Here is a 53,027-nt window from a genome sequence, read left to right as displayed (position 1 = left end):
CTGTGGGATGGTGTCATCTGTCTGTCATGTTAAGAGGAATGAAGAAATGTGGGCATCATAGATGAAGTCGTCGTCGTCGGCAGCCGTCCGTCTCGAGAGACGATGGTGTAGCTTCTTAAGAGTCTATCTGCACCGCCGAGAATGGCTGTGCAGTCCGACTCGGGAGTGACACGGTATCTGTCTCCTCCCATGTTGAATCGACATCTTGCGATGACGCTGGAGTGTCCTCTCCAGTGAAGCTGAAGCTACAGAGCCTGGGCAGGGTGATATGGAGAGTCTGCTGTTGCCCATGCAGCAGACCCCCCCTCTCTTCGCAGCTGAAGGGTCCAAGGGAAAGACGGAGTCAATACAGCTTGGCTTCAGGTGCGCCGCAGGAGTTGCCGGTGTTGACTACAACGTCAAACCGCCTTAGGGACTCCGGCTCCGGATTTTCTGTCGGGGTTTACTCCCTTAGCCTTTCCCCTGAAGAGGTATGCCGCAAGGCAGCGGAGGTTTTTTGGAGTCAGAGTTTTCCTTCTCTGATGTGCCCTGACTGGAAGATCGAACCAGCGACATTTAGCTCGCAGGCCGACGCTCAATCCACTGAGCCAAACCAGCCAGGACCATAGATGAAGTGAACACCAAGTTATTAACTTTCAAAAATATTTCCTAATAAAGAAATTTTTCATTATAGGAAATTAGATAATAAAGGAGAAGAAAATAGCCCTGGCTGGTGTGGCTCATTGGATTAAGCACTGGCCTGCAAACCCAAAAGTCACCAGTTTGATTCCCAGTCAGGGCACATGCATGGGTTGCGGGCCAGGTCCCCAGTTGGGGGTGTGCGAGAGGCAACTGACCCATGTATCTCGCATGTTGATGGTTCTCTCCCTCTCTTTCTCCCTCCCTTCCCCTCTCTCTACAAGTAAAAATCTTTTTTAAAAAAGGAAAATAAAATAAAAATTAATAGTAATCATATAATCCAGAGATAATACTGTTAACACTCTGATTTATATCTTTCCGGTCATTTGCATGTGTATGGTTATATATAAATTTATTGATACTTATATGTTCCTCCAAAAATAGAATTATACTGTATGTATATCCTTTTTATTTCCTTCTCTCTCTCTCCTTTTCTCTTTAACATGTAATGCTTATTATGTGTCAGGCGCTATTCTAAGCACTTTATATATATACACTTAGTTCTCATTCATTCCCCACAACAACCATCTGAGATAAATATTATTATTATTCTCATTTTTGCTAGAAGAAACTGAGGCAATACCTTCCCTGCTAACTAAATGGCAGAGGCTGGATTTGAACTACACATTTTGGCTCCAGAGTCCACTCTTGTTTTCCCAATATGAAATATTTTTCACAACCATGGCTTTCAAACCTTAGCCTACATAAGAATCATCCAGCGAGCTCGCTTAAATGCAGAATCCTGTGCCTTTCTCCCAGACAATTAGATTCAGTAAGTTTGGGTTGGAGTCTAGGAATCTGCACCTTTTAACAGTGTCAGATCAATGGGTCATGTTTGTAAGAGAAACCTATATATAGGTCATCAGTTTTTAAAACTAAATTTTACATTGAAGTGAATTGATAACATATATGTGGAACAATGCACACATCATCAGCAATATAGACCCGTGAATTCTCTCGAAGCGAATACACTGGTGTAACTCCCGCAGACCGAGACACAGAATCTCACCAGCGCCTGGAAGCCTTCCTCATACTCTTCCCCAAACACTACATGCCCGAGGTAGCTGCTGTGTGACTTCTGTCACTGTCCGTTAGATAAGCGGAGTAATACCGTACATACTCTGGCTCCTCCAGCTCAACGTTAAGAAATATATATTTTATTTCTTTTTAGAGAGAGGGTCAGGGAGAGAGGGAGAGAAACATTGATGTGCGAGAGAAATATCCGTCAGTTGCCTCTCGCACGCCCCCAACTGGGGACCTGGCCCGCAACTCAGGCGTGTGCCCTGACGGGGAATTGAACTGACGACCCCTCGGTTTGCAATGCACACCAGCCAGGGCTCAGCTCAACATGTTATTTGTGTGGTTCATCCATGTTGTAGCATGTGATGATACTTCATTTATTGTCAATGCACTATAACATTCCATTGTATAAATAAACTGTAATTTCTCCGTTAAAAATGATTAACTGTAAGGCATGTGTAGGGCCTGGCCCATGGTCGGTACATGACGTTAACTTTTTAGGGCCGTTTCTCCGGCCTGCCAGCTCCTTCACTTGGTGGTGACTTCAGTGTCCGCTACTTGACCATGAGCTCCTTGGGGGCAGCCCTTATACTCTCGATTGAGGCTCTGGACCAAGTGCAGCATAGAACTTGGCTCCCGCCTGTGCACCCTCCTTTGTAAGGTGGGGAGAGGAGTCTGCCTCCCAAGGTGTGGGGACCCCGTCGAAGGAGATGCCTGGGAAGGGCCGGAGCTCCCTTGGTAGGTGCTTCTAAGAGGCCCTCAGGACAAGGGCCAGCAAGGATTCCCATCGTTTCAGAGGTTCATTTTCACTTCCGTTTCTACCCCACACAAGACACAGACCCGGGGCCAGCACCCCCTGCGGAATTGAGTGTCAAGCCACTTTCTGGCCATTAATCTTCCGGAGTCTATCAGGACCATTTGCATTAGCCCATCTCAAAACACCCCAGCTGGGCCCCAGTGCACCCGAGGTGGGGCTCACCAACTGCGACGCTGCAGCCAGCTAGAAACTGCCTCCACGGTGCCCCAACACCCTCCTGGACCCCGGCCCACCCTGCTGGGGCGCTGTAGGACATCATGGATGGTCACCACTTGAGAGGGACACTGGGAAGACAGTCCCTCCTGCCTCATGACGGGTCAGGGGTGCTGAGGGAGGCGCACTGGCTAGAGAATTCCCCACCCTCGGCCCCCAGTCTTGGGTGGGTTGGAAACGGCCCAGCTGGGTCCTTGAATAGCGAACTTGCGTAGCTGGCGGAGACCAAGCGTGCGTGTGCGGTGGAGGGCGGACGTGAAGGCTGACCGAGCAGCGCCCCGCCCCCCGCCTCCCCAAACACACGGACTGTCCTTCGTGATGACCATGCAGCTTTCCTAATGGAACACAATCGCTGAACTTGGTACATTTCGAGCACTTTAGCCTTCCAGGACACCAGACTGCTGATGAAAACCATCTTCCATGGGCGCCACGTTAATGAGGCCAAATTTCATATGCTTGCAAACTCCCCCCCCCCGCCTCCTGCCGTATTACACCCCCCCCCCATAAAAGGTTGCATCAGAGAGAGATTTCCATAATTTATAGTATGAGCATTTCACTGGGGACAAGTGCTAATCTGTACTTACCGATACATTTAAGGAAATGCATCCTCCCGCAAGTCTGCACCATTTATGACTCTTGGCACAAACCGCAATGCTCAGTCTTCAATTAAGGGACACCTTAGGGTTCATTATCACACAGTCGCTCCCTGTGAACCATGCCAAATGCTGTTTTGGCACGGAGCTTGGAAGATGAATTAGAAGGAAGTCTTCTCTGTAATGCCCTCTCCCTAATTCCCATCCCCATCATCAGCGTTCCTACCCTCCTCCTGCTCGACCCCCTCCTTCTTTTCAAGTGGCTTTTACTCTTCAATTTCTCAACGTCAAACTCGATTCTCCAGAGGTGGAGTTAGAGACGCCCGCTCTCCTTTTTGTCTTCCGGTGCTCACAGGCCTCCGAGCGGCTACAGATGGGCTGCTCTCCACACCCCGTTTCGGCCTGAAGGAGCCACAGATGCCTGTTCCCCTCCTCCTAGAGCTCCGGGCAGAGAAAGAACAGGGACCAGAATTGGAAACACACACGAGCGTGAGCCGTAAGGAGGGTTCCAAACAGGATCCCCCCGGCATCCTGCATCTAACGGAGGGATGACGCACGCGTGAGGCCGGCGCAGAGGCGGGCCAGCGCCAGGGCTCCCGTAGAGCCAGGTCCAAAGCCAGTTGCTTCCATCCACAGGAAAGGGACGGGGGAACAGGAGACGAAGGCCGATCTTTATTCCTCGCTATCTTCCTAGTCCAGGGCCCACACTGTCCGAATGTGTCTGGAAACCACAGGACCCCCCCCCCAATTTAACCTATGGGTAAGGACACCCCTTTTTTGTTTCCTTAATGGAAACAGCAAAACAAAAACGAGCACCCTGCTGGCACTGTTCAGGTTTCCCCGCAACCCAGTGTCCCAGTGGGCACAGGGCTCAGAGGACAGACGCCACCCACGACAGAGTCACAGGCTGAGTGCTGGGGACAGGGCGGGAGCCGGTCACGGGAGCGGCCGCCAGAGAACAGGGAGCAGGCACTTGGGAAGGTGGCAGCCAGCACACGCGGCCACGAGGAGTTTAGTCCTGGTTTCTCAGGCGGTTGGGGGGGTGGGGGTGGGGTGTTGCTGACTCAGTTCTGGGAAACTGCAGCGCTGATCACCACCTCCATCGTGACTCCTTTGATGACTCTTCCAGCTGCACTTGCACCAAGGAAACGGTTATTGACTTCGCTGGGCCACACCCACGTGGAGAGGCTGAGACGTGACAGGTAAGAGGGCGGGGCTGACAGTAACCGAGGGTCTCAAGTCAAACTGTCAAACTGTACAAAGCCATTAAAATAAAATTAGCTTAACGAAGGGGCTAGAAATCTAGGCTGTGTCCCGGCGGGTCAGGCTGACATGGAGCAGGCGAGGGCTCGGAACCTGTTCTGATTTCAGGGGCTGCGGGCCGGGCGTGGAGGGAGGGAAAGCAAACAGATTCAAAACACTTCACCCACAAGAGGCCTTGTGGGAATTTTATTATATAGTGTAAAATGAACTGTCAGTCAAATAAAAAGACCACTTCTTTAAAAAACAACATGCATAACATTTTCCAACTGCTTTTTTTTAATAGTTAGACATTTCAAGCATTATAAGGAGAACAAAGAAAAAAAAGAAACTGTAACTTCAGTACGTTTCAAACGGAATGTCCCCCAGGTCAATTAAAAATGCAAGGAAAAATAGCTTCAAGTCCGTTTTTCTTTCCTTTAAAAATACATGTTATCTGTACAAGATACACTACAGTAAACATTGGAAATCATATTATCCCTTTTATTAAATCAAAATTATTTAATTCATATGGTGGTTAATACTAGATTTATTTATTCATCTAGTTAATATGACAAATATTAAAAAATATTTAAAAGAAAAAAGCAAAGAATGCCTTGGAATTAAAAAATAGTTACTACATTTTTATGCAGTTTAATGTTCCACAGTGTTTGTTAAAAGTTATATCGAATTCTTTTAATATTAAAAATAACAGTATTTATATTTCTGAGAATAGAGAAAGGTTTTTTGTTTTGTTTTTAAAACAAGCTTGGAGGTCTTAGATACACAATTGCAACTGGTACTGGAGACATGAAAAAACATATGCTAGACACGTGAATGCACTTTTATATTATCCTTAGAACTCTAGAAATTATACAAACCCTACAAAACGCCCCTCCCAACCCCTGTTGGACAGCGATACAATTCTCTGTCTCAATTCAGAATTCACATAATTAATTACAATATATAATAGTTCAGTTTTTTTAAAAATGCAATAAAACCAGACAGCCAAGGTACAAGAAATTAGAAGTAAAACATTTAATGAATTTATACATTTAAGAACATTTAAATACTGTTTAAAAATTTTAAAAAATAATTTGTTACCTACCACCCAAGACTTCCAAGCCACTTCCTGTTGCAACAGAAACTGTAAATAAAAGACACGCAAAAACAAAACAAAGACACACCAGCTGAAATGTCACTACTATGAGGCACGTTCTGCTGCCTGAATTTGCAGATATTGCTCCAAAAAAATCCCAGAGCGTCCGTATTTGAAATAACAAAAATAAAGAAACGATTATCAGCAATTTTTAGTAACTAATTTCATTTTTAGAAAAATTCTGTTAATCTAAATATAGTGTTTCACAGAACAAAACGAAGGTTGTTCATCGAAGGGTCTGCAAATCTAGAAACCTCTGTCACAAACAGGTTCCGCTCAGTGATTCGGGGGGGTGGGGGGGCGCGCAGATCACCGTCCTACTGCTCCTGTGGGAGGAGGGGGACAGCAGTCAGCGCGCGGCGCACACTCTCGGGTCTGGGGCTCTGTCCTGGGGAGGCCCCTCCCCTGGCTCTACAGCGGGGGACTCACAGACCACCCCTGTCTTGACACCGTCCCAGGGCACCTTCCCGGGCCTCCCTGGCAGGGGTGCTGCCCAGACGAGCCGCCCTTGGCCCGGAGGGCCCGGCTTCTCTCCGTAGGGGCTGCTGGGAGGCGGAGAGGAGAAGGAGCTTGTGACATTTCTCCGAGGGGTCACCCACTGTCCTGGACACCTGCTCCCACTGTGCCCAGGCACAGAAGACCAATTTGGCAGTGAGGCAGCCAATCAGCTTTAGGCTGGGGCTGCTGCTAAGTGACATGCTGTCGCCGAGGATCCAGCCGGTATCAGGTCCCCCAAAATACACCCTGCAGGAGCACGGGACCCTCTTCCCCCCGTTAACGACGACTCCGTTTTTGGCCTCTGAGAGGACAGAGCCCTCCAGGCTCCTGCGCAGAACGAGGAAGCTCTGGCGCTCGGCCCCACCCCTACCACCCACACCACCCTCTCCAAGAGCAGGAGTGGGGCCCGAACTCCACAGTCGCTCCTCGCAGGGCCACACTTGCTGGGAGTCACACAGGCCTGGCAGTCTTGGGTACAGCTGGGGACACTGAGTGCCACTCAGCTCTGTGGTTTGAGGGAAGATCAGGTGCTTCCTTGGAGGGGCTGCCCAACCAACTCCTCTCCTATGTGGGCCCAAGCTTGTCCCCTCCGGGGCGAGGAGGGGCCGGGCTCAGCAGCGCTGGGACCCACGCAGACACGCGGCCGGGCGAGGTGGGGGGCGGGGGCGGGCAGCACGGGCCATGTCTACGCACCTGGCCGTGGGCCTGCGCCTGCCCTAGTGTCTGCCCGTAGAAGGCGGCCTGCTGCCTGTAGTACTCCGCCCAGGCCATCGTGTAGTCTGGTGGCGAGCTGGCCTGAGGAGCGGCGCTGGCAGCGTGACCTGGCGGGTGAAGGAAAACAGGGCTCATCAGGAGCAGGGTCGCATGGCGGGGAGTGAAGGGCACTGGGAGGAGTCCCTTCCTAAAGACCTGAGCGCCCGGAGCAAAGGCCCGTTGCTCTATCCCTCGGGGTGTTGGTGACATGGGGCCTGAGTGCTGGGAGCAGAAAGTACAGTTAGCCTCAGGCTGCCACTCTGCTCCACCCTGCAAGACCTTCACGAGTGTCTTTTCAGAATCCAGAATCTGTTCTGCGCATCAGGCTGCCTGGATCTTCGGCTCCCAGGTGGGGCAGGAGGGGCGCCTGGCCCAGGGGTGGCCGCGCACGGCCTCTGAGCCCACGGTGGGTGGGAGACACAGGACCCGGAGGTCTCGGGGAGACCGGGCACCTGGACCTTTACCAGGCGCTCCAGGTAATGACGACCTCCCCTCCCTCAGTGATGGCGCAAACACCAGGGTGGCCGTTTCTCTGATGGCCTTTGACCTGAGCTCTTCCAACCAGCAAGTCACACCCTTCCGACTCGGCCACGTGAGACACCTCTCGCGCCAACGCCCGAGCGCCCTGGCGCGGCAGCTTCAGACTAGACACAGAGAATTAGGGACTAATCTGTAACGATTCACCTGGAGTTTGGGGTTGCTGTTAGGTTTTATTCCATTAAAAAAATCCCCAAAACTAGTTTAGCTTCCTAAGAAAATGAGCTTAAGAAAAACAAACATCTCGACACCCATTCTAACCATAGACTCCCTTCCGAGTTCCACCACGGAGCTTCTCTTCACCTGCCCTGAAACAGCCAAAGAGCCGGGCAGCAGCAGGACGGGGGACAGGACACGGCCAGTCTGCGTCCTGGCCACAGTTCTCAAGGGGACCAGGACAGCAGTCCCTGGTCCCCCAGCTGCGGTGCCACAGCTCCAGAATCCAGAACGGGGAGAGCGCGGAGGAGGGGGGGAAGGCACACGGCCGCCCCCCGCTGCCTCTGACAGACACACACAGGGCAGCGCGAGACAGCGGGAGCATCCAGGCCGCGTCTGCCGGGGGCAGTGTTCCAGGAACACGGTGACGGGGCCACGCACAGAGGCCGGGCGGGGGGCCCGGCGGCAGGAGGTGCACGCACTCACTCTGCTTTTTGTAATAGTCCTCCCAGGCCTTGCTGTAGTCGGGCTGGCTGCTCGGCGGCTGGCTCTGCGGGCCTGTGCGGAGAACACAAGAGCGGTCAGGCCGCCGCCTCCTTGCAGCTCCGGCCCGGCCTGCCGGCTCCAGGCCCTGCCCTGCGCTGCTCGCCTGCCCGGGCCACAAGCCGCTGTAGCCGGCTCCAGGCCCTGTGGCCGGGGAACGCGGTGGCAGCAGACGGGCTGAGGCAGCACCCCGGGGGCGTGTGCACAGCTGAGGTCCCCGGGGGCTGGGGCTGGGCAGGCCGCTGCCCCTCGAGGGGGACTATGGGAGCAGCCGCCACTCCCTTCCTTCAGACAGGGACGCAGCCAAGGGGAGCAGAGCCTGAGGGCCAGACGGACTGTCGGCTGAGCTCCCTGGATGGGCCTTAGAAATGGGACGGAGGCCAAATGGCGCAGGGCACTGTTCGCCTGTCCCTTCTGTTCAGAGACTGATGGCGTCACCTCTGCGCGAGCAGAACCATAGCAAACACTTGGGAAACTGTCCAGAGACTGAGTGCAAGGTGATGACAGAGAGACGTCCCCACAGTAAGGGGCCGCTGGCCACAGCTTGCTCCCGACACAATGGAGCCTCCCGCCCCTGGAGGCCAGCGCAGGGACAGGACAGGCCGTGGCGTGCCCCGCCCTCCCCTCCGGAGCCAGCCTGCTGCCCGCACCGGCCCCTTCCCCGCACCTGCCCCTTCCCCGCGCGGCGCAGCGCAGAAGTGGGGGCGGGGGCGGGGCCGGGAGGCACAGCAGCCTCCACCTGCCCAGGCGCACCAAGAGCGGGAAGGGTGACCCAGCGACACGTAGGGACCCTGTTTTCTGCCCACATCGGGCTGCCTTTGCGTCTGCCTGCTGAGGCCCCTTTGAGGTCTCCTCTTCGGTGAGACCAGTGTGCAGTGGCATGAAGGACGAACAGTCCAGCAGACACGCCACACACAGACGTGTCCCCGCGACTGAGTACATGAGGACGGAGGGGGGGCTGGAGACCAGGGCGAAGTGGGCGTGGGCTGGGAGGGTACAAAAGGGGAGCAGCCCCTCTCCTCCTCCACCCCCTCCAGGGCAGGAAGGAACTCAGGCCAGGTCACCAGAAGCAGGGCCGGGTTTGGGGGGGACCTGGCGTGGGGAATGTGGGGAGCAAGATGTCTCCCCTCAGACATGGAGGGTGTGGGCCAGCAGGGTTTTTCTTTCAAAAACACCTCACCGAGCCAACCAATTCTCATTCCTAAGTGCCCTGAATGAACCCATGAAGCCCTCCAGAAGAGGGGGGCTGGGGCACAGAGGCCCGCAGGCAGGCCCGCACCGCGCCCTCGTCCTCAGCCCACGCGCCCCGCTGCACCTGCCAGCCGGGTCGGGCCCCCCAAGGCCAGCGTCCTGCAGGGAGAAGGACGGGTGTCCTTGGGCTTCGACATCAAGACGAATCCCTGAGTCTAGGGCCTCTCACAGGTCCTGCCCGGGACGATGGGACAGATGTGAGCTCGGCCCGGGGCCCCCCACACCTGGGGTCGCCCTCCAATGGCAGGAACGGGAGGAAACAAAACACGACCAGGCTCCGGGACAGAGTCTGGTGATGGGGAGCGGCAGGATCTACATGGTGCGCAGCTGTTCACAGTAAAGTTTTAAAAAATGTTCTGTATGTTTAAAACATTTAATAAGAAAATACGGTGAAATAAAAGGAAAAAACACAACTGCCATTTCAGAGCTTGCTGTTCCCTTAGAAATCAAACCCAAACCCTTCATCTGACAAACTGGAGCCCAGAGAAGGTGGAAGGGGCTGGAGACTGCGCAGCACGGACCTCCGGACCCCGCAGGGCGTCACTTAACTGTGACCTTGACCAGGGTCCTGGGCATGGCTGCCCCGCCCCCACTTTGCTCAAAGGGAAAGGCCCTGGGAGCTCAGCTGGGACACACACATGCACACACACACACAGACCACACAAATGCACAAATCACACACACACACACACACACACGCACACCCCAAAAAAGGCCGGCGGCTGGGGTTTCTGCTTTGCGGGCTGTGCGCGATGGGCCCTGCCAGCAGCAGACACAGAACGCCTCTCAGAGCGGCTGTGGGGGCCGGGGTGCGGGGAGCAGGCTTGGTTCCCCGGGAACTTGCCCTGTTACAGTCAGTTCTCTCTGAGTCGCTCAGCAGAGCTAATTCTCTAGGACGTGCTTCCCGAAAGTTCTGGAGACAGGAAGAGCCCTTTTCTAAGGTGGTGCTGGTGAGAGGGAGGCCATCATCACCTTACAGCCACACGGGGGGCCTGGAAGGGCACCCAGCAAGCAGGGGACTGCCGCAGGGGGTGCAGGTGAGGGGCGGAGCGCTGCCGGGGGCGGGGGGGCGGGCTCCGCAAGCCAAGCCCTCCGAAGGACAGGGCAGATGGGAAGGAAAGGTCTGAGAAGGTGGGCCAGGCAAGAGCCAGCGCCCCCTGTCCCTACCCAGCTGGAGGTGGGACACAGAAGCTCTCGATGCCCAGGAGGCTCCCTGACACCTCCCCTCTGGGAAGGGACATCCCGAGCCTGTTGGCAGAGTTGGAAAGAGACCATGTCAGGTGCACCAGTCCCTCAAGCCTTTCAAGTGGGGGCGGGAGGGTGGGGCGCAGTCCCACCCCCTCCAGGAAACTCACCTGGGACTTGCTGTGCAGGCTGCTGCCACGCCTGGTAGGTGCTGCCCCAGCCCTGGGTCAGGAAGGCCGGAGGGCCGCTGTGGAGGAGAGTCACCTGTTCTCGCACGGGCTGCTTCCCGCCGTCCCCACCACCTGCCTCTTCATTGCTGCCCCCCACCCCCACCAGGGAGGTGCGACGGTCCCCCAGCAGCGGGGCCAGGTGGCCGCGGCCCTCGTCCTGGGTGGGAACCACATGGACAGAGGCGGAGCGGGGCCTACCTCACAGGGGCGCTGTGGGGGTTCCCGTTGACCTTAGCAGCGATGTTTGGGAAGCACCCTGAGCTCCTTGGAGGAAAGGCGCTGAGAGGAAGTGGAGAGAAGCAAGTCAAAGGGCTCAAGACCCAGCTAAGGGAAGACGCGCAGAAGCGGGCCCTCCCCACAGCCCCAGGGCGGTGAGAGCCCTTCAGGGGTGCTGTCGGCGAGAAGGGGAGTGGAGTCCGGCCCACACCCCGAACTTCAGGCTTTTGGCTGGCACTGCCTAGCAGCAGCCGGAAAGCAGGACCTCTTGGGAGGGCGGGGACTTCCGGGTGGGACCCATGGGAGAGACTCACTTTTGATGCGGTGCGGCCGGCGGCTGGCTGAAAGGGCTCTGTCCGAAGGCTCCCGGGGCTCCGAGACTGGCGCCCTGTCGTGGCACAGAGGGGACGCTCACTACCCGTCGCTGGCGTCCGTGCCCTCTGCCCAGGCCCCCCAGGGCAGACCACAGCTTTTGGGGAGACAGTCAGGAAGCAGAGAGACCCTACGGCCCTGGTACCGGCCTGCCTTCCCCACAGCAGGCGGGACTTGCGGGAACAACGGCTCTGCCCCGCAGCCAGCACTGGCACCACGCCTGCCCCAGCGTGTCACCCTGGGGGTGGGGGGGCACCAACCTGCGTGCCTCTCCCGTCAGCTCAGCCTGGCCCGTGGCTCTTTCTGCCACTCTACGTCCCCCAGAGGTGAGCCGCAGCCAGCCCTGCCGCCAGCAACACGCCCTTTGCTTATCTGCTTGGAGACGCCCGGAAGCGAAGCCAGAGTCAGTGACAGCTGCCTGCGCCGGGGGAAGGCTGCTGCCTGCTGCTCGCCTAAGCCTGCAGGGGACACGGCCCCAGGGCCTGAGCTGGTGGCCTTGGGGAGTTCTGCCCGAGGGCGTCCTTCATGGAGCCTGGGCCTCGTACCCCTGGGCCCTGACCTATCCCTCGGCAAAGTAAGAGGGGGTGCCGTCACGCGACGTGGGGACTGAAAGGGACCAGAAGTACAAGGTTCCGGGGGACAGCAGGGCCCCCGGACACCCGCCAGGAAAGCCAGCTCTCAGGAAGCAGGTGGCAGGCCCTCGCACGTACGCCCACTTTCTCGTCTATGAGGTGCCTGGCCACGTCGATGTGCTGCGGGACGCCCCTGATGGTGAACACGCGCAGGCTGGGGTCGGTGTTGGGGGGCGGGTTCCGCTGCAGCTCCACGTGTGCTCCCGACTGCTGGTTGATGCTTTTGATGGTCTCACCCCCTGCAGGCAGGACACGAGACAGAAGGCTAAGTGGACGCTCTGCAGCGCTCCGCTCCGGGAGACGCGGACAGGGCCTTCTCGGCACCTGCGCCCGCCTGCACAACGGAGTACTTTTTATTGGCTTTACAAACACCAGGGCGCTCTCGTGTGCAGACCCGGACCTATGGCACGAGGCTGGTTCTTCTCTCCGAGCTGGCTGAGTGCAGACACCACGCAACACTGCTGGTTCCCATCTTCAGCGTCCTCTGCTGAGGCCAGGAGCCCGGTGCAGGCTGAGGCCCCAGATTTGCACACAATGGGGCTCGGCCCCAGCCCCCACCCCTGCCTGCTGGGGAGGCACTCCAGCGACCTATGACGGCCCCTCCATGGCACAATGGGCGCCTTCAGCCCCGTGCAGGCCACTGCACTGCTCCCTCCCTCCCCCACAGGTCACACAGACCGCCACTGGGCCCAACAATGCCTGCAGCCCACTTGAGCCTTTAAAATCCCATCCTGTCACTTCTGAAGTCCCTGCCTCCTCCATGGGGGGGGGGGGGATGGGTCTAGACAGAGAGGCAGCCGGAGGATGGGGGTCACAGGGGCCTGGGTGGAGCCGGGTAATGAAAATTTAGTTGGACTCTTTGAAAACCTGTGAGAGTCCCAGTCTCTTAATGAAATTTGCATAACAAAAGCCCCCGGTGTAACAATGGTTTGCTTCTTCTGAGATTTCACAGAACATACAGATCAGCTCTGCACAACTGGGGGGTGGGGGAGCAGAGCACAAGGAAAACTTGCAGCAGTTTTTGCAAAACTGGAATAAGACGATCTATGGAAAATCGCGTGCAGGGGCCCTGGGAGCCCCAACGAGCAAAAGCAACGACTGCAGGCCTGCCCGCGTGACCATCCTCGCTGCCGGAGTCAGCAGTAACCTCACGTGATGTGTCACTTCCTTGTGACAGGGCCACAGCCCTTCCAACACTCCCACCTGCCCTCCGCCCCACTGAGGGGAGGCCTAGGCGGAGCACCCCGCCGAGGAGGAGGTGCCTCGGGAACACCCAGTCCTCTCCACGGGAATCTACGGGGTCAAGAGGCGAAGCTGGAGCCCTGGTCCAGCCATCCGTCCTGCGGGCGACGGGAGCGGCCCTGAGCCTGCGGGGAGGAAACCGGGGACCGAGGGCAGGCGGCGGAGCTCTGCTCAGCGCTTCTTCGCTTGGGGACCATGCTGCTGGTTTGGTTTAGGGGGGTTTTAAATGTAAAAGCAAGCTAAAAGAAGGACTCAGCAGACCAAAGTCTTGTGTGCCTGATTTTCTTCAAGCTCTCTTGACAGTTTAAGGAAAATGTCCCTCTGTGTTCTCCCTGGAGCAAACACGCTGGTCTCGGGGACAGCAGGGACCAGTGCAGAAAGTCCCGGGCCTGTCACTGCGGCCCTTTCCTCACAGGGGCTGGACCTGAAAAGCGACCAGCTTCACTCCTCAGCAACGGTGTTTTGGGGGAGCAACAGAGAGCGAAGCCTCAGTGGAGACCCTCCCCCGAGACCCCCAGCCCCCACCCTGCTGCCGTGACTGTGGAGCGGGAGCAGGAGGGCGCGTGTCTGAGACGAGACCCTGCAGCCCAGACCGGCCCCTGCTGGGCACGGAGCCCAGAGACCCCGAGCCCCTCTTCCGTGGCCCTGGGAGCACGCTAATAAGGTGAGGAGGCCCCACAAAACTGCACAGGGCCAGAAGGAGTTAATTTGAGTTTATCTTCCTTCAAAATGAGGTCACCAGCTTGGCACATGGTGGCTGTCTATAGCCTCATTCAGGCAGCCTGCTCCATTCTTCCACCTGATGGGGGGCAGAAGTGACCCACCAGTGCCCCCCCGGCTGGTCGTGAAATTGTAAAGCAATTAATCAAAGCTGCTAAAAGGCCCGGCTGACAAGCGCGGGGCGGCCACACTATCTGTCACTGTTGCAGCATTTATCATGGAGATCCGGCGGGGCCGGGGAGGGACAGCGTCTGTCCAAGGGCTGGGGCTGAGGCCGGGGGAGAGGGGGAGCAGGGCCTGCCTGCGTGTGGCTCCCTCCCCTCTCCCTGGCCCCTGTCACCCCAGAGGAGGAGCACCTCATACCCAGCTCTGGCAGGGAGGGGCGGAGAGCCCCAACAGAGCTTTTCTGGGCGTCTCCAGGCTGTAACGGGCGCTGGACAGAGTGAGGGCTTCCTCTGTTGTCACGCTTTCCTCTGGGACTCACTCTGGGTGACTGTAGAGGATAAGCTAAGAGGGGCTGCCCTGCGAACCCAGAGGTTTCAGTGCCTAGGGGCACCGTCACAATGGAGCAGGCGGGCCCTGCCAGTGCTCACAGGAAAGCCTTGCTGATAAAAACCTAGGCCTGCCTCACAACCTGCAGGCGCCAACGGACCGACTCACAGCCGTCAGGGGCTGGGTGGTGTCTGACTGATCCCGGCGTTTGGGCAGCTAACCATGTCCACCAGCTCAATGAGCACGGACACCCTGCCAGAAAGTGAAAGCACACCCACACTGTCCCCACCACCTCTGAGCACCTCAGAGAGGACACAGGGACAGGAGACAAACACTCTGAGAGAGCCTATAACACGCTGCGCACGGGCAAGGCCAGACGCAGATGCTGGGAGGGGAGAGAGGGCCAGGTGTGCCCAGCCCGCGCCAGCGCGTGACACCCCCAAACCACGTTCTGTGGAGCAACCAGCACCCCACCCCGCCACGCACATCAGAGATGCCTGGGGATCACAAGAAACTGGAGAAACTCCGGAGGAGACCGTGGTTCCTCAAACACAACACCCAACACCAAAGAGTCTCGTTAGTGCGGCTTTGCCTGAGGTGCAGAGAAACTGAGCGGCTGCTGGGGGTGGTGGGGACGTGAACCCCAGACCTGCTCTCAGCAGCTTTTCTTTTTATTTAAAAAGGATTTTAATTTTTTATTTCCAGAGAAAGGGGAAGGAGGGAGAAAGAGAGGGAGAGACACGTCAGTCGGCTGCCTCTCACACGCCCCCGACAGGGGACCCCCCTGCGACCCAGGCCTGTGCCCTGACCGGGGACAGGACTGGTGAGCCTGGGCGCTCAGGGCGGCGCTCAGTCCGCTGAGCCGCACCAGCGGGCTCTCGGCAGCCTTTCCTGGTTTGAGGACGAGGCCAGCCCAGAGGAGCAGCCCGACGGCCCGAAGTTCCGCCGGCTCCCTGCTCTGCGCCCCGCTGGAAGGCGGGAAGGCGCTCACCAGCCACGAGCAAGGCTTCCCTCAGCTCGCTAACACCTAGAGACAACTAGCAAACCAATTTTTATTTCCCTCCACAGGGTGTCTGTTACTCACGGGAAATGTGTTGGAAGGACAGAAACCATTTTCACACGTGTTAATAAAGCCCGAATACCCAAATCCAGAGAGCAACAGGCGACACGCCTGTCAGGAAGCAGCCTCCACTCTGGAAAGGCGGGTTCATTCCTCAGCAGCTGACCCACAAACGCACACAGGCTAACGTTCAGCCTCTTCAACAACGAAGCCGCTTCAAGAGGCAGTGGGTCTCCTGCCGCCTGTTCCCACGCTCTGCCCCCACTCATGAGAAGAGCCCCGCAAAGCAGGGCTCCCGCAGAAGGCAGCTGGTGCCACAGCCTGGCACCCTCAGTCAGCGCAGCAAACAGACCTGACTCCGCGCTTTGGAGGGTGTGCCCTGGCTGCTCCCAGGCGCACTGGCTGGGCGGGGAACCTAACCCTGCAGCAGCCTCTTACCTTTGCCGATGACGAGGCCACACTTCTCGGCGGGCACTGTGTATGTTATCTCCTGGATGCCACCAGGGGGTCCCATGCTCCAGTCGCCGCGGCCACGGCCTCGGCCTCTGGCTACTGCGAGGCCTCCAAAGCCGTCTCTCTCCTGGGACAGAAGCAAAGCGTAAGTGAAGATCCTGCCACTGCCACCAGCGCCGCCTCTCACCTCCAGGGACGATGTTAAGTGACAGGGTGTAACCAACGCCACCTGCTAGAGCCCGACCCCCGTCCACGTTTCAGATTCCGAGGTGCTCTTTAGAGGCGACACAGACACGAGTCACAGGTGCGCGCAGGGAGCACATGTGCAGATAAAGGCACGGGGTCACCCGGACAGCAAAGACGGGCCCGAGGAAAGCGGGCAGTCAGAGGGCAGCTCCTGGGTCCGCAGCCCAGGCCCCCTCGCTGCAGTCGGCAGTGCTGGGCCCTCAGCTATGGGCCAGGAGGTGACCTTCTCAATGCTCAGGCTGCCCTTTCTGGGGCTGATGCACGCTGGGGCCACCAGAAGCCAGAGCAGAAGCCAGAAAGCCGAGGCCATCTGAAGTGACGCGTGACAATGCCTGACTTCCGACCCTCCCCGACCAGGCCGCTATAAAGAACAATTCAGACACTGCTACACGAGTCAGAACACCTTGCAATTTAACCAGCACGAAGGATAAAAGGGCTGTAAAGAACACCCGGCTGTCCCACTCCGCCGGAGAGGGAGGGGGCCCGAGCCGTCCCCGACCCGTTCTCGCGCCGTCCCCCAGCGGAGAGCAAAGCCCGCGCCCGACGCCCAGCAGAGAACCTGTCATTGGAGGGCAACCAATCCCATCCCAGGCTCTGTGCTGAGCCCCTCTGGGGCTGCGGCATTAAAATCTTTCAAATATGGAGGGAAAACCTAGTCAAGCCGAGAGCCGCTTTCACTGGACGGAGAAGCTGAAGAGGCTCAGCATGGGGAGGAGACGGCTGGCAAAACCCACCCCTGTCGATTAGGAGACCCTGACCGTCTACCCAGAGTCTAAGCCCGCAGGAGCAGAGAGAGGGGCGATGCTCTCTTCCCGCACTCCTCTTCCATGGGAGACAGATGACAAGTAAGCAAGGCAACTTAGGGACTTATGTTAACACACACACAGCCAATTTCCTGGGCAGGCCAGTCTCGAGGACAAGACTTCCTCCTCATCTCACAGCCTTTGCAGTTCCCGGTTCATGAACTCTGACCACTAAAAAGGATGGGAGAGGTTCACTTCGTGACTTCAGAACTTGTCTAAACCTAAGCTTTGCCTGGGACTCTAGCTGAGACCCAAGCCCATCTTGGACGTTTTGATTCAGGGGGTCTGGGTGGCGGTCTGCAAATGTGCTCCTTCAGTACGTCCTCCCAGATGACCTGGGGGTTTGGGTGCGAAACGCCGTTTGCTGCTGAGAAGACTGGGCTAGAGGAGTCCAAAGGTTTGCCCAAAGTCACACGGCTAATGGCAGAGCTGGGACAACTCCCAGTCTCCTGCGTCTCTCTCCAGCTCCAACCGTTCTCAGGTCTCCTCAGTCCTACACGCCTGGGGACCTGCCAGCCGCCCATCAGTTACAGCGGCTCCCCAGAGCTCCTGGCCCGGGGCAGGTGGAGGTGCTCCCAACATCACACAGGCTGGCGCACACTCCATGCAGAGATGTGCTGGGAATGCAGGGCACGAAGACAGCTTACGCCTCTCGAGGATCCGCAAGTGCTTTCGAAAGCTAAGGTTATATTTTGCTTAGGGTTTTAAATTAAGTACATCAGCTCTTTGAAACCTGGGGGTCTGCACAGTGAAACAGAGAATCCGGGTTCTGGGACAGTGAAGGTGGAAGAAGAATAAACCAGCAGGCAGGAGGCGGCTGCTCAAGCTGCTGCCCCGCAGCCCCGCACGGCACCTGCCACGCCTCCGGGCGAGGGGCCCAGGCCTGCACCCACCTGGGCTGTGAGGATCAGCTCGTTGATGACGTGCGCTGCGTGCTGACACCGGTCGGGGGGCCCCATGACCTGCGCAGCCCTCTCCGGACTGATGCCGTCGTCTGTGGGCCAAGGGGAGAGGCGGGTTAAGAAAGAGACAGAGGTCGGTCGGGTCTGCAATCAATATTCCGACCAGGGCCAAGGGGCAGTGTGAACACCACCGGCTTCCGGCACCTCTCGGCCGGGGAACGGAGCACCGCCGTCCTTCCGCGGGCCCCGTGCCAGTCCTTCCCCAATTACACTCAGTTAAAGGAGATGTCTTTAAAGAAACAAACAAAACCAAGAACAAACAAAAGGGCCAAGGAAAACAGAGGTGAGCTAAGACAATACTTTCCAAAAATCAGCCCTTCATGTTTTTCCATCTTTAGAGAAACAAGGGAGACAAAGATACTGTAGATCATTTTACTTATAAATAGAATTTAAGTAACTGTTCTTTATTCTAAAATGTTTGTCCTTCTTATGATTTTAAGTTATCTTTAATTTATGGAATCAAAATAACATTTATTTTTTAAAAATTTATTGATTTTAGAGAGAAAGGAAGGGGGAGGGGGAGGAGTGAGGGGCGGGGAGAGAGAGAGAAACATCAATTTGTTGTTCCCCTCATTTATGCATCATTGTTGCTTCCTGTATGTGCCCTGACCAGGGAACAAACCTACCACCTTGGCATATCAGAACAGCACTCTAACCAACTGAGCAAGCCAGACAGGGAAAAATAACAGATTAAAAAAAAGGATTTAATTTATTTATTTTTAGAGAGAGGGGGAAGGGAGGCAGAAAGAGAGGGAGAGACACATCAATGTGTGACTGCCTCTCACACGCCCCCAAGAGGGGACCTGGCCTGCAACCCAGGCCTGTGCCCTGACTGGGAATCGAACTGGCGACCCTTTGGTTCACAGACTGGCGCTCAATCCACTGAGCCACACCAGCCAGGGCAAAATAACAGATTTTTTTTACAAAGTCTTTACATGGCAAAATTAAAAGCTGGAAAGGCTATGTTGGGTCTCCCCAGTTTTCCTAGTCTGAGGAGGAGGGGGAGGCATAGCCAGGGTATCCACGCAAGCAAATACAGACAGAAATGAGGGCCCAGAGAACTCTAGATTGGTGCAGGAGAGGGAGAGACAGGGGAGAGAAAGGGAGAAAGAAAAGAACACAGACGGGCAGGTTACAAAGTCCTTGTTTAGTGAGGTGTTTTATAATTAAAGGATTTTTGAAAAAGATCAAAACCAACCTGGTTTGAACTGAATCCTCACACCAGCGTCATTCTGGATCTTTTTGATCATTTCCCCATTTCTTCCAATTACAATCCCAACAGCAAACCTAGGCACGGACACCTAAGCGCAGAGAAACAAAACCTCATCAGAGCTTTTGGCAGACCTGGCTTTTCTCAATGGCTGTGTGCGTGTGTTTGATACAACTTGGGTTTTATGATAGTGCGCTCTTGAAAGTGATACAATAAAGCACTTTTTTCCTTTTCAGAACAATATTGTGGTCAATGATTGCACTTCTGTCTGCTAAATGCATCCAGAACATCTGAGATTTGATCAGAATAGTTATAAAAATGAAGTAAAGCTGGAATAAACCTTAGAGATAGATAAGATTAGAAGTGGCAAATTTATCTGCCACATTCTATGAAATAAGGATCAATATAGCATACACATTCATTATACTAGAGGTCCTCTAAAATATTTTTTTCATTTTTTCATTGTGGTAAATGATACATAATATTTATCGTCTTGGCTGTTCATAATCATACAAGTCAGTGGCATTAAATACATTCACGATGCTGTGTAACCCTCCCACCAGACGGCTACACGCGAACCTTGTCATCGCCCCAGTAAAAACTCGGGCTCCACTGAGCAGTAACCCTGCTCTCCCCAGCCCCTGGTAACTCCACGCTGTCTTCTGTCCCTGTGGATGTGCCTATTCTCGGTGTAAGTGGGATCACACGGTGTTTCTCCTTCCGTCTCTGGCTTATTATATAAGCACAATGATTGCAAGGCCCATCCATACTATGGCATCTATCAGAATTTCATTTTGGCCCTGGCCAGGGAGCTCCTGAGGTTAGAGCGTCGTCCCGATACCCCAAGGGTGTAGGTTCAGTCGCCAGTATACAAGAATCACCCAGTGATCATACATTAAGTGGAACAACAAATCAACACCCCCTCCATCTCTAAATCAATTTTAAAAATTTTTCCAAAGAACAGGTTTTGATCCCATCCCACCTCATCAACAAATCTGGCTTCTAAGTTTGATACAATCACAACGTGGATCACCAAAACTTGGACTTTGGTTTTCACCTGGGCAGGAGGATAAGCTTTGAAGCAAAACTTTAAAACCAGGGAACGGCCCCGTGCCCTGAAAAGCATGCTGCTGGCTCCCCTCCCTCTGGCTGGCTCCCATCCTCACTCTGAGAAGCGAGCGTCCTCAGAGGGTTTCACAGATGAGACAAAAATGAACTAACTTGCTGAAGGTTAAAGAGCCAACAGATGTGTGACCTACAACCCCGAACGCACCAACCTGTAATTCGCGCCTACCTCCATACCGCCTCCTCCCGTTCGGGCGGCGAAGTCACCACGCACACCGCGGAAGTCAGCCGGGTCTTTTTCTCGGATGATCTCTAACACCATTTCTCTTGCTTGCTGTGTAAGTACAGGTAAAAAGACATTATGGAAAACAAAATCCTAAGAAAAAAAAGACTCGACACCAGGTGAAATTTCAAGATCAAACCCTCTGATGTTGGGCTCAGACTCAGAAGGTGCTCAGCCGTGGGAGAAGTCTGTTATTATTATCGTTGTTATCATTATTATTATTACTACTATTACTATTATTATTGTTACATGGGACGGGCAGTCTGCTGGCAGGGGTCACCCGTGCCCAGCCTTAGAGGACGTGTTGTTTACATGGGCCACAACGACCAGGCAGGGTGCACCCTCATTAAAGCCGAGGAGGGCCAGCACACTCATTGCCCGGAGGGGTTTCCAGCACCCGCTTCTTAGTGAGGGGCGAGTGTTCCAAGAGTTCTGTCTGGGGGCAGGTCCCAGAAAGAAGACGTTACCAAGGCATCCAGGGGAAAAGGCAGCCCTGGAGCCTGAGGGGGACTTCGGGCATTCAGAGATCCTGCGTCCCAATTACCCACCAGCAACACTGCCCAGGCCTGACTGTCTCCAAGGCCCCAGCACCCTCTTCCCAAAGGACGCACTTAAGCCCGCCCATCCTGCCCACACCAGCCCCAGCCCCAGCCCCGAATCTGCACTAAGCCTCAACCGTACGTAACAACTCAAGTTGGCGTGGGAACCCAGACGAGCCCTGGGTCTGGAAAAATGAAACCAACCTGCAACAACCCTCACTCCTGTCCCCTGCCTCCTACAGCGATTAGAGCCTTAGGACGGGCAAGAACCCCGTATGTGGACTGGCTTAAGGTGACATGGGACGACTGTTATTTCTCTGGCCTGGTCTTGCAGCAGAAAGTTCTCATTCTTGGGATGTAGGGGTGGAGAGGCCTAACAGCTGCCACTGACTCACAAACGGTAAGGTGAAATAAACGAGTGTGCGCGCACGGCGACATGGCCGGGAGGGGGGGCGCAGGCCGGGACTGGCTGTTCTCTTTCCAGCTCTTCTACAGGTTCGGAGTTTTTCATAACACAAAGTGGAGAGAGGAAAAGAACCCACACAACAGTTTACCCTAATTACAACAGCTTCTTCCAAATAAAATATGTGGAATACGTTAAAAAATTTACAATTATTTTCCTGCAAATTCATGAAACATGAATGAAATGAGCTTTTGGCTCAGGTATTTTTTTTCTGCCAAAGATAAAACTAAAGTCTCCAAGAGAGAAAGGCAGGCGTGGAGAGCTGCTGGGAGGGGCGCTCCGTGGTCCAGCACTCGGCAGCAGGCCGGTGGCTTAATGCCTTCCAGAGAGTTCCCTGGTATCACAGCCCTGGAGTCCACAAGCTGGACTGGATGAGCCAAGTGAGGAAAGAGACGCCATCTGGTTTTTAAAAAGCCCACCTGTTCACACTCAGAGGGATTCGGACCTCCACGGCAGGAAGGGCCGCCTCACCGCTGGGGCCTCAGGGAAGAAGCCATTTTTGGTCACTGGCCCTCAATCCTGCTTTGGAACCATTCTTTTACGTGTGCTCCCTGGAAAACGGCAGCAACTGGGGTGCAGCCGAGTGACTGGGGGAAATCTTTTGCCCGAGGCTGGTAACCCCCACTTCACCAGAGCCCCAAAGCTCCTGCAAAGGAACAGCTCTGGCTGACGGCCTGGCTCACCAGAGCGCGTCACCACGGGGTTCCCGAGAGCCCAGGGCGCACACCCGCCCCGCAGTGGGCTGTGCGTGCGTGCGAGCGAGCGCGTGCATAAGCCAACGGAACACCAAGGGAGCCTGCGTCTGAGCCGCCCACAGGTAACCAGTCGGAAACTGCCTCTGCTCAGAGCTACGCCGCCAACAAAGCCCGCGGTCACGGCAATGTCCCGAACGGGCGCTGCCCGCGACAGGAGCCACCACTCAGCCAGCGTAAAGGAGGAACTCAACGTTTACTCAACTGGAATTAAAGGGCCACACGCAGCCAGCGGCCCTGGTGCTGGGCAACACAACCCTAGGTTCTTTTCATCAAACACAGTTGGGGAGAACAGCTTACCTCAAGGAAGACACGGCTTTATAATTTCTTGAATGACACAAAAGTTCTATGAGCGACTACCCAGGGACACCCCACACCCAAGACATGCCCCATCCAGTCTCTCTCCTACCTGCACTTTAAACGGGTCCCCGGTGATGCGAAGAGGCTTGTCCGCACCCGTAGGCAGCGGGCCGTCCTGGATCATGACCATCTTCACGCCCGTCCGCTCCTGTGGGGCACACACACCAGCACCGCCCTCACTGCCGTGGAGGGGCACCCCGCCCACCGCAAGGCACCGCCCCCTGTCCTGGCCCGGGAAGCTGGGCGCTGAGGACGCAGACGTGCGGGCTGTGCCAGGAGCTCCTGAGCGTGACAGAGGGGCCACTTCCCGACTCCTCCCCTGGTCCTAGGACACCTACGTGTAAATGAGCTCTTTTCCTGAACCACTAGGCACCCGGCTGAGCCCCCGCTTTACCAGCACCTGGTCAAGGTGTGTGCACGGCTCTGGGCAGGGCCACTGTCCCCCCGGTGAGGAGGGCTCTGACAGCAGGCTCCCCGCGAGCTGTCCAGAGCGGGTAAGGGGAGCCCGACATTTAAATTCTGGGAGCCCCCACTGGAGTGCCTTCGCAGTCCACGGACTGGGCTAGGAGAGAGCCACAGGCAGGTCACAAGCCCCGACCTGCAACTTCAAAAAGCCCCAAGCTCTGAAATAAAGTTTGTTCCTAACTAATGTGGCAGCAAAACTAACCTGGACGTGTGTAAGGTTCTTTCTGGTCCCTCCCACCGAGTGTGACTATCGCTACAGCTAGCAGCGGAAATACGCATCTGCTGACCAGGCACAGCCCCGGAACTTGCTGGGGAGTTAAATTCTGAAACACGTCTGGTCCCGTGTATCTCAGAGGAGGGATTCTGGAGCCGACAGCAGCTGCGTTCACGGAGCACCTGCTCAGTGCCAGGCTTGGTGTGATTTCCAATCACAGGCACTATCTCAGCTTCAGCGCGTGCAAGGCTGCCACTTCCCGCTCCCCCTGGCGAGGACCCGGGCCCTCTGCGCAGCGCAAGAGCACATTTAGCTCACACCACTAACGAGGAGCACGCTGCTGGCTCCGGACACGGTCTTTTTATTTGAGATGTTGTCGTCTGATGGTAACAGAGCTTCCCTGCCACAGCGGCTGCTACAAGTCCGCAGGGCCCCAGGCGTTAGGCCTGGCTAAGTCAATGGCCACGGACTGAGTGAGGGGAGCCCTGGCCTGCGGGAGGCAGAGCCCGGCCAACGGGGAGTCCGAGTTAAGACAGGGCCCCAGGCAGGGGAGGAAGACGAAGAGGCCTCTGCCAAGGCTCACGTACCTGCAGCTGCTTGATGGTTTCCCCTCCTTTGCCGATGACCAGCCCCACTTTGGACGCGGGGATCAGGACCTCCTGGACTGTGCTGCTGCCATCCACGTCACTGTGAAAGCCGGGCCCATTCCGACAGCGGTCCACAATCTGCCCCAGGAGTCGTTTGGCTAGTCTTAGGGAGGGAAAAGAACCACAAGGAAACCAGCATTAAATGAACGTCGCAGGTACCCACGAAAGGGGAGCAGTCCCTGGGGGGAGAACATGAAGGAGTCAAGGCAGCCCTCCGTCCAGCTCCAGCTCTGCCCCCACCCGGGAGGTCGCTGCCATCCACGAGGCTACCAGGCTGGAATCCAAAAGCAACGCGCACACCCCCACTCCACGGCCCGGCCCCAGCGGGCCTGCCCGCTGCTGTGCTTGACCCGTGCCCACTCCCAGGGCAGGGCTCTGCTCCTCTCGGGAGGTCCGCTGCACTGGGGGCGGGCCCTCCTTCACACTCCCTGCACCTCGCTGTTCCCAGTCCAGAGCACGCACTCAAGAGACGCTTGTTAAGGAGAGCAGGAAGGAGAGAGCAGTGAGAAAGACGGAAGGAGAGAGCCAGTGTTAGTCGTCATCCTCTGAATTCTCCAACTCCAACTCCTCCTCCATAACCAACCAGACTGCTCTGTGGCTTCTGAGCCCAGGCCACAAATCACCAGCTCAGCCCCAAGGAGGGGGCAGAGCCCCGACGCGGCTCTGCAGGGCCCTGCCTTTCAGGAGCAGCGCCGTTCTGTGCCGATGTACTCGGAGGAGGAGCAAGAAAGCTACACTGTTGAGGCAGTACAACCCAGCCTGCCGGTCACCTGCCAGGCCAATGTCCTTTTCTGCACCAGAATCTCCCCCTGCTGTTATTTAGTCTTCAAATCACCACTTACAATCTTCCTGGTTCCTCTACTAGGAAGAAAGTCAGCTACTAAACAGGCTGGCTGTACTGTGCACGGAAGAAAGCAAGATTGTTTCTTCTCGAAGCGGCCCCCACTGCTCAGGCAGAACAGGAAGCAGGGACAGGAGGGTAGAAGGAAAGAAGAAAAAGGCAGGAGACAGACGCCGTCCTCTGTGGCCGTGAGCCTGTGAGTACAGAATCAGCCTCCTGTGTCTTCTCGGCCACAGCAGCTCTTAGCCTTCTGCTTGTATGCTCGGCTAGCCTGCGCTGGGATAAAAACGTCTCGGCTCCAGCAAAACCACCTCACTCGCCCTGTGCTGCACACCTGCCAGGGCCATTTATTCTGGTTCACCGCTTGCAATGTTGCAGCACAAACAATAGAATTTGAACTCATCAAGACTTCCTGAGAAATGGAAACAATACGAGAAGCCTACCAACTGAGCCCCGAGCCCCACAGCAGCGCGGTTCCGCTGGCACTGACAGAGGAAGGGGGCAGAAGCCGAGTGAGTACCCTCCCTTTCCCCGGGAGGCTCCTGGGTCTACGGGGCCTGCGCCTGGTACAAGGCTCTGAGCACGTGTGTACCAGGCAGGAAGGCAGCGCTCCTCTTCAGGCGGTCGCAAGGGCCCGGGAGTCACCCCCTGCCCTGGCCGGTCCCTACGGACCTCGGAGCGCAGCAATGGCCAGGAAGCGTCCATCCAATCTACCTCATGAGTATCAGAAAGGCCCTGGGAGCACCACCAGGCCAAAGACCTGGTCCCAGGATTCTCAATGGTTCGCCAAATGAGAGGTTTGCTAACCCAGACCTGTTCGGGAAAGGAGGTGTTAGCGAGGGAGGAGGGGCGACGAGAGCGGTCAGGCGGGGTGACCCGACACCCCTTAGGACCTGGTTTACGAAGTCGGTGTTACGGCAGCCGTGAGGAACTCCCTGGGCTTTTTAAGGGGTGATGCCCTGTGTGTTCAAAGTAACAGAGACCCTTCGCTGACGCGGCAGCCTCCTAGGCCCTTCTCTACAGAAGCGCCTGCTTGTGCGGCCAGGCTGCAGCGCATCCACCAGTGCTCAGTGCCAGCCTGCCCTTCCATTTCTCCCCGTCTGGGGCAGAGGGGAGAAGAGTGAAAGGAGAAAGTAAATAAAACAAACTTACTCAATACTTTCTGGGGTTCCGGTAAGTACACAGGGCCTCTCTGGAATCCCAGAACTCTCTATAAGAAGAATCAAGAAGATGAGGCGTGTCGGCAGGCGGCAGGCAACCTCGCGCCTGGCCTCTGTGCGAGGCTGTCTCTCTGGGCGGATGCCTGCACGGCCCCACAGAAGCCCAGGCTCCCAGAAAAAGACAGTCTGCTTCCACGTGTGGAGGGGATAGCGAGCTGGTAGCTCCACCCTACAATTCTCAAGCAGAACCGAGTCCCTGGGAAAAGCAGGAGTGCAGCAGAGGTCTGGGGGCGGGTCCTAACCACAGCGTCAGCGGGCCGCGCTGCTCCCCGGTTTCTCCACCTGCAGAGCAGCGCCCAGGTCCCTTGTCTGCACACTAGGGAGAAATCTCAGGGTGTGCACGGTGGGGCTGCCCCCCGCGGTCAGTGGTGTCTGCGTGGAACTGGTTCCGGGCCATTGGATGAGAGAGGCAGGTCTTCCTTTCCAACACCACACATGACACTTTACTTTGTTCCTAAAAATACTGCCTCTTAAAATTCCTCCTCAAAAGAGAAAGAGAACTAGCTAACAGCAGTTATTGCCTTCAGGACACTGTAATATGTATCTTTTAAAATGACAAACATTTCTCTAGTCAATGTCCTTCAAAGCTCCTCCACTATGAAAAGAGGTCAAACTCAAACTGGATGCTAAAACTGTAAAAGAAGTGTAAGCTCTTGCTCCTCAGTCTGCCTCTCTCCATACTGCACAGCCAAGATGGAGCCAGCAGGGAGAGGGCCTGGGCTGTTTAACATGCGCTAATCCCGCCAGAGCCCCAGCCGGCCTCTCCCCACGAAGGGCAGGGGTGGTCTGGTCAGGGGAGCTGGCGAGCAATCCTCAGGAGTGACCCCAAAGCCACATGACTCCTACTGGCCCCACCATGCCTGGCGTAACATTCTGGTGCAGAAAACAGAGGTCCTAGAGTAGCAAGTGCCTGGGAGGGGCCGTGCCGGGCCGCAGAACTGCAGGGCGGGGGGTCTCCCCGTGAGGCCAGAGGGGCGGCCTTGTCTGAGTCCACGTTGGCTGTTTCTCATCTGGGAGTCCCGCTCCAAAATCGCAAGGGAAACAGCAGTTGTACATACTTACCCACGTTCCTACACTTCTAGCAACAAGTACTGAATCTGGAAAACTTTGCAAAATACTGATTCCTACCAAACTGAGATCTATGAAAAAAGAAGCCCTTACCTGAAGCAATCTGAATTTTGCAACCAGATTCTGCTTGAATCCGTGAGATCTGTTCACCTCCCCTGCCAATAACTGAAACAGATTGGACAGGATCAGAATGTGCCCCCCCGTTCCGTTACTGACCACACACGAACACTTAATCCAACGACAGTCACACGGCTCGGAGGTCTACAAGCCAGGCCGGCCTCAGCGAGGCCACAGAAGCCACGCGCAGAGCACAGCGGACAGAGGGTGCCGGCGCCCCCGCAGGCAGGTGCACGGTGCCCTCAGCCTGCGGCGCTCAGAGGCGCTGGAGCACAGGGTGTGACACATCCTGCCACAGGTGACATGCGTGGAGAGCAACGAAGGACAGACAGGCAGCGGGGGAGAGTGCAGCGCGTGGATACTTACTAAAGCCAACCATTTTATCAGGCACTTTGAATTCTTCTGTTATTACTGCCCTGAAACAAAGAACATTTTGGAAAAAGATATAGAATTCTGCGGCCATCTGGGGTTCCCCAAATTTCCCAGCGTGGCCATGCTGGAAGACAAAGGCTGAAAAGAAACCAGGCCAACTGGCCTCCAAGCCCACAACCGTGTACAGAGAGCAGGATCTAGTGCTCTTTCTGGTCAGTCTCCGCTTCAAAGGGCCGAAGCCCCCGTCACCTGGGTCAGAGCAAGAAACGGCGGGGTTGTAATGAAAACCACAAATGCCGTTCACAGCCACCCTTTCTTCAGACAGCTACCGGCCCAGGAGCGTGGCTAAGTACTGAATGCGTCCTCCACCCAAGACACTTAAAAGACCCTCCGGGGTGTGGGGGAACTTGGTGTCCTTTCTAGATGCAGATACTCAACTCTTCTTCCGCATTCCTTGTTTCCCCCCTTGGTGCTGCCTTCTGGCCTCCCCCCAGTTTTTCTGTCTTTTAGGGCGAGACGCCCCAAATGGCACCAGTCTGCAGCGGAGGCCTGGGCCGTGCTGACCAGGACAGAATGACGACCTCGGGCGCTCTGCAAGGTCCTGCTGCGGGCTGCTGTCCCTTCCGCTACGGGCTTTCTTCCTTTCCTTCCTTTCAACAGTTACTGGGCACACACCCCGGCTCTGCCGCACGGTGTACTGTGGGCAATATCCAATTTGCCCAGCACCCCGGGAAGCAATTCAATCTGAACATTTATCTTCAGAGAAAGCTAAACGCAAGTCTTCTTGGTTTTGTTTTTTAAAGGGAAGCCGCTTTAGGCCTCTCTCCCACGGCTGGGTTCTCATCCATCACGGGAAGAACGGAGTGAGGCGCCTGTGTCAGGGAAAGCGCGGCGCTCAGGAGAGACGCAGCCGCACGTGCGCCGGCTCAGCGGGGCGAGGTCAGCCCGTCCTGTCCTCCTGACGGGCACCGCCTCCGGTGTGCGCGCGCCCAGGGTTTCGGGACCCCCTTGGCTCCCTCGACATCAGGCTGGTCTGCGCTTCCTCACAGTGACAGCACGGCCCTAACACACTTGGCGACAGGCGCAGCCCCCGTTGGGACGCGTTCCCGATCGCGGTGAAGGGTGACGCGCTCCTGTCTGTGCAGCTACAGGACGGCCGCACAAACTGACTCCTCTCAGAAAACACCACTGGGGGTCTTACTGGGGGAGGGCCAACACTGTCACAAGATGAAATGTCCCAGAACTCGGGCAGCTCCTCAGTGCTCGGGACGACTGCAGCAGACCCTCTTTGAGAGGACACAGATTCAGATGAACTGCTTTGAGCTCCAGCAAGACAAAGCTCTATCCTAAACACGAGGCTGGCGTCTAATGCGCGCAGCACAGGAGAGTAAAATGCTGACTAATTCTGGCTTTATAGGAAAGTTTCCTCATTCACATTACTTTTAATTCATTAAAAACACAGCAAATAAGGAAGTGACAAAAAGCCAGGGTAAACCTTTTATTAACTGACTTCTAGAAACGCCCAAACATTTGTGTAGCACATAAGAGAACATAACTGTATCACTGCTAGTGAAGGTTAAGGATGATGTTACAGCAATGGATACAAATCACACAACTTCATCCTTTCCTGTATATTTTATTCTCTGTAAAGGGTAACATTGTGACGACAAATGCCCTAGCTCACAGACCGGTCTTTTTAAAGTCCAGAGGTCTGTGTATCTTTCTGATCCATACTGTTCACGGGAAGGCTGTGAGGGGAACTGAGGCAGGAATCGCCCGGCACTTACCTGAGGTTCTCTGGCAAGTCCCTATCACTGTGGCGGGGGTGGGGGGGTGGGGTACCCAGGCTCCTGATTCCTTGAGGACCAAAGATGTCCTTTACTCAAGTAAAGAGGTTAAAAATTCACAAACACTGGGAAAACCATGGAAACAGGAGGGGAAATGTCAATCTCCCACTTTAAATTAAACGTATGCGGGAGAAGGAACAGTTCCAACATTCTGGAAGTCTTTTACGTTTACAGACACTAATGGCTGATTTTTAATACCCTGTGCTAGTTTATCCTGCGGGCTTACGCTGTCTTGGAAAGGGCCACAAAAAACCTGAGTCTTAAGGAAATCTCGCCTCTGGTTTTTCACACTCTCAACCTCTGACTTCCTAACACTGTAGTACAGATGGCGGATCAATAAACAATTAGAAATGATCAATAAATAATAAAACATAACCCACTGCTTACCTTTGATGTACCAAGGCCCCTAACTGGTTACCTACTGTGGCAAAGAGAAAGAGAAAAGAAAAATCAAAGCATTAGCACGGATAAAGTAACTTCATCCTTACACAAGTTCTTACCATTTCAAGAGGGAGAGAAAGAAAGACAGAAAGAAAGCAAACAGTAATTGAGGCGCAGTGGCTGAAATGAATGTGTTATATGATACGAAACAGGAGGGGACGTCTTGATCAACAGTCTCTAGCCTAGTGTCCAGCTGAACACAGGATAAGAAATTGATCTGTGTGTCCGCACGCTGAGGAGCCTGGGAGAAAGCCCTGCTGGCCCGAATCCCTCGCACCGCCCGCCCACCCCCTCCCACTCTGGATCCGGGCGCAATGCAAAGACACCGAGGGCTCCCCCTCCGTCCCTTTGTGAAACCGATGAGAAGATCTGACCCCCTGGCTGGGGAGCGCTGTGAAGGACAGCTCTGTGGCAGCTGCAGTCCCTAAGGCCACGTCCCCATGTTCCTACCTTCCACTGGTGGCCCCTATTCTCTCCAGGAGCATAAACGTCAAAGAGAGGATCTGGCCTCCCCCTCCTCGGGCCTCTTCACCGACCCACATCACAGCCTGGAAGCCACTAAGAACTAGCGACTGCATTCAAGGCCATTTCACAGAGGTGACAGTGCCTAGCAGCCTCTTCTACTGGAAGCCAACCCCAAGTCTGGGCCCCCGGAGCCCCTTTCAGCTACCGATGAGCGATGAGTGTCTCCTTCACCGCCATCAGCAAAAATGACTCTGTGGCATTTCTCTTCTGGCAAATGCAGCCCAGGAAACACACAGTCAGCAGACAATGAAAAAGTATAAGTCCTAAACATATTACAAGAAACTGACAGAATCTTACAAATAGGCTAACAAGAGCTTCCAAAAATGACTGGAGAAAGTTACAAGCAGCAAGGACAGGAGGGAAGTGGGCAGGATCAAGGCACCAACTTCAGGGCAGAGTGACATGACCTGGCATCGGAAACATGGCTCCAGCTGCTCTTCCTTCTGCTTAGACTTAACCCTTTCTTCTTCTGGGCAGGAAACGGCCATAGAGAGAGAACAGGAAAGAAGCCAGACCTGCTGTTTTCAAAGGAGAAGAAAACGCCTGGAGGGAGCGTGCCGAGTGAAGCCATCGCTTCAATACCATAGTTCTTCTGGGTCAATAGCAAGATAATGGTCGGCAACCAAAATACTGACAGTGCATACTATTCACCTGCTTATCTCAGAGATAAGAGAATTGCTTTTCACTGACTCTAAAGTATTTTTTTTGCACTTCCAGTTTGAATATGACAAACACTCTCGCTTTGGACAGATAGTGTTCATGACCCGCACTCCACGTGAACGCTGATCGATGATGACCAGCTCAGGAAGGAAATCCCTGCCACACGCTCAGCCCCCGGACATTGTGAGAGGACTGCCTGCCCCTTAAGGCTGAAGTCCAGAGTGCCCCGAGTCTGGTTAGCTGTCCCTGTTGAGGTCAGCGTCCCTGCTTATGGTCAGAATTCTTCTCTTAGGGGCAAAGAATCCACTGAAGACACAGGAACGAAAATACCTTGGCACGAGGAGAACGCAGAGGAGAGGCGCCTGGTCCCCGAACAGGGCACCACGGCCAGCCCTTGGCTCCTGGCCTGCTGTGCTGTGTGCTAACACCTGCCAAGGTCGACGATCACCAGCGACTTCAAACAGAAGAGCCACAGGAGGAGTAAAGGGCAGCGCGACCGTAAAGAACTTCATGAGATTCTAGAGAACAGTCACAGGCTCCCAGTCAAAAGCCTCTTGAAATGCTGTGCTCACCAGAGAAAAGAAAATTCCTTCTTGTTGGCAGCAGTACGTGTCACAGGGGCCATGCAGGCAGTGTCCCTTCTGGTGGCCAACCGCTCTGCTGACAAGTGGAGGTGCTTACCAACCGGAAACAGAACTGCACACACCGCCATCCCACCAGCAGACAGACTGCTGAGAGCTACACCGCCGAGGGAGGCAATCAATTCAAATCCAGACCCAACTCTGAGCTAGTGGACTCCCCGGATAAATGCTCCCCGTCCGCCAGGCCGCTGCCATAGCCCCAGGCTGAAATACCTGATTTAGTTTCATTCCCTTCAGAAACACTCCCATTTGGTGCCTATAAATGAAGGGCAGCAGTGAGGCAGGGGCGCTGGGCACTCACACAGCAAACCCACAACGCCCGACTGCACGGCGGGAGCTCTGCCCCGTCTTCGTGATGAAGAGGGCCAAATGAGGGAGGCCTATGGGAGCCCCTGTCACGCTCAATTTCATGCTAACTACCATCATTTTACTGCAAAACAAGAAAAAATGCTGAGAAGTCATTCCCATGTCCCCTTAATGGTACCTCTGCTCAATCCTCGCACACACGTGCGCACACACGCACACAGAGGTGTAGTTCTTATTTACCTGGCACACTATGTAATGGGAAGCCCCCTGGGCTATGGAAAAATGAGCTTCCCATAGAAAACACACTATAATATAAGTCTTTCTGAAGACTAAATACTCTGCCAATTTCAATAGTGATTTTTCTGAAAAAAAAATATAAGGCAGCTGGACACATTTTTACCCATCAGTAAGGAGAAAGTCTTCATTTTTCTTCCCCCCAAAGAAATACTAATGAAGCATCACTGGGGGGCATACCCAGCTGTAATACGCAGTGTCTAAGAGTTAGCTGCCCCCCCAGGAAAGCCCACGGAACAAGAGCGCCCTCACCCCTCCGACAGCACAGATGAGTGGTGGCCTTGCGCATGGCGCCGAGACCAGAGGCAGGTGAGTGAGCCGGTCAGGGGAGAAGTGCCCGGGAAGCAAACAAACCGGGCACACCTTCCTCTCCAGGTCTGAAAGCACACCTCGGGGCCCTGGCTCCGAGGCCTGTCTCCTCTGACTGACCATGCGGTCCCGAGCCCGTGGGGCGTGTCCCACTCGGTTAGCTGCGGCCATTTCTGCGGCTCTCCACGTGGTTCAGGAGGACTTTCTCCCACAGGCGGCATGAAGGCTGCCTGTGTTCTAAGCAGTAACCCCTGCCCTCGGGCCACAAGACACTGGTGCCCAGTTCAGCTGAAAGTCCCTAGACAAGTCATCTGTTGCTAATTCTGCAAATCAATATTTTTAAAAGTGAGAGTAAATGCAAGTCTATGTCAAAGATGTCGCCCTCACGTGTGGCCTGAGATGCTCTTGCAGGGCAGACCTCCACCACTCCCCTTGCAGGGGCCTTCCCAGGCGCCTCACTTGCATGAACCCCCCTGGCCCTACAAGAGCCCTAGGAGGCAGGTGCCGCAATTACCAGCCCCATTTTACCTGCGAACAACGTGCAAGCGCACCCAAGCCAGCCCTCAGGACAGGCGCAGGTGAGGGCCTGTGCCCACGTGCGCTCTGGACCCCTCACACCTTTCAGTGCTGGGCACTGTGCCAGGTCTGGGGATAAAAGATGGCGAGCAAGGTCATCTCTGCCCTCAGGAAGCTCAGAGTCTAGCTGGGAAAGCAGACCCTGACCTGGTCTCCAGGGATGTGGGGGTGCTGGGAACCCCACCTGCGCTCCTGCCAGTTCAAGAGGGATGTCCAAAGTAAACATAAGAGAGAGAGAGTAAGCCTACAGTAATGACTTGCAGCACTATCTGTGCCTTATTTTCATTTAATCCACTGGTCGTGAAATTAATTTAGGGGGTCACGACCAGCTTTATTAAAAAATGAAATATTAAACAAAGTCTGCCATATATAGTAATATACGTACTTTATAAAGCTTTTATTTCACCTACACATTTTGATATGTATTTACTAACTAGTTCTCATGGAATTATGAACTTCTTATATAGTAAACAGTATTTTAAAAGTTTGAAAATAACTTGTTACAGTCCTGATGATAATCTCATGAAGTAGATATTACCTCCATTTTATAGAAAGGAAACAGAGGCTCAGAGAAGTTAGGCAACACACCCAAAGTCACACAGGGACCTGGCAGAGCGAGGATTCAAACCCGAACCTCCCAGACTCTGCAATCCACATTTTCAGGCATATACTATTGAGGCCTATGAGACAGAGACCCAGGTTCACAGTCTTCCTTCTGGCACTTAGCAGGTATCTGCCCTTGGCCAGACGATTTTCCAACAACGGCTTCCTTAGCTATACGGTAAGTTTAGGTGCCAAAACTTCCCCCAGCAGCGATCTATTCTTATTCTATACAGAGGCCCCCACCACTCCACCTCTAAACCCAGGCAATCACTAATCTATTCTCCACTCCAGTTACATACACGCACTCCTTCAGTATGTAACCATTTGGGATGGGCTTTTTCCACTTAGCACAATTCCCTGGAGACGCAGCCAGGTGGTTGTAGCAATAGTTTGATCTTCTTAAATTGCTGAGTAGTACCCCATGGATGACTGGGCCCATTTGTTAACCATCACCTGTTGGAGAACATCTGGGCTGTTTGCAGTTCCGTGGGAGTACAAATTTTCTTTTCATGGGAATAAATGCCCAGGAGAGGAACTGTGGGCTGAAGAGTAAGTGCATGTGTAGTTTCCTAAGTTTTCTAGAGAGGCTGTCCCAGAGATGTGTTTTTAAAAGACCCTCGGGTGATGCTAACACACAGCCAGGGCAGAGAGCCACTCTGGGCTACGTATATTCTAAAAGGACTTTTTTATTTGTTGATTTTAGAGACAGAGAGGAAGGGGGTAGAAAGAGAGAGAGAGACATTTATTTGTTGTCCCACTTATTTATGCATTCACTGGTGATGCCTGTATGTGCCCTGCCCAGGGATTGAACCTCCAACCTTAGGGTATGGGCACAGCACTGTAACCAACTGAGCTACCCAGCTAGGGCTCTGAATCGATTTCGAAATACAGTGAATCCCCCTTTAATCTGCCGTCTAAGCTTTCCCCTAGTTTGGTTAAAAGCTGCAAACAGCATCACAGGAGCTTCCGTTACACCTCCCTCACAACACCGATGCGGCAGACGTAGCCCATTCATCTTCATGGGAAATGTCTACTACCTCACCTAGCTGCCTAGGTCAACTGTCAGACCAACCAATCAGATCACACGTCGCCAAGGAAAAAGCCTCGCTTCCGTTTCCGACTCACACACGTGTTAATATGCACCCACATGACTACCACTTGGATAGATGGAAGGGGAGGAGGTAACTGCACGAGCCTTTGCCGTGAGTTGTTACCTGGATAAAACAAAAATCAGATGCTGTCCCTACAGTATTTCTTACCAAGACTCTCATACTTTGTTACCCTTGGGATTCCGCACCCGAGTTCTGTGTGTGAGGACTTGACCAGCCCAGGTGACGTCTACGTGAGAAGGCCGGGGGAGGATGAGGGCACAGACGGGAGTCCCGGGGAGCGCCAGGCCGGGGGAGCGGGCGCGCAGACGGGAAGAGCGGGAAGACGGCTGCTGCCGCTGACCCCGATCCCTGACCTGCGGTGTGGATGCCGGTCCTCCCATCCCTCCCGCTCTCCGGAGCGGGCCCGCAGCCCGGCTTCTTCATCCCCCAGCGCCCATCACTGGCCTCTGTTCAGGGGCAGCGCCAACACCCGGGGCTCGCGCTTCCCTCAAGCCCGAGCAGAGGTCCTGGGAGCCGCAGGCGGCCTGGTGGCGGCAACAACCCCGGCGCTCGCCACCCAGCAGGGCACCCCCGTTCCGCCTCCCGCTCTGAGAGTCTGGAGCTTTCAGAGCCCTTCCTCCTCCCTCCTTCCTTCCCTCCCCTCTCCACCCTGCGCCACAAGGGCCAAAGCAGAACTCGGAAAGGACCATAAAGAGTCTATTCCGAAGTTCCTGTAAATAACTCACTCACTAGTACACCCAAGAACCCTCCTTCCTTCAGCCCACAGACACGTCAGGGAGACACGATGGGAAGGTGTGCTGCTACCTACCAAGGTGCCACCCCGGCGTCGGAGGTAGGTCTGGTAGAAAGGCAGGCGTGCCCGTCCGCCCCAGCAATGGCAGGATCAGCGCATGTGCCCCCACGCCCTGGTTTGGTGCTGCCTTTTCCACGGAGGGCAGGGGACAGTGAGGTCTGCCTGACTCAGCTCCAAGGGCCCAAGGGGTCGCCGGGTGGTGCTCTCAAGGCCCCTGGACACATGGAGGGCAGGGGACAGTGAGGTCTGTCTGACTCAGCTCCAAGGGCCCAAGGGGTCGCCGGGGGATGCTCTCAAGGCCCCTGGATGCACTGAGGGGCGGGGCGGGGAGCAGTGACTTCCTCACCTGTCAGCCAGCCCAGGGCTCAACACCAGAAACCACTCATTTTCTCAGACAGCCCAGGCAGTGAGAGTGGGGCCCGGGACGGGGAGACTTGCTTGGGGAATCGGGGCGGGGGGGGGGACCCTCTCTCCTCCCCCCCACTGAGGATGAAGGAAGCGTGCAAGCGAGCCACCTGACGAGGCTGGCGGAGCGCAGAGGCCGGCGAGCCGGACCCGGGGCCAGCTGCCTACTCCCGCGGACAGGGCGTCACGGGGGCAGCCTCGCCCGTGTGCCCGTGTGACTGCGCCGCATCCGGCCCCGACGGCAGAGCCGCGGCAGAGGCACGGAGACCGCCGGGCCTGAAAGCCTAAGCTATTTACTACGTGGTCCTTGAAGAAAAAGCTTGCCAAGCCCTGATCTAGATTAACTGGCAATTCACAGACCTAAACCACTGGGCTAATGATATTCTCTCACATGTGAAGCTTTTCAGAAAATGTTCTAAAATTTAATCACAGGACACAGAGTAGGAGAACTGTGTCAAGCATTTCTCGCCTCGCTCTGTGAGGCGGGAGGGGAAGGGGACCACTCTACAGCCAGGGCACATGGGATCAAGCCGGGAGGGACACACGCACCCTGGTGCCGGCCCCAAAGGACACACGCACCGCTTCAGAAGTCTAGAGCAGAACGTGATCGTTCCCTGTGAGGTGTGTGGAAAAGGGAGGAAGAGAAGGGAGAGAAGAACAGGAGACGAGAGAAGACAGAGGCTGGGTGGCACCTGAGTGAGGCACTGAAGGAAGTCAAAAGACAAGCGTGAGGACCGGCTTCTAGGAGGAAGTCTTACCTATCAGTTCTGAGACCTGTGGGCTGAATAGGAACCAGCCCGGTCAGGAGCTGGGATGGGGGCATGTTTCTGGAAGAGCAAAGAGAAGAAACAGATGACCAGGCTGCTGCGGAGTGCTGAGGGGCAGGTGTGTGACGGCGGGCCCGGCTGGGCCTCCCCGGTCACTGGGACCTGCCGCGGGTCTCAGAGCGGCGCGACGAGCTGGTCAGCCTGGCCCCAGCGGGGCGTGCGTTAAGTCCTGGATGGAACAGCTGCCACACCCGAGGCCAGCAGGGAGGCTCTAGCACCTCAAAGACTGTTAGGAAGCGTGGGTGCCAAGGGCGAAGACGCGCCTAGTTAGTGGCGTGACCCAGAGCTGGCGGGCAGGGCGCCGGGCTCCACGCGCACAACTGCCTGGGCACACGAGCCGGGCAAACCCCTTCCTGCCTTGGGAACAGCTCTTTCCCCCGTTTCACAGCCCAGCACCTGTTCTAACCCCCCCATTCACATACTTGTTTGAACACCTCACTGTGCAGAATAAGACCCCGTTAAGGTTCTTTCTGGTCGCTGTCAGAGCTGAAGTACTTTCAAACAGACCGAGGTAACACCTCCAACAACTTCGAGGGGGCTGAACGTGAACCTCCTAAAGGTTAAAGAACCCAAATTCACAGAAGAGTTAGAAAGTTCACATTGCTAAAGACGTGATCTGAACTTCCGTCAAAAGCACGCGAGCCAAACCAAACAAACGCACACAAACTGCCAGCCTCTGGAAGTCTTTACTGCCAAGAGAGAAGTGGCGGAGCTCCTGCTGCCGCCGTCTCTGCTTTCCCAAGCTTCACCTCACCAACGGCAACGCTGTGGGCCCTAGAGAGCGAGCGGTAAACACGGGCACCTTCCTCCACAGGATCTGTTTATTCGCATATTTATTCAGCAGAGCAGATCCGGGGGCCCAGCGACCGTATCCGGTCAGATGACAGCTCACCAGAGTGGCAGGCCCCACTGCCCAGGTTCCCCTGAGCCCAATGGCAAACCCCAAGTTCTCCAAGTGGAGACCAACTTGGAAAAAAAAATGTGTTATTTAAATGGGGCTCAAAGGCAGAGGATTAACTTCATCAACCTGGAATGGCTAATGTAAAACGCCTCAGACCGTTCTTGCTTTTCAAACACAGTCGGCGGGGAAGCCCCAGGCACGCAGGGGGGCCAGGACCCCGAGCAGGCTGTCCCAGACCCTCCTACTGCAGGCAGGCTTACTATTTAGAAGAAGGAGAGGAACTGCGTTCATTTTCTGATTATAAGGACTTAGTCCCCAAAAGGCAGATAAAAAAAAAAATCGTGGTTCTCAAAAATGAGGTAAACATACAAAATATGATAATGGACTGAAGCTTCAAATGAGAACCTGGACTTCATGGTGCTGTGCTAATTACAGCTTCTAGCTGCCTGGGTCTCTTCATCAGTAAGTTCACAGCCTTTTGCTCATTCCTCTCAAACGGATATGCCCCGGATTACTGGGAGAAAGAAGTCTGCAAAAGGCCAGGGGTTTCATTTGCAAATATTCTCGCATTCCCATGCAAAGGCCCCCGTGAATACCCTTCCCTGCGTACAGCCTCACACTTCGAGGAAAACAAGGCCGAGAGCTGTGAAGTGTATTGATCTGGATTTCTGGAAACCATGGGCCAGAGAGACTGTCCATTAACGAGATACGTGTTCAGGGCCAGAAAACTTAGCTCTCCTTTTCTCCTGATGTCCCACAGGAGGAACAGAGGCATAATTGTCCTCAAAAGGTAAAAGCTTCCCACTAAGGCAAAAATGCAGATAATGCCATTAGTCATATCTGGTCTAAGACATCGCTAATCCAGCCCAATAAGAAAGACCATGGGGTACCGTCTGCAGCGGTGGTCTAGTGGCCGTCTCGGGGCCAGCGGCCTGGAGCACACTTCCTACATGTGTGATCACAAACGTGAGAAGTTCTTTAAACGGACAAGAACTTTTATACCCAAATGTTACCCCCTTAAAGTCTTCACAGTGTGAGCCTACACAATTATTCCAAAACGGTTCCCACATCTGAAAATAATGGCACTCTCCTCTTTTAGAATCCCCAAGGAAACCAGAGAAATCAGTCAGGCCCAATTTCATTTTTTACTATGTATATAAAAACATGCACTTTTTTGGAAAAGGAGACTACAGAATATACACTGTTGTACACCTTGATTTTTTCACGTAATAATATATCGCACCCAGTGTCATCCCAATAAATTCAATAAAAAGGGAAAGAAGAATCTATCACGGAAATATGTACACACGTTCACGGTTGGATTCCTGGCTGGATGCAGACAGGCTGGCAGGCCAGAAAGAGAGGACACTGGCCCACCTACTATGAATATTCATGGGCCATCGAGTGTGTCTGAAATTCCTTTCACACCTGGCGGAAGGCAACACAAGATAAAGGCAGGCCAAGCTCTGCAGAAAAACATCGGAGAGACACTCTGCCAGGGTGCTGGGGCCAGGCACTTCTTATTGGTCTCAAATGTGGGGGGGAGGGGTGCGGGGCGGGGGGGGTTGGAGCATATAAACAAACCAAGAAAGTAACGAATGAATGGAAGAACCACCTTCTCTAGAAAGAGACGGTCATAAACGGGAATGCTGAAAAACCAGCAGGCAGGCCTGGAAAGACCTCCATGCCCCTTTTCCTTTCTTTAAGCTCAAGGTGTAGCCCCAGCTTCCTCAGCCCGCGCACCAGAACCTAGCATTTCTTTGGTGAAAAGTGGGAACTTTAATTCCTACATGTGTACTGGAAAAACGGGGGCTAAATCCAGCAAAACTGTCAAAGGAAGCCCCCCACGCTGATGCTCCAAGGCCACGTCTCTCCCCGAGAGCCCAGCCGAAAAGACCCATGTCGGCAAGGCAGGAAGGGCCGCACCGAGGAACAGCGGCTGAGAAGCCACCCTCAGCACCCCCCCGCCCCCGGCCCTCTCCCAGCGGTGCGGGAGGTCGCTCTTGGGGCAACGGTCAGCACCGAAGCCGCCAGCCCAACAGACGCGTTCCCTGCCCCCGGAAAGGCACGGGCGTCCGCGACAACTTACCTCCGTCGTCCACGGGCCGCTTCTGCGCTCCATAGCCATACACGGAGGGGTCCACGAGAGGGGCGGAGTTATTCAAGTGAGGCATGGAATCAATTTTAGCAGCAATCTACAGGAAGAAGCAGATTGAAAAATTCAGGAACAAATCAGGGCTCCGTGTTTGCTCAGATGCGACGACTCCTTAGGGGGGTCCCCATCCTGTTAGTCCTGATGTCTGTGTAAGGGGCGATGCGCTCTACAGAGAGATGGAACCCTGCGCTGCTCTTCCCGGACGTGTCTGAGCAGGGGCAGGACGCACGTGACCACTGGTCCAGACTAGGCAGAAGGGCTCCGCGCAGGAGCAAGTGAGGTCAGCTCTGAGAGGTTTCAACTTTTAACACTGATTATCAGTTAAAGAACAGCACAGCTACTAAAAACTCCCCCCCAGAAACCAATGCTGCATAGAACTTCTTATCCACTTTGTTCTCATTAGAAAAAGTGGCCTTCATATAAATCAACACTGTCATTTAATCAAAAGGAAAGTCTTTAACGGCAGTTCTGAGTTTCTCACAATTTTCCCAGAAGTCTGAGACCTTCTGGGACCAACAGAAAGATAAATTTCCTTAAACAAACCACCAGAGAGAGTCTTGCAAACCCAAGGCAAGATTTGAGTGTCAGGTATGCTGGGGTCAGGCCTGGCCCCTTTCATGCACTAGTTCTGTGATGCTGGGCAAGTCCCTTTCTTCTCTGCTTACCATCCTCTGGGTATCATGCCATGGGTGTAACGCTGCAGGCTCCATGGTTTTTGAAAAGATAACAATATACTCCGAACACAAAAAGCTTTACACCCATGGCTGTAAAACCAGGCAGTTCACCCGGCAAATGTTGGCCACCTACTATGTGCTGGGCTGCTCCAGGCACCAGGGTTCCTGCGTGAACAAGAGTAACCACTGCTCTCTGCAGTGGGCGGCCGTGGGGAGTCCCAGGTACACAATAAACTGACCGTTTCAGCTGGCAGTAAGCACGGTGCTAGTAAGATGATGACATAGGGAGCGTGCTTAGGAGCGCTACCTTAAACAGGGCAGTCAGGGCAGGCCACTGGGAGGTGACACCTAACCTGAGACCTAATGATGAGCAGGAGCTGGCTCTCCAAAACCCCGAGGAAGAGCTGTCCAGGCAGAAGAAACTGTGTGTACAAAGGCCCCGAGGCAGGAGCAAGCCTGGCAGGTGTAAGCCTGAAAGAGAAGCGAATGCCCTCCGAGTGGAAGGAACAGATGTGTCAGTCCACCCGGGCTTGCAGGTCCTGGTGCGGGGCCTGTGGGTCTTACAGGCAGGGTGGTCGGAAGCACCTGCAGGCTTCTAAGGGAAGTGACATGCCGATGAGCCGTTAAAGATCTCCTCGGACAAGGCAAACAGGGCACCAGAGTAGGAGCACCACTTAGGGGATATATTCTCGGCCAGGGGTAAGCAAACCATGCTTGGAGAATCACCTGCTTTTGTAAGGAAAGCTTTCTCAGACAAAGCCACACCCACCTGTTACTGTTAGGGAGTTGCACAGAGACCATACAGTGTGCAAAGCCACGCACACGCACGCACACACACACACACAAATTTACTACGTGGACCTTTAAAGAAAAATTCTGCCAATCCCTGTCTAGGCTAGAGATGATGGTAGCCTAGATGGCTGCTTGTTTAAAAGCGTTATTTTAAGTAAACAATTAAAATACTAAGACTGCTGATAAAAACCCCCGCCTCCCATGTCCGAGCCAGTCTCTCGGGGCAAGTGGCTGTTCGCCCTTAAAGAAAATGCTGCACACAGACATCTTGCTAGCAGCATTCTACCACCCAACTGCAATCCTGTTCCCCATTTGTGTTTTGGATAAGCTTGTCGAGCCTGGCTACTCACTTCAGATGCAAAAGCAAGCGCTCAGGTGGCAAAGCAGGTGGGTGAAAAAGGGGAGTACCCTGCCAAGGGGCTTGTGCCTCATGGAGACCCTTTCGTCTGCCCTCACATTGCAACTAAGCGCTCTGAACAGTAGCTGCTTAAGGGAAGTAGGGGGCTTTCTCAGTTCACGGCACAGGCCCTAAAGCAAAGAAAACCATGGCCGCTCCAGTCATCTGAAAGCGTGACCTTGAGCCCTGGCGGGGCGCTCAGTGGGTCAGCGCATCGTGCCGTACACAGGGCTGCGGGTTCCATCCCCGGCCAGGGCACATCCAGGAACCAGCCGACAGATGCATAAGCAAGTGGAGCAACAGATCGATGTTTCTCTCTCTTTCTCTCCGCCCCTTCCTCTCTATCTATAAAATCAATAAAGTAAAAAATGATTTTAAAAAATGAAAGCATGACCTTGAGGGGCCTCTGCTACCAATTTCCTACCACTTCAGCGACTTTTCCCCTTCAGTGGTAGGTGGGGAAGAGAATGAGTTCGCTCACTAGCGGTGCTATTTTAAGCGCAGTGAAAGGCGAAACAGAATTCAGCATGAGAGAATTCATTTAGCCCCCGCTGCCAGCGGTGCGCGGAAATGCGGAGGCAGGGAGCACTGGATCAGGAGTCAGTCAGAGTGGGGGTCTCCAGCCAGCTCTTCAGTGTATGACCTTGGGCAAGACCCTCAGTGGCCTTGCTCCTCGGCGTACACACCTGTAAAATGCAGGGACAACGAAGCCAGTGTTTTCCAAAGAGGGATACACAGGCGACCGGGAGGCGCATGCGTGAATACATGTTTCTTACAGTTACCTTCAATGCATGGCAGAGGTTTTCACTCACATTGCTTTAGTTTCTTTTTGAAAAATATCTCAAGTAAATCTAACTTTTAAAATGATTGAATGATTTGTGTGATATGGCGAATATCACAAAGGTGGATCACAAATTACTTAAGTTCATAAACATGGCAATTAATTATTCCCAGAGCACACTTTTAGGGCTGAGATTCTCTGACGACAGGTTTTGTAATCAATGTAGTTCACCCTATAAATCGAAATAGGAAGCTGTGACTATTTCCACAACTTCACACTTATTAGAACTCCACACTGAATGGAAATAGGCAAAGCCATCAAGGGCCATCAAGCTGCCCACGCGCCATGTCTGCGCTGTAAATAAAGCTACTGCTAACCCCCTGTGCACCCAGCAAGCAGAGGTGAGAGCTCACGCCACCCGGGAAGCGGGAACCCCGCTTGCTTCCCTGGAACCCCTGCCTACCGTCACCCTGAGGGGCCTCGCTGGGGCCCTGGAGAACGCACAGGCTGGACTACGTGGCCAGAGCAGCCGAGCTGGGGGCTAAGAGGAGCCGCAGAGGCAGGGTCTGGACTCGTGGTGCTCAGGGCAAGTCCTGGTTCTGCACCCCACTGCCTGGCAGGTCACCGTGGAGAGCGGTAAGTCGGTGTACACACTGCGCGCTCCATGAAGGCCTGCCGGTGCCTTCAGTTAACCCTCCCAGGACCTTCCAGAGTGGCTCCTGTTCTCACCCCATGGGGCGTGGAGCCTGCCTGGAACTGCCGCCAAGAGGATGACGAGGTGACTGTAAGGCACCAGGACAAGGCCAGGCACATGGTAAGAAACAAGAAGTGTTTGCTATTTTAACCTTTACTGAAGAATAACGGAGAGTCCCTGGGGACGTTTTCAGCTCAATGAAGCCTCATGTACTGCAAGGCCTGTGCGACTAGCGTCCAGGCCCAGAAAGAGAACATCCTCGGCACCCCGGGAGCCGGCCTCGGGCCCCTTCAGTAACGCCCCAGCCCCACCTCCCGAAAGGAACCTCCTGAACTCTAACACTAGCTATTACCACCATCACGGTCTTCATTTTACACAATGAAACGGAGGCTTAAAGAAGGCAGGTGACCTGCTCGGTGACTAAGCTAGTAAGCGGTAGAACCAGAACTTGAACTCAGATCATCTGAACCCAAACTTAATAACTGCTTCACTGTACTTCCCGCTGGGAATTTGGTGGCCATGAAATGAGAGAACACATATGGAAGTTCTTGCCTGGCACCACGCCTAACACAGGCTCAACCAATGTGGCTCTAGCTGTCATCAGAGAAGGGTCCCGACTGACCCTGCCCTGTTTACTGGCATTAGCCGAAGCAAGGGATTCTAGATGCCAGTCAAGACAGGTATCAGCTCTCCGTAGTAGCTTTTCCTGACAACATCATGCTCCCCACATTTGGGGAGAATTAAATACTCCCCGAGAAAGTGACTGGTTTACTGTCTCCTTGCTATAGGAAGCTCTTTGAAGAGTGGACCTGTTTCTAACACCTTGGTACCCCAAGGACAAAGATTCCTTAACTAGGAGCTCCAAGGGCTCAGCTTTAGACCATCCTGAATTTATAGACAAAACTATTAAATATTTTTGGGGAAAGGGTCAAAGTTTTCAAGAGTCTTTTTTTATTCCAAAAAACTTAAAAGAACTTCCCTAATGCAGAGCAAAGTACTTGGCACATTGAGGTACTCATTAAACATTTGCTAAATTTAAAGTGGATATACAGAGAAGCTCCCCTGTAGGCCACACACTAAGATGACCAGCTGAAGCTGTAAGCTGCTCCAGCTGGGGTTCCCCCACCAAAGGCCCTCAACGTGACATGTCCATTAGTTTTCTCCCCTCCATTCCATCCAACTTCACCAGCCTTCCATGCTTTGCAGAAAAATTCCGCTGGCATCTCACTGAAATGGAAAACTACCCAACTACCTCTGCAAAGGAACCAAGGCCTTCATAGAGTGCAGAAGACATGGGTCCAAGGACTATGCATAGGTGGTTATTTGTGTGCCTCTGAGAAAACTGCTTCATCTCCCTTTGGCTTATTTTCAAATATAAAATGAGAAGCATAACCTTCGTCCGGAAGATCACACCTGGTTGTTGTGAAGATCTAATCCACAGTAAGACAAAACTAGCTGCAAATTTGTCTTAGTTAGCTCTGCGCTGTGTCTGCATCCAGCAAGAAGCCTTGGATTCAGCAGATCCTCCAATCCTGGCAGGTAATCTGGATCACATCACTGCTCCCATTAACACTGCTCAGTCTTGCAAGTGATCTGTTATCATCTGGCTTCGGGAAAGTGTGGTTCATGCCTCCAAAAGAAGTACTGACTATTCTTTCCCGAGTGTCTTCCTGACAAGACTCAAAGCGCCAAACGTTTTCATGGGGGATGGTTCTTCAGAGTAAAAGGACTGCACAGAAAAGCTGGGGAGAGGGAAGTCCTTAATGCCATCCAAAGAGCCTCTGAACTGGGGTGAAACAACATACAAAGAAACTAATTTTACCACAGGCTGATTGATACGAATAAGAGTCAAGTTCCTACAGCATCTTATCATTGTAACAAAATGACACTGAATGAAAACTTTTTTTTTTTTTTTAGGACCTGCTGTATATTACAAAGTAGAAGAACCAAAATAATAAGGCAAAAAAGGTTCTTCTCAAATCCTGCTAGATAAAAGCTCTGAATGGTCATGGGCTTAAAGGGACTGCTGAGATACCCTAGCTCAACATTCCCCCAAGTTTGATCCACAGAATGGGATTTGGTTTTATGAAAGGAGGGTAAGAAGGGACCTAACTTCAGGATATTTACAATGCACATCCCAAACCACTGCAGGTCTTAATGTACATGAGCATTTTAAAGACAATGAGAAGTCTTGCAGCAAAGAAGCCACGTCACCTTTATTTAACCCTGCAGTCCCCAAATTTATCTGCCCATGAGCCCTTTTCCATGGGTGATATAAGTATTAACAGCTTGCAGATCAAATGTTGGGAAAGGCTAACCTAGCCCAAGGTCGCTAACCTAGCCCAAGGTCACGTAGCTGCTTGCAGGAGATTTAGATTGCCCAACTCTCCACCCAGAGTGTTTCCCATTATAATTGCAAACAACAGCTAGACCTGTCGGGCCACAACTTCCTTGCAAAGGGGCAGAGCCCCCACCCCCCGAATACAGCCACTGCAAGATGTGCGAGTGGTGCGGCCACACCTCTCCCAGAGAAGCTAGACATCTCCCTTTTTACGGGGACTCACTCGGGTCTCTAAGGGTTGGCCCTGTGTGGGTCAGACGAAGCAAGCCTGCGGGCTGCTGTGAGCCCCCCCCAACCCCCCAGCCCATGGGCCCCCCTCTTGGAGGACACTGCTCTGGGCAAATTTCTACCTACAAATAACCGGGACCTCAGAGGAAACCAAAGTCTGGCAATAAACAGGGGCTGTCCAGCGTTGAGAGGGAGATAAAGAAGTCTCAGCTGAAATCGAGAAAGGCCTTAAGAGGCACATGTACTGTTCATTTAGTGCCTCCCTTCCAACGGCAAACCTGCAGCTCAGCACGGCCGTGACAATGTGACGACATCACCAAAACCCTTTAACAGGGGCTGGCTCTTTGCAGGGTACGTTCCTGGGTCCCCTCAAAGATGCAGAAGAAGCCCACAGATTTCCTGTAGATAGTGGTTTTCTTCAAGCTAAAGTGAGTACACACGCCGGGGCGAGTCCCAAGTGAAGTGACCGGAGCTGGTCCCCACTGATCTCAGTGGGGTGTCACTCACAAGAGGCGGGCATTCAGCACACTTGGCTTTACAAGCCAGAAGCGTCATATACCAAGCAAGCACAGGCGGTATCTCTCAGGCAGTACCCGATGGCTAATGAACACAGGCTTTCTGGAAACATTCTTACATGGTTAGAAAACTAAATAAAACAGATTTTTATCTATTCATCCGGTCTCCACAAGGTCCCCTTGTAACCCAGACAGGGTAGAGGTGCAGTGTAACCATAGAACAGGATGACCTATTTTGGCTTTGAGTCCACATCTCACCCTTATTAAGGTCCTGCCCTCTCTCTATAAACAAGTTGAAGAAATAGTACTTTATTATTTCTAACCTGTCAACCAGCAACGGGAGAACTGAACATGATGGTTGTTTAGTACCCGGCAGCATCAGATACTCATCGATGGCACCGAATCAGGTCACAATCCTACACTTGTGTACTCCTCCACAGAATGGCTGGATTACCCATTTGTGCCAAACACCAGCTGCAACAATCGGCTCTCTTTGTTGAAAAAAGTTCAAAGGCTACACAAGGAGGCTTCTAGATGCCAGGAGGGAAGGTGAGTAGATTACGTGCCGGACTCCAAATACCAGACTTAACAGAAACTGTGGGTTCAAATCCCAGCAGGGTCAACTCAGACGCTATTAAGATTTTCTAGATAACCTGAGCACTAGAAAGCTTCCTGCTCTCTGACGGACTTATGAGGGCCTCGTGCACTGTTGCTGGTGTTTATGAGGATACGTAAGAGGGACGGAAACATTACATGCATAGTCTTTTACTGCCAGCTACTGTTGGGGGAAAATCACATCTGTGCAACATGCTGTGCATACAACGGAGTGGTACAGAGCCACCGCCATCCAGACACCCAGATGAGTAGAGATCCTTTTAGGTTCGTTTTACTATGAGCACACAGTGGGTCTGATTTCTCCCACTGCATTCCTGCCCAATGCAAATCTATAAACAAACCTACAATTACCCACAAACCTGTTTATTTTCTTTAGTTTTTAAAGGCCATCAAATCCTTGGAGAGAGAGTATCGACCTCCAGCCGTTAATATTCAGAAGCAATACACTGACAGCAGTGTCTCCATCGGGCTTATTACTGCTCCAGTCAATGGCGCATTTCAGAGCTGGGAACATTTCCAATGAAGTTTTCTCTGCTAGGAGCAAACACCACTGCTTCCACAATCCACAGTAGGTCAGCACTTAACTGAGGGTCTCCCTCCCTCTTGAGCAGGTTGTCCAAGAATACGAGTTCAACCACTGGCTCAAGAGAAGCAGAAAGTCTTCTCAATGGTTCAAAATTCATTTTATGTTCAACCACAGGCCTTCTGCAAACTGAGGATCTGAGCTCTTTAGGGTAGTGACTCTAAGTCTTCCTGGATACAGAAGGCCAACACGGTTGAGTGTCACACATCGGCACAGAGTGAAAGCCATTACATGTTAGCAGCCCGGGAGAAACAAGGGTCTGGACCCCGGAGCGTTAGAGCAGCGTACCGCGCCGGCAAGCAGGGTGCTGGAAGGGGAGCAGGATGGCATGTTCATCCATCACAGCCACTGGCTGGCTCTGAGGTCTAAGTAAGATGGAGACTCACTACGGTACTGGCTGGTGCCTAGGCAGTAAGTAACAAGTCACCGGGTCAAGTTTTGGGTGGAACCACAGGTTTGGAAAGTTCTGGGATCCAACATAAATGTCTACAGGAGCATCAGTGTGAAAACGAAAAGTCAGTATCTGGGAAGCAGGTAGGGTTCCCGCCCCTGGAATACTGGAAAGAGATGGAAAGACCGTATCTTCACGGGACCGAGTGGATCTTCTAACACAATGAGTCCTGTGGCTCTCTGGGAGGAATCAAGCAGTAATTAGCTACAGCCCAACCTTTAACGTTTCTGTTAGTGTGCCTACAATTAAAGAGGAAGAGATGATCAATACAAGACCCTCAGCGGCAGCTTGAGTGTTAGAGCCAACTTGTCAGTGAGCTTTCCACGCAGAACGCAAGGATGCGTTCTGTTCAAAGCAGCCCGCCGAAGCCCCATATGGCAGGCCCGGTAGCCGTGCTCCGGGAAAGCTCGCACCCCCTTAGAAATCAGTGAATTTAACTCTGACAAAATGCAGGACGTTGTCAGATGGTAAATTTTCACTGCTGGAATGAGTCCATTATCCCCTTCTCCCCGCGAGATTCCATAAGGAATCTCTACGCCTCGTGGGCCACCCACAGCTACTTAACACCTCCCTCTCTCCCCCTCTCCAAGGGCACCCTCCAAAGTAACAGCCCCCGAACCCCTCCACTCCACCCTCAACGTCCACAAAGTCCGAAGAGGATGTTTTCCAAGCCTTAAGGAGCTGCGGGACCTCAGACAGCCGCCTTCTGTCCACACCCGGGTCCTCACCGTGTGCTCCCCGGTGCCCTCCCCTCGCGAACCTCACGACTCCACGCTCGCTGGCTGCCCCGACGGTCCAGCTCCGGCGTCAGGCGCCGGGGCCAGGCGTCCTGGGCAAACCCTGTCCCAGCGGCTGCAGGCACCTGGAAGACCCGCCCGCCACGCTGGGCCTGGGCCTCGCAGGGGCGCCTCACCTCTCGGCTCCTCCCGGCTGCAGGAGCCCCCAGGAACTGCCAGCCCCGGCTGAGGCGTCAGCCCGAGCTGCCTCCCGACCCCAGACCCGACCCCCTCCTCTCCATCGGGCTCGGCCCGGTCGCGCCTTGGGCTCCGGTGCTCCAGCCGCCGGCCACGCCCGTACCTGCCGGACCCGGTGCAGGGCGTCCACGATGGCATCGGCCTTCATCCCCACCGGAGCGCTCTGCCCCTGCACCAGCTCCGCCATTACCGCCCCCGCCGCCGCTCCGCTACCCCGTCCGGCCTCCCCCTCCGTTTGGGGACCCGTAGCCGGAAAAGGAAAATCGCTCCACTTCCGGCGGAAGGGAAGACGGGACACTGGAAGCTGGAGAAGCCGCGTCTGCGGGGCGGGTCAGGACACGTGACGGCGGTCCGGCCGGAAGTGGGGGGCGGGGCCGCAGGCGCGGGCCCAACGCGGGAGGCCGCCGTCGGGTCTGGACGGACAGGTCGCGGCCCCGCCCACCCTGGACGTGATTTCGCCCAGGTTGGTCGGTGGTGCGGGCACAAGGCTCTCCAGCGTTGACGGTGGCCCGAGGTGTCCGGCTGTCGGCCTGTGGAAGCTGGGAGAAGAGTGACGTGGCCTTCCCAAGAGACAGCCCCCGAGCGGTGCCGGTGCCCTAGGAGCCTGACCCCGGCAGCCCTTCCAGAAACGGCCATTGGTTTGGAAGGTTGGGACTGAGCTCTTGGAAATGGCTCCATGAGGACCCAAAGGGAGGCCGGAGGGCCAAGGACGGCACCACAGAAGTCCGTGCCCCGTGTTGGCAGGGAGTCCCCAGCCCGAGTTTTTGCACCGGAATCAGATCGCTCGAGGATGGGCTAACAGCACCCCTGGGGTTGCCTAGCGACCCAGCTCCGGAAGGACGCTCCCACCGGGAAACCAGCGTGGCTCCTCTTACACTTTACTTCCCCTGGGACTCTCAGGAAGCAGAAAATACCAGGGGGCCATCTTCGTTTCTGCGCCCTTCTAAGTCAAGACTGCCCGTACCGCAAGAGGCTTCTTGGGATGCATAACTTTAAAAAACGGTATAGACGTTTCAAAGCCAGGGAAGGAATCTTAGTGTTGCAACACGCTTTGGCCTTTACGGTGGACCTCAGAAATGAGCTAACGAAGCACCCAGAAAAGAAACACGGCTGAGAGGCTTCTGAACACATCTTGTCGGAGGCAGCTATATGCCAAGGAGTTGGAGTTTAGTGGAGAGCCATGTTGTCAAGCGTTTTATGCCCAACTCGAAGTGAGGAAGGCAGAGACGCACTAAGAAAGGGAAATAAAGAAGTAAAATCCAGTGTGACTTCTTTTGATCGCTTGTGCGAGCATAGTAGGAGAGCTTTGGGTTTGGGGGGGGGGGAAGCGTGAGGACCGACTGGCCAACAATGGAGAGCAGTTAGTCGTTTATTAAAGAATTCACTACTAGACTGAATTTCTTAGGAGCAGAGACTGAGGTCCCCCCCCCCCCCATATCCCTAGAGTTTGGCACATAGTAGGTGCATAAGAAACTTATTTTGAATTAATGCCAAGTTAGAATAATTCCTAGCCAAGGGAAAAGAAAAGAATTTGGCAAAACTGCAATATTAAAGATGATCGCTTTCAGACAAAAATGTTTCAACCCATGTAGGAAAGCGCACAGGGGGCTGTGTTGTCACTGCTGTCAGGAGGCAGGAGCAACACCTGCCAGTTCATGTTTGTGTCCCCGCCTGGGGACCTTGAGCATTTTCCCTTTGCTGCACTTGTGAAAATCAAGGCTATGCCACCAGCCTTCCAGAACAGGGATGGTTTCACTGACCCAATTTTAATGATACTTGTGTTTTGAATATTTTTTAAAATCTCAGGTATGTTTCTCCATCAACTTCCAGCTGATTGTCTCTCTGAGTATAAACAGGGCTGTTGGCCCAAATATAAGGTACATTGAAGTTTGGTCCAAAGATCACAGAATGCCTAAGTCGGAAGACAAGGTTCTGACCAACTTGGGGTACTTCACTTATTTGTTGGGGCCCAGAAGAGGAAGACCACCCAGACTCCTTCAAGTCTGCTGTTAGGTGTTCTACTAACACCCTGGACTTCATCATCTTCATGTTTATCACAACTGCTTTTAAACGGCCATGTCGTTTTTTTGTTTATACTCTCTGTCTGTTCTACTAGAATAAAACCTCTACTGAGACAGGGACCGTGGTAGCCTTTGCCATTGCTCTCCTTGGCACCTGGCACAATGCCTGGCATTTTATTGGCCCTCATCCTGCCCTCACAACCTATCACCTTCCACAGGACTCACCTAACAGCACTGAGCATTCGCATTTCAACGTATGGGTTTTGGTGGACACAACCATTTGGCGTCTAGCAAACGTTGCGTGTTCTTTGTACGCTCTGGATATCTTTTATAAGATATGTGATTTGCCAATATTTTCTTTCAATCTGTAGCTTTTCATTATTTTGAAAAGCAAAACTTTAAAATTTGGATGGAATGCAAGTTATTCTCTTGTAAACCATACTTCTGGTGATTTATCTAATAAGGGAACTGCCTAGTCCAAGGTCACAAAGATTTTTCTCCTCCTTTCTTCTAGAAGTTTTATTGTTTTAGGTGTTATATTTCGGTGTGTGATCCATTTTGAGTTAGCTTTTGCATAAGGTGTGCAGTATGGGCCAAGTTAATTTTATTTTCACGAGACTGTGCATTTGTTTCGCACCAATTGTATAATCACATAGGCGCAGGTCTATTTCTGTGCTCACCAGTGACATTCATGCCTATCTTTTCTCCAGCACCTGCTGTCTTGATTACTGTAGCTTTGTAGTAAATCTTAAAAGTAGGTAGTAGGAGTCCTCTAACTTTATACTTCATCAAAATTGTTTGGCTATTTAAGTTCTCTTAGCAAAACTTTAGCTTGGTGATAGCTACAAAAAAATATCTTATTGAGATTTTGATAGAGATTGTGTTGACTCTATAGATCAGTCTGGGGAAAATTGCTATCTTAGCAAGTCTTGTAATCCATTAATAGTATGTATCTCTGTATTTATTTTGGTTTTCTTTGATTTCTTTCACCGGTGTTTTGCAGTTTTCAGGATAAAGATCCTGAACATATTTTGTTAGATGTAGACCTAAGTTTTTAATGTGTTTTTTTTTGTGTGTGTGTGTGTGTGTATGCTATTGTAAATGACACTTTTAAAATTTTGATTATCAATTGTTCATTACTGGTATATAAAAATAGATTTTTTATATTAAACTTTTATCCTTCAACTTTGTTAAACTCACATTACTTCTAGAGGTGTTGGGGGGGTATCATCTGCAGGTAGAGATAGTTTTATTTCTTCCTTTCCCATTTGTATGTCTTTTACTTTTTCTTGCCTATTGCACTAACGGGACCTCCAACAATATCAGATAAGAGAGGTGAGAGGGTACATCCTTGAAATGTCCCTGATCCCAGGGGAATGGCATTCAGTCTTTTACCCTTATGCGTGACATTAGCTGTACATTTCTTGTAGACATCCTGTATCAAGCTAAGGAATACCTCTTCTGTTCCTAATTAGCTGAGAATCGTTATTGTCAATGAGTGCTGAATTTGGTCACATGCTTTTTCCATATTTATTGAGAGGATAAGTTTTTTTTAAATTTTTTTAGTCTGTTCAGATGGTGAATTACATTGATTGATTTTCAAATGTTGAATCAACCTCTTTCCCATGATAAACCCTACTGAATGGTGATGCCTGTCCCTTGGATTGTGTCCTTTCTGCTGGATTGGATTTGCTAACACAGTGTTCCCTCACTTACCGCGGGTATTACGTTCTAGACCCCCCCGCGGTAGGTGAAAATCCGCGACATAGGAAACTTACATTTATTTTAGTATTTGTATATATATATTTTAAGGTTTTATAAACCCTTCCCACACACTTATAAACCATTCCCAGTCCCTTATTAACCTTTTCCACACTTCT

At 53.6% G+C, this 53,027-nt stretch overlaps 1 protein-coding gene across 2 annotated transcripts; it reads right to left on the bottom strand.

Moving 5' to 3' along the window:
* Positions 1 to 6,008: 6,008 nt before the first annotated feature.
* On the bottom strand, positions 6,009 to 49,402 carry FUBP3 (far upstream element binding protein 3). Of its 2 annotated transcripts, none has more exons than XM_090274904.1 (19): positions 49,230 to 49,402; positions 40,016 to 40,121; positions 29,921 to 29,954; positions 27,681 to 27,730; positions 27,291 to 27,362; positions 26,062 to 26,119; positions 24,009 to 24,171; positions 22,792 to 22,890; positions 20,575 to 20,679; positions 19,269 to 19,371; positions 18,002 to 18,102; positions 16,045 to 16,186; positions 12,171 to 12,331; positions 11,403 to 11,476; positions 11,071 to 11,151; positions 10,813 to 10,889; positions 8,150 to 8,221; positions 6,911 to 7,038; positions 6,009 to 6,045 (listed from the first exon to the last, which is right to left on the bottom strand). In XM_090274904.1, exons 1-19 carry the CDS (start codon positions 49,311 to 49,313, stop codon positions 6,037 to 6,039), a joined length of 1,719 nt encoding a protein of 572 aa, XP_090131030.1. In that variant the 5' UTR covers positions 49,314 to 49,402; the 3' UTR covers positions 6,009 to 6,036. The 2 variants fall into 2 exon arrangements, with proteins under 2 accessions (XP_090131030.1, XP_090131031.1); XM_090274905.1 differs by having other exon boundaries at positions 29,921 to 29,951.
* Between the last annotated feature and the right edge of the window lie 3,625 nt (positions 49,403 to 53,027).

This window comes from Furipterus horrens, unplaced genomic scaffold (assembly GCF_987537825.1).
Source record: "Furipterus horrens unplaced genomic scaffold, mFurHor1.1.pri manual_scaffold_4, whole genome shotgun sequence".
Taxonomy (NCBI): domain Eukaryota; kingdom Metazoa; phylum Chordata; class Mammalia; order Chiroptera; family Furipteridae; genus Furipterus; species Furipterus horrens.
This window is presented reverse-complemented; position numbering and strand designations above follow the sequence as displayed.

Bases quoted from the DNA above. Each gene is read 5' to 3' on its own strand.
- FUBP3 (XM_090274904.1), bottom strand. From the start codon at position 49,313: ATGGCGGAGCTGGTGCAGGGGCAGAGCGCTCCGGTGGGGATGAAGGCC. The intron at 40,122-49,229 runs GTACGGGCGTGG...TTCTTCCTGTAG, and splicing joins CCCTGCACCGGGTCCGGCAG to ATTGCTGCTAAAATTGATTC. The intron at 12,332-16,044 runs GTAAGAGGCTGC...TCCTGCCTGCAG, and splicing joins TGGCCTCGTCATCGGCAAAG to GGGGTGAGACCATCAAAAGC.